At 39.6% G+C, this 72,089-nt stretch overlaps 3 protein-coding genes across 3 annotated transcripts in view; 2 read left to right on the forward strand and 1 right to left on the reverse strand.

Annotated features, from left to right (window-relative positions):
* The first annotated feature begins 3,959 nt into the window (after positions 1-3,959).
* LOC125337015 (sodium/hydrogen exchanger 2-like) lies at positions 3,960-40,335 on the forward strand. The gene is made up of 12 exons (XM_048326248.1): positions 3,960-4,257; positions 9,767-10,230; positions 15,507-15,757; positions 22,343-22,560; positions 23,914-24,116; positions 26,680-26,769; positions 28,089-28,159; positions 29,600-29,761; positions 30,355-30,451; positions 31,351-31,482; positions 33,388-33,478; positions 35,526-40,335. Exons 1-12 carry the CDS (start codon positions 3,975-3,977, stop codon positions 35,894-35,896), a joined length of 2,433 nt encoding a protein of 810 aa, XP_048182205.1. The 5' UTR covers positions 3,960-3,974; the 3' UTR covers positions 35,897-40,335.
* Positions 40,336-43,225: 2,890 nt separating this feature from the next.
* Positions 43,226-51,219, reverse strand: MFSD9 (major facilitator superfamily domain containing 9). The gene is made up of 6 exons (XM_048326261.1): positions 50,877-51,219; positions 48,878-48,965; positions 47,554-47,597; positions 46,219-46,348; positions 45,620-45,829; positions 43,226-45,097 (listed from the first exon to the last, which is right to left on the reverse strand). The coding sequence occupies exons 1-6, from the start codon at positions 50,976-50,978 to the stop codon at positions 44,310-44,312; spliced, it is 1,362 nt and encodes a 453-aa protein (XP_048182218.1). The 5' UTR covers positions 50,979-51,219; the 3' UTR covers positions 43,226-44,309.
* A 9,844-nt stretch (positions 51,220-61,063) lies between these two features.
* The window catches only part of TMEM182 (transmembrane protein 182), a 20,579-nt gene continuing 9,553 nt past the window's right edge, over positions 61,064-72,089 (forward strand). Inside the window, exons 1-3 of the mRNA XM_048294413.1 lie at positions 61,064-61,417; positions 61,808-61,907; positions 63,305-63,403. Of these exons, the coding sequence (XP_048150370.1) occupies positions 61,277-61,417; positions 61,808-61,907; positions 63,305-63,403 (340 nt within the window). The 5' untranslated portion in view covers positions 61,064-61,276. The remainder of the gene's footprint in view (positions 61,418-61,807; positions 61,908-63,304; positions 63,404-72,089) is intronic.

Here is a 72,089-nt window from a genome sequence, read left to right on the forward strand (position 1 = left end):
CCAGTGCCTACTCCAACAAAAGTAAAACTGAACTGTCCAAACACCTGTATGAGCCACTCAAGCTACTGCAAACTTGTGTGGTGTGTCTGCAAATGCCTCCCTTTCCCAAACAGCACTCTGTGGGTACCCTGGGCAGTCCCTTGCTCTGGTAGTAATTTCCAGTAGTAATCAATAAATGGATTAAAAGGTAAACCAACTGAGTCATGTGAATTAGCATCTTGATGTATGAAATAACATGCACTTTGTCACGTGAAGTGCTGTTAGCACTGTATCTGGTAAAACAGACAATGCCTGGGAGCAGAATTAAAGAGATGAAAGTACACCGGGCGCAGATGGCACGGCGCTGCGTGGGCAGTGAGGCAGCGGTGGGGGCACTGCGGGAAGGTCCTCTATGGATCAGCTGGAATCAGGCAAGTGCGGCGTACGTGCTTTCTGTTTGTGCTATCACTGAAATGGTGCAGAGCGACCCGACAGAAAATTGTTCTGAAGTGGAAGCAGATGCATTGAGCTGTCAGGCGCAGAGCCATGACGAGACACCACGGCGCCAGGAACACACCTTCACGTCTCCTCTATAGCTCTCCCTGACACCCTGCCTTCCCTTCTTGGGCAGCATTGAAGCTCAGGGATATTTTTCTCTGTATGGTGAGGTCCCCAGTCATGGTTTCAGGAGAAGCTGCTTCTTGCACAGATACCCACAGGGCTGGACACAGTGTGAGGGGTACTGGAGGGGGGTGAAGCTGCTGCTGCTGTCTCATGCAACCTATCTGGGTGAAGCTGAGATAACAGGAATATCATACCCCATTCTGCTGTCTCAGGCAAAGCTCTGCCTGGATGCAAAGTCCTTCCAGCCTGGTGAAACTCTCAGCATCTGTGGGACCATGGCTGGTGGCAATGAAAAGCGGCATGTGTCAAAATAGTGACAGAATCTTCACAATCACTTCAGTACCTTATACCATGCTGAGCTTCACTGCATCTATTTCAGCTAGGTCCAAAGACAAATAGGACCCACTCCCCTGCTGCATCATTCTATCCAGTAAAGGCAATTCCTATTCAAATGGTGGATATTCTTATCTATACAATCCATCCATAAAATACATTATTTTGGTGTAGTAATAGACTATCAACTCTAATAATTAATTTCAACTCCCATTTTCTCTTTTATTCCAGTGTTTTGGGATCTGTGTCAACGTGCTATTTCCCTTTTTATTACTGGCATGTAAGTCTCCAGCCTCAGGATTAATGACATCTTTCCCTCATTTTTTTTATTCCCATTTACCAGCTTCTCATTTGCTTAATACAAAAAGAAAGTTAGCCTATTAACCAGACCCACAGCAGTGTCAGAGCTAGAAGGATTTCTGTTGTGTGTGCCCTTTTATTTTTGGAGTGGAGGAAAATAAGAGGTCAAATATTGGCAAATATCTGGATGGTGCCCCAAGGAAGGGTTTGTTTTCCCGTGTGTGGGCGAAACTTTGTGACTAAAAGCACATGACCTGGGTACTGAAGCATCTCTCTGTCTCTGCCAGGACGCAGCAGCCGTGTTCTGTCATCCCTCACTGCCTGTAATGAACAGGGCAGCAATGAGGAACATTTTCCATGAGAATGGATCTTCTTCCACTTTTGTATGACTCAGTCTTTTCCCATTTAAAGTCCTCCTTCCCCTCTTATGGAAAAAGGGAAATTCCTCAGCCAGTTCACAAATTTCTAAATATTGGTCTGGCAGCTGGTGGACCTGCAGGGCTATTGCACAGTGGCTCATTTCCCTGCTCTACAGTGCATTTTGGCTGTGTTATTGAATGGGGGTATGAATTCCAGCATAGACCAGAATTATGAGGTGATATTAGAGAAGAGGGTCGATGGGACAGCTTGCTCTTGCCAATGCTTCTCACTGACACTACTGAAGATGAGTCTCAGTTCAGTGCAGCATCCTGCAGGTAGATAACTAGAAGGGATCCTAGAGAGCATGTATTGACGTTTTCATAACTGCATTTTTCAGAAAGGTTTTCTTCATCTGCAGAAAAGGTCATAAAATGAGACATGCAAGTACCATTACAGATCTTATAATTTTAGACTGAATTAAATTTATTATTTATAATAAATAAAGGTATCTCCTTCACCTGAGGGTTAGACTTTTCTTATGGATGGTCTGACTGGGACAAGGAGATTCAAAAATTAAAGACCATTTTCTTTTCGTATTCCTTTTCCATATAAAGGAAATGTCCTCAGAATCAGCAATATTTATGTGTTTCCCCTATTTCAGAGAATGTAATAAAACAAGTAAGATATGACGATACTGCATTGTGCTAGAGAGTTAGATGGTGAATATACTGGTTTGATATTAAAACATGTTTTCCTGACTGAATTGTAGATAAATAATGAACATTTCTTTATAAATATTATGTCTTAAAATTTGTCATTGAAACCACAGGCTTAGTGCCCTTTTTTCAGATTCTGAAGGTAAATGACAACTACAGGTATTCAGCTAATTGATTCTGAACTTTAACACCCTACAGAAACAGCAGCCACTGATAAATTTGTGAAAAAAATAACTCCTACTTCCTGCTTTAGTTTTATTGGAAGTCAAGAAAGACATGATTTGCTATAGAGGCATGCACAATGGTGTGCTCTAAAGATTTTATGAGTTTGAGCTTTGGAATACTGTCTTACTCATATGTGGTGAAGTCATGAGTAAATCATGGGTGAGATTCCATTCTTTTAGGAAATCCAGAAATGTGGTGCTCAGCAGTATCTGACGGAATCAGCTCCCAGTGCCTTCAGAAACAAGATTTTGCAAATCACATGGTCAGTATTTGCAACACACACTCGCATGTACATAAATATACTATCAGTCATATATGAGAATACATGAATGAGCAACCATATATGCTTATACAGTGTGCACTTTTAACTGCCTGAAATAATAGAATGTATATCTCTTAATTAACAGAAATGGGATTGTTCCTATCACCTGCTTGAGAGGTGGAAACATATAGACAATATACTATATATTATATTATGTATTAAATATATAATATACTGTATAACTACATATAGAATATAAAATGTCTATATTCTAGAACATGGATATACATATATATGAATCTACATACATATATGTATACAGTGCGTGGTCTTTTAACTCTCCAAATTAAGAGAGTTTTAATTAGTGTGAACAGAATGCTGTCTTTCATATCTGTGGTAGAAACACCTTTTCTATATTTGGTAATGGCAAAATACATATGTTCATACACACATATTCATATGTAAAAAATACTTTATTACTATATACATATATATATAAGCATTCATATGCATATATATATATTTTTTTTACATGTATGTGTATAGATGTACATACATACATATAAAGTCCATAAATTGCTTTTAGATATACGTATGTAGAGACTGTATATGTATCTACAGGCGTATCCATATAGAGTGTGTTGACACTTTAGTTTATATAAATATATATGTATGTATTTGTATGACTGCATACGTATCTCGCTTAGAGTAACCTGCAGTTAAAGGAACACTCCTCGGCGCTGCCTACACCTGTGCAGCCCCGTTCATCCTCGCAGGTGCTGAGGGGCAGGAGCTGGTCCCGGGGTGCCCGAGCTCCCCCTCACACCGCAGCACCTGGCGGCGGCCGGGACCTGGACATAGGACCAGGGTCCCTTCCGGGCGCTGCCGCGGAGGCTGCCGGCGGCCGGCCGGAGCCGGGGGCGGCGGGGGCGGCGGGGGCGGTGGCCGGGAGGCTGCGGCGGGGCTACCCCGCGGCTTGGCCCCGCGGGGGCGGCCCCGGGGGCGGCCCGGGGGGAGCGGAGCGCTGCGGGCGGCCGGCGGCGCCGGGCCGGGACTCGCCCAGTCACCGGGGAGGAGGCGGGGCCGGCGGGGCCGCGGCGGCGGCAGGTGCCCGCGGCGGCGGGGATGGTGGCGGCGGCCGGCGCGGGGCTGTAGGGCAGCGGAGCGGGGACGCCATGGGCAGCCGCCGCGGTCCCCCGCGCCCCGCCGCGCCTCTGCTGCCGCTGCCCGCGCTGCTGCCGGTGCTGGCGGCGCTGGCGGCCGGCGCGGCGGAGGCGCGGGCCACCTCGGAAGGGCAGCTGCCCGGCGCCGCGGCGATGGGCACCGGCACCCCTCCGAGCCCCAGCGGCACCGCTTTCGAGGAGACGCGGCTTCACGTCTTCACCCTGGACTACCCCCACGTGCAAATCCCGTTCGAGATCACCCTCTGGATCCTGCTGGCCTCCCTCGCCAAGATCGGTGAGCGGGGCCGTGGGGCGACCCTCCCTCCCTGCCCGTACCTGGCCGGCCGCCGCTCCCGGGGCCGCCGCGCACAGCCGGGCTGGGGCGGTCCGCGGCCGCCGCGGGGGGCGCGGGGCGGGCGGGCGGGGGCTGATGCTCCTCCGCGGAGCGGGATGTCCGGGCGGGATTTGGCTGGCAGGAGTCGGGGTTCTCTCAGTTAGGAAAGGTGCGGAGAAGAAAATAGACGGGTCAGCCCCGGACTACGAGGCCCGTAAAACCCGGAGTTCACCCGGTGCATGACTGACTTTTTCTTGATCTCTCTGCTGTCATTTGAGCACGGTCTTCTTTTTCTTAAAATAACGCCGGATATAATGACAGTCTCAAACCAGAACAACGGATCGATGAAAAGAAAATATTTATGAGGGTAGAGTATGCCTCCTTCTTACTCTGATTTTCCACCATTCACTTATGTCCCGAGAAAGATATAAAAGACAGCACTCTTACGAGTAAGGAAGGGCACCTCTTCCCTCATGTGGAAAACATTTGCATTGCATAGTTTCAATGAGTTTCGTGCAGCTTATACATCATGTTTTTAGTTAACTTCTACGTCCCAAACAGAGAAACGTGTACATCATAATAGTCTAAAAAATGTCAGGTAATGGTGTGCTAGACAGCTATTTAAATTCCAGTAAATCTCTATGAGTTATGAACTTTATGTCTTCTTACCTAGAGGACAATGGAAGGAATAAAGCTCTGGGACCAAATAAGTAAGTTTACTCACACTACAGTTGTTCCATTCAGAACTCTGACTTTGCAGCACAGATTACCTTAAAAAATACCATCATGCTCGTTCTGACAAAATATTTTTATCAAAGTTAAAAATTTTAACCTCTGCTTGTGAAATTTAAATAGACTGTGTCACAAATTCGTCAGTGATCAGGTAATTAGGATTCTGAAAACCCAAAAATTTGTACTCACCTCCTGCCATGGCTAACATTGTGGTTGGAGGCCTGATCCTTGACCCAAGTAACTTGTTCTGCCATCATTATTTCCTGCAGAAATACTGTGTGTTGCAGCCATTAAGCAGGCATGTATCCTGATGCATATATCTTAATGCATTAAAGGTGCATGCTTAGTCTTAAGTATGCACTTAGGTGTTTGCAGAATCAGAACAGAGTTCAAATATGATACACTCAAATATAATATGAACTGTAATAACCAGAAAACAGGGAGTCTGGTAGAGAACTTAGCCCGGTGAGTACTGAAAATTGCTCTGGCTTCTGAGTTTAGATAAAGCAAAAACTCTTGAATAAGCTAAAACTATTGAAAAAGTTTCTGTTTTATTAAAGGTTTTCATTAAAAGGTAAGCCATTTGAAACATGTAAATACACATACAGACACAATAATACATAATTTCTGGAAGACTATACATTCTATCATGATATTTTGCCAGTGCATAGGCATGTAAAGAGTTAAAACAAAAAAAAATGTTGCCTGACTACTTTAATTTTCCAGTGTGACTCTAGTAAGTAAGCAAGCAAACAGCACAGCTGAAGAAAAATGCATATAATTTTAAAAAACTTTCAGTTACACCAAATGAAAGCAAGTGTGGCTAATCTAGGACATGCTGTTGTCAGTGCGTGTGCTCGGAGCAATGAGGGCCAGATCCAGGAGCGGCCCTAGGTGTGGCAGTTCTCAGCTTCACCACACCTATCTGCAGGCGCCCTGACTCCGGGACTGGAATTAGGAACATCCAGTTCTTGCTCCTGGAGCTCTGTCTGTGCTTCCTTATCCAGTGAGTGCATCAGGTAAACCTTCCCAGGTCAGGCTCCCATTGCTCCGAAGTCACGTTCCATGTCAAATTTTCACTGGTTTGTGCCGTCTTTTCTATTGAGGGTAGCCCAGATAGGCAGTTTTGAACTGCCTAGATACCTAAATGGTCCTCTTCCATGTCCTACTGGTTACTACATGTGTCTCGATTCAAAAGGATGAATATGGGTTTCCCAGCCCATGTCACTGCCTGTAGCCCCAAGAGCGGCCCTCTGAGAGAGGAGCCTCTCTGATGCATTCCTCTCCTCATCATTTCCTGCTGGGCAGCACAGGCATCTTGCCCCTGACATGCCAGGCAGCGTGAAATCCACCTCGAGACTCCTGCACTGCCCAGGAAACTTCGGTGCTTAATCTGGCATCACAAATTCCTTTCTGGGGCTAGGCACTGAATGCTTATGCTTGGCACTGCCGAGTATCAAACCTTCATGAACAGATCCCTAAGGTCTTTTCAGCTGTTAAGAGCTCAGAAGATAGGGTCCTGTGTAATAACAGCTCTCTCAGTGTGTGAAAGATCCCAGAGAAAACTCAACTGCAGCACCCAGTTATGAATCTTTTAGCAAATATCTTTTCACAGAAGTGCAGTTTCACCAGAGCTGAAATGTTCCAGTATTTGCTAATTTTTATAGGGAATTTACCTGAAAGGTTTGTCTGATCCTGCCTGTGATCATGTCACTGTAGGCTTGGTTTAGAGGGAGCAAGAAAGCATAAAAAAGGAAAACCTGAGGCTGCCAAGCAGAACTTGAACATTTTGACAAGATACATTTTCACGAAGACATTAAGAACGTGGTGCTTTTTATTCCAGTATAGGACATGAGCACAATTTAAAATCTAATAAACTGCCTTGAATGGAATTATTTTAAAACTACCTCTACTTATTTCTTCTTTTGTGTGTTGATACCAGAGGTGCGTTACTCATGTGCTGATGGACTCCATGAGTATATTAGATGGGACCATTGCACCTGAATATGCTGGAATCTCTAAGTAGTAAGACTAGTATACTTAATGCCCAGTTTTACTTAATTTTTATGCTACTAAACCTACAGAATGTTGTGTAACTGATCCAGATTCCCATTACTTTTATGTTTAATCACAAATGCATGAGAGGTGTTTCTTCTGACAATTGAGCTGATACCCTTCCAACCCTGCTCTCCTGAAAGAAGGTTTAAGCTGTTCAGAGGTACTCATTTAGTGGCATTTCCAGCATCAGAAAGCACTGGAATTCACCCCCCAAAAAAAGGAAACTGGGATTCTAAGGACTTTTAACTTGAAACATACCAAACTTGCACTTTAGGCAAGTGTCCTACTGCCATTTTTGCCATGATATATGGAGGATGTTTACTCAATAAGCATCTTCCATGCTGTTGAAGCTGAGTCACTGCATAATCTGAAGCCCAAGAATAGGGTCAGAGGAGAAGAAAGCAGCTGTAGTCCTGCATTCAGCGTGAAAGTCTGAGTATTTCTGTACTGCAGGGGATCTGCTCCCGCGGCGCTCCTGACCCTGTGGCTGTGAATCCAGCAGAGAAGGGAAGATGTCCCTCATCCTGCAGGGCATCTGCTACGACTTGATGTGCACTGGATTCTAAATCCTAGCTCTCTGTCTTCAAATCAGGAACCATAGCCTGTCCCTAATCACCCTTGGATACTTTTCACGTAGGCAGGAAGTCTTCCAAGAATTTTGATGCTGTTTACATGAATCAAAAGCATGTTTAGCTTAGTGGGAGACTTTCCATTACCTTTAAGAATGAGGTGGAATCCCAAATCTCTGACAGGCTATGAACTTTCCAGAGTGATTTGTAAAGAGAAAAGAAAAGATTTTAATTTTTTTACTCACAGTAGACATTTCATTCCCATTGCATTACAAGCGGTTGGGACTATTTTTGTTTTCATCAAAAGCTGCATTTACAAAATTTTCCTCCTCTTGAATTTTTATTGAGGAAATGATTTAAAATTTACTTTTGAAGGGTTTAAAAAAACTTTTGGCAAAACCTACTTACTCAGAGGAAACTTCCTGACCATTGAATAGGAATTCTATTTCTGTCACTGCAGAAACTAAGATAAATCATAAAATGTCTATATGGAAGAGGCTGAAAGGTGAAGAGTCAAGTCTCCAACTGCAAATTCTTGATTTTTCCAGGATCGTTACCTGTTCTGCCAAAATAGGACATTGGTGATTCTGGTTTTGAAGAATGGCAATGAATTTGGCAGTCCTTCTAATGAGTCACATAGGCTGTGTTTCTAATTATTGAAAGCAGTCTGTGTTCATTCAAAAAGGAAAAAAAAATGCAACTTGAGGTGCTTGATTTTAAAAATAGTTTTAATAGTTACAGAATATATAAGTAAAAAGTCTGTGGATTAAAACAGCTTTCCTCTTGCTCCTTAACAATTTGTTTTTCCTAATTATAAGTTCAGGCTTTCTTTTAACTGGAAAAAAAATCTATGGTGAAAGGAGAATTAACAAAATAGGTGTTACAAGATACATAACCCCAAAACTGGGAAACTGGATGTAAACTATATGAAGACTGCAGTAGTTTAACTCTTTCGACTACAGGTGGGATTTTTACTGAAATAGTTTTACTGAAATAGACGCCCGTTATTACCACACCCAGTGTTTCCGTGCAGCTCTCATTTAAAATAATTTAAATGCTTTTTAGTCAGGCAGGGATTGTGGGATCTCGTGGGTGTGGATCAATTTCTATATAATTATGTGGGCCAAATATAGATAAGGAGGAGTCTGGAAAAGATTGGCATCGCTGGGACCTGGAATGTGACCTTGGTGCATAAGGTTGATCATTCCATTAGATTGGCCAGAGTAAGCTCCTTCAAAACTTTTCCCATTCATTACCAGAATTATCCTTACAACAGCCAACTTCTATAAGTAACTAGAATCTTTAAATCAAAACTGCATGGCTTTGAGAGTTTTAGAAGGCTAAGTAACATTCAACCTCTAAGTCCGCATTTGTAACCTTTTAAAATTCATTTCTTCAGTACTTTGCATAGATTTTTGTGAGAGAATCCTGACTCTACCACAATTCATATGATACAGAAGAATGAATATAATAATACAGGCTACAACTTACTGTCACTTTATGGAAAACATGTTGATTCTTGTGAAATTAATTTGGCAGCTTCACTAAAAATAATAATTGTATCTGTAAATGCTTCCTCCTTGTTGTAGGGGAAGTGATCATGGGTGACTAGGTGCAGGTCACATGTGCTAGTTCCCCTCACTAGCTTTGAGACTCTGAAAGTAAAAATGAAATTAATGTACTCTTTAAACTCCTTTGTGAAGCTGTCCAGAGAGGAAGAAGTGGTTAGTATGATTTTTTTTCTCTATCTAAATGTAATTTGCCCTAGAGAAGCATTTGGATTGTGTTTCTGGAGGATTCCACATTTAAAAAATTACCCCACAGTTTCACAGAGAACCCTTGCACACAGTTGCTCCATCCAGCCTAGCTCTTAAGTGGAATGTCAACCTATTAATTTGTCTCTCCACCAAATCAACTGAATTAACTGTGCTAGCCAACATATTTGCCTTGACCCATTATGGATGTCCAGTTCAGTCTTTGCAACGAAAATGAAATTGCTCTGCAATCGCTGTTTGTTTAGTATAGAAATAAAGACAACAGAATCCAGAATAATCTTACGGATTCGGTACAAGTAATCATTTCCCTTTCTTGTGTTTGAATTTCCTTTGAAGGCTTTCATCTCTATCACAAGTTGCCCTCAATAGTACCTGAAAGCTGTCTCCTTATTCTGGTTGGATTGCTTCTTGGTGGGATTATTTTTGGAGCAGAGGAGAAGTCCCCACCTGTAATGAACAGTGACGTATTTTTCTTGTATCTGTTACCACCCATTGTACTCGACGCTGGATATTTTATGCCAACTCGTCTGTTCTTTGAGAACTTTGGTACCATATTCTGGTATGCTGTGGTGGGTACACTCTGGAATGCCATCGGCATTGGAATTTCCCTTTATGGAATTTGCCAGATCAGTGCATTTGGTTTGACTGATATCACTTTGCTGCAGAATTTGCTCTTTGGCAGCCTCATTTCAGCTGTGGATCCCGTGGCGGTGTTAGCCGTCTTTGAAAATATCCATGTCAATGAGCAGCTTTATATCCTGGTGTTTGGAGAGTCTTTGCTGAATGATGCTATAACTGTGGTAAGTTACTTGATAAATGATTAATTGATAAAAATGATGAATGATTGTTTACATGCCACTCCATTGTATCTCTTTGTATCTGCTTATTACAGTTTGCTAATAGATGGAAGTCAAGGAGTGCTAATGTGACTATCTAATTCTTTAAACTTTAGATTTAGAAACCACAGTGGTCTTACTGCGTGAGAGTAATGGTAGCATATTTACTGTAGGGATTTTACTACCTGATCACTCTAGTTTCTGTATCTTTGTAATTCTGTTACTTCTGTAATTTGAAACTCTCTGTTTTCCTCACCTGCAGAAATGTTGGGCAGGAAAGGAAGCAGGCCAGTGTGGGTGTCACAGTGTGTTAATGGGGAGGATGGCAAATCATGGAGATAGCACAGGACCTGGCTGAGGTTAATGTTTTGCGTATGCCCATCCACTTGGAGCTGCCCTGAAACCACCAATACATATATCCCAGGCTACAGATAAGACAGCCACCTGGAGGCAGTAATTTCTAATCATTAACTAGCTGAACTAGGATTGTGGTGCTGACCTGAGGACAGCAATCTGCAGATTCCATTATCCCCTGCAGTGTCCCTCATTTGTACCTGATGACACTGTGTCTAGGGCATTACTCCCATTTATCCATGCCTTGAAATCCTGACCATGCCAACCATGTCCTAGCATGCTTTCTGTTTTGTGAGGCATAGAGGCCCTGTTTTTCATATGCTGGAAGGATCAGAAAGATTCGTGAATTGGGTCTGCACTTTCCTGTCTCTGTCCCTGGCTTCTTCTTCCTGTCCCATTCTATGCACAATTGTCCTTCTGTTTTCCCCTTTTCTTGGACTTTGCCTCACCAGTTTTTCCATTTTCTTGGACTTTTCCTCACCTCCTTAACACATGTATATGTCATCATTTATTCTGAGCCTGGTATTGATAAAATCTTGTGTGTCTGTGGGAATACTATATTATTTTTTCACTTACACTGCATGCTTTACCTGAATCTGTTGCTATCCAGTCAGCTGAATTGCATCTCCTCTTATGGGCTTGCCTTAAAGCCTAGCTTTTCTCATTAGCTTATAGTTGGAACTGCCTGCCAATGCTAAAATGATACTTAAGCCAGTCCTGTAAATAAATAGGTGTACATACTGAGTTTCAAAAGGCTTAGCAGTTCAGCCGTAGCAGGGTCTGTCTCTAGTCACTCTTAATGGCCACTTGTGCGATGTCTCTTCATACAAGATTTTTTTCTAGGGGGAAAAGCTCTAGTTATTTAAAACTTGTTGTTTGGTGGATTTTTCCAAACAAAATCACTTTTTTCAATCACAAAGTCAGCCACTGGAGCAGCAATTAGTACTGCATGATTTGCTAGGAAATCCCTTCATCCTGATCACTGGCATATTCATATGTGCTATTTCCCAAAGGCAACTTTCTCTAAACCACCATTTTTATAGGGGCTGGCATGGCAATTTAATGTGTAGCTTTCCTGTAGGCATCATTATTGCCTTCTCTGGAGGTTTCCTTATGGCCTACCTCCCCAGATGCCCTAACAGAGGGAAGATAACCTGAGGAGTCTTTAGGGACAGTCCAGTAATGCACTGGCCTTACATATATTTATGAAGGAGAGAAAGGAATGTAAAGTACCTTTGGTCTTACTTCCTATCGCTTGAAGGTAGCACTTGGACAGAGATCAAGTTGTTTCCACATGCACAGAATTGGTCTGCTAATAGTTCCTTGTTATGTTTTTGCACACCTGCAATCATGTGATTATACCTAAAATGTGACCCAGGCCGTCACACAGATTCCTGGGGCTGCCCTTAGAGGACCTTGCCTTCCCTTCCCATAGCAGGTGCTGCTGGAGCAGCCGTTGCTGGGCTCTCAGCCATGTGCTCTGAGGAGGTGATGTTATGTACTCTCCCTTCCTCTGCCCCTGTTTCACAGGGGGAGCTGATAAAACCCATGACCAGCAGAGCTCAGAACCTTTCAGCTTTCATCTGCTGGAGCCCTTGAGTCCTACCTCCCCTGGCAGGACCTGAAGTGGGATGTGGGGATGAAGTAGGATGGGAGTTGAATGTAGGTTGGCCTTCCATGGAAGCCGCCTAACTCCTATGGCCACTGCAGTATCAAAAACCTGGGGTTACGCAGATAGGCTGTGCAAAACAGGGTGGCTTTACTAAAGGTGCTTTTATTAGAATAGCAGTGTCACCTATGCTTTCCTTTTCAGGGAAGGTGCTACTATACCTTCATCTTGTATAGAAAGAAAGGTGTGTTTTCTCAAGAATATCAGTTCTGCTGCATTTTTCAGATGGTCTTTCATACCTAATAGTTTTTGCAATATGTCTGTGCATTTGAATGTTCCATTTCCCCCACTGGTGGAATTTTGGAGCTTGAATTTGGCAGAGGACAATGTTTGACAATTGGATTCTTGATCAGAGTTGGTACTTTATCAAAAAGCTGTCAGACATAACTAGCAAGGTGATATTAAATGGTAAGATCACAGCTGAGTGTTAGCAGTTCAAACTCCAATTCTGGGCTTAAAATCAGAAAGAAGGAGCCAGCATCATTATAATAATATTATTCCCATGTTAGAAAACATTACAGAAATACTCTGTATTCTGCCTCTGCTGACAACATTATTTTAGAGTGCTTTAAAGTAATTTTAGAATTAAAAACTTAATAACTGAGAACTGAGGAAAATAAGCAATTAGTATTTCAGAGATACTCTGAGACAAGATTAAAAAGTGATCAGTGACTAATATTGCTTGGTGTGACCTTCAGTGAGTTCAGCTGAAGGCTATTGAGTTAATGGAAATCTTGAACGTCAAAAAATTCCCCTGTTCTCATACCAAATGCATTAAAAATGTCACCGGAGTTGGTGTTTAATGCACTTGGAAGTTTAGAGAAAGCTCAGTAAAACTTAACTGCTGTAGAGTGAATGGGAAACGAACCTGATTTTGATCTCATGTGCAACAGTGTAAATAAACAACAATGGGAATGAGGTTAAAATCATGTTCATTACATTCCATAGTCATAGCTGCTGCTTTTACCATGGCTGAGGTACAAAGGAGAAAATTGCTTTTCTTCTTTCAAATAACTTATGGCATTAGACTTGTTATTTATGAAGATGTCTCCATGTGGAGCAACAGGCTCCATTCTATTTGCCGGGGGTATACTTTGCTGTGAAGATGAGGTGACGCTATGGAAAGCCTTGGATAGATAAAATTCTCTGCTTCTTTACAAGAACCTTGCAGTTCTCTTACTTTAGAGGCTAGCCTTGTATATATTTATATAGTTATTTTTTAAAATGTAAAAAATGCTATTTAAAACTCAAATTAAAGAAAATAGTCAGCTTCTGTAATACGTACCAAGAGAGTATTCTGCCAGGTCAAATTCTGCAGGTGTCTTAGAGAAAAACACAACTCTGGGATCGTCCCAAGTTTCAACAGGTGACTCAGGGAAACTCCTTGCACACAACTCAAGTCAACAGTATTCTTCAGTCTGTGATTCAAGGAGTCCTGGGAGTCTGTGGAACAAGAGGACCTTGTAAAGTGACCAGCAAAGGCACTCCTACTGTCAGTAGGTTTAATTCTGGTATACTTCTCTCCATGCAAATCCATAAGGTCCGCAAATCAAAACAGGTGGAAAAACTGTGGAGCCTATGACATTGTTTTCTTGTCCTGCACAGTACACAGTAACATGGAATGGGTCAAAAAGGCTGGGAGTCTGCCTCAGAGAAGCAGGGGGTTTGTCCAGATGAAAAAGGAGACTTCTCCCAAGTGGACTCATCCTGAGAGATCACTGTTATCAAATAAATAGAATCATAATCCTGCTATTATTGTATTTGCTGCTTTGTAATGAAAATTACTGGTAACTATTCTAGGTTTCATTTAACCTTCTATTTTCATGCTTGCTCTGGAATATATTTTTTCTTTTCTGTTTCAGTTCTTTCACTTAGCCCAAACGACCCATAATAAGCCTTGTCTTTGCATTAAACTCTTAGTTCTGTAAGACTTACCCAGTTTTGACTAAGAAGTGCTGAACAGCTTATGTTCTGTCCTGTGAGAGAGAACTAGACTGCAAACATCAGAAATCCTTCCACAGCCACTACTCAACCACCTACTTTGTTAGCACAATGCAAGTACTGATAAAACATTATTCTCTCAAATAGCATTCCTGATAGAGAAACCTGTTTGGTTTACTAAGAAGTCCAGAAAGAAAGCAGAGGTTTAACTCCTGCAAGCTAAGATGACTGGTCTTCACTGGCTTAGCCTGTGAACTCACTGTGGTGGGAATAGGTGCCTGTGACCAAAGTTAGCTCTGTACAAGGGGACAGTGTAGCCATCCTGGTACTGCAGGGCTGGGAGCATACATGCAGCACCAGGGAAGGGTTGAATCTCCCAGGTGAGTCTGCAGATGGGGCAATGCTTTAAGGTTTCTTTATGAGTAACTGATTCCACTGTTTTCTGTTTTGGAGAAACTAAAATACCGGATATTAGAGAAATGTGGACTTTAGGTTGTACTGTTTCCTGTATAAAACAAAAAGGGTCTCTGGCTAAGAAAACGTGATAATCCCATTGACCTAGTTTGTTTTGGAGGATGGTTATAAACACTTTGAAAATTAAACTTGGCAAACACCTGGAAACAGTTTTTTTAATGGCAATGAAATCCAAATCTCTAGAAATATTGGATTCTTAGTGGTCGATAATTTTGAGCAAGAGAGATGGCTTCATGAATACCATGTTTCTTTTACTCCTTGAGGTGCTCACTGTCTGTTCCCAGCTCCCCCTACACCCTCTCCCATCCCACCAGTTTAGATGAATCTGTGGTCTAGTTCAGTACTCTACCTCTCAGTGTCATGTAGATCAAACAGATTTGAAAATAACCTGATTTTTCACTGGTTGTGAAACTGGTGGGTTTTTTTTCTCCTTCTGTTTTATTTCTTTTAATCTGGGGAAAATCTGAAATGGACATTTGTGGAGAAATTAGAAGCTCTGTAAATAAATGAAGAATTAAAGAAGAATTAGATAGATTTATCCTCCTGGCCCCCAGAGTGGCACAGGTTAAGAAATCTGTCCCATTTGCAAAAATGGGAGTAGTTATATTTATCTGTCTTTGTCTATCTCCCCAGTATATATGGATGACAAATACTATGCCAGAGATAAATAACAGCATATCTAAAAAGTGAATTCAAGGTAGATAGAGAAATTCAAGTTCAACTTTTAAGCAGAGGAACATAATGGCATGAAGGGAAATTGAGAATAGTTCAAAAAGATAATGTGCTTTCTTTTTCCTCATAGGTCCTGTACAATTTGTTCAAGTCTTTCTGCCAGATGCGCACAATTAAGGTTATTGACATATTCGCTGGGATTGCTAACTTCTTTATAGTGGGGATCGGTGGAGTATTGATTGGAATCCTTTTGGGATTTGTAGCAGCCTTTACCACCCGTTTCACCCATAAAATCCGAGTGATTGAGCCACTCTTTGTCTTCCTGTACAGTTACTTGTCATACATAACAGCTGAAATGTTTCATCTCTCGGGCATCATGGCGTAAGTACCCCAAACTTCAGTAATCATAGCATCCAAGTAAGAATGCCAAAGGAAATTGGAGAGAGGATCAGATTTTGCAAACCTTGCCATGTGGCATTGTTCCACAGTGCATGGCAGAGTTACTGGCTTGAGGATTTCCGGCCTCTTCCCTCCCGCTTCCACCCCATTCTCTCAGCTTGCCACCACACCAGCTGTGTCACTAAAACTGCTCATGGCATCACATCATAAGCCATATCCTTGAAATGTTCCAAGTTAAAAATATTCACTTGTATTTTCAGTGGGCTTATTTTTAACCCAGGTCACTTTGGTGACCTGTGTCCTCATGTGACCTTTCAACTAGTCATAATGGCATGGGTGAGGAGTGGCCCATGGTGCTGTAGGGGCAGTGGTGGCAGGGAAGGTGTGGGAGTGGTAGCAGGGAACTTCATGAGCTGGCTTCACTTTTGATGCCAATATATTGTGAACCTATCTTTAAAAGTTAGTCATGTGAGCAGCCAGTAAGTACCATTCAATGAAGACAATGTATATATCATTAAGGCAAACTCCTGCTGGATTACAGGCACAATAAAGATTGGGTGAATGTAAAATTTTCAGTCCTATGGTGATATAATCCTATAGTTTAGTATCTTGATACGTGTGCCTGTGTGTTACAATGTTCTCTGTATGCATCATTATGTATAAAATAATATTTTTCTTCCCACTTCCAACAGATAGAAATATTTTCACTTCTGGTTTTCCACTCTTGGTCTTCAGTAAAAAAAGAGCACAGCCTCTCTCTTCATTCTGTTTATACTGTAACAACTTCAACATTAGAAAGAGCCTTTATGACATTTGATATGCTTAAATGTTTTGCTCTGGTTCCAAGTAATATTTTTAAAGCCGACTTTCTTTAATGAATTTGTATTGTTCTAGTGGCAAATATGAGTCATTCAAGCAATAGGAGCAGAGCTTTTTCTGCAAGCTCAGATGTTACTGCTGAGTATCACTAATACTTGATAATACCTCACCTGATTATTATCTTCTAGGCAAGTGAAGATAGGTTTAATATCATAGTCATGCCAGTATAAGGTTTTCAGGGGCTGGGAGGCGATTTACAAGGAAACTTACAGGTGATGATTATACTTATACTGATTTCAGTAGTATAAAAATAGGAATATGCCATGAAACAACAGGGGTTGGAACTTTAATGTAAGTAAAGAGCTAAAGATTGCCTGGGTTTCTTCCTCTGATATGAGCCTAAATAAAGCACCATATGCATCCACTTTGACCGAGTTCATAAATGTGCCATCTCTTTTCATAGCTTCTATTCATAGCATTTGTGTGGTTTCCAGTTTCCTCCACCTCTTAAGCCAAATGTCCTTGACATCCTATGATCAAATACTTAAAGGGTTTCTGAACGAAAAACGTGTGGCTAAACTGTACATGGAAAAAGTTGTGGCAGTGTTTATGAAAATACTGATTTGGACCTGCTGCATCCAGGACACAAAGGAAAGGGCATGGTGGGTCTGCTGGAGGGTCAGTGGACCCACCACATGCCAGTGCCTGCCACCAGCAGACCAGTGCTTCCCACAGCACTAACAGCCTATTCATTTTCATTTGTGCAGTGGCCCCTGAGTGGGTGCAGAACAGAAGAGGAAACACAAAGTATTTTTGCCCTCAAACAGCACGATAGAAAATGAGTTATCTTTAAAATGTTCTGTCCATTTTTGACTCTAAGCATACTTTGTAATTGCTGACAGAATTGTGTACAGCAGTAACATCCCGGCTGAGCCAGAAGGGCTCTCTGCTGCCATGTAGGGTCTCAGCTGCTGTAAGCCATAAAGCCTGTCCCATCCCAGCAGTGCTGCTGAGAACCTTGGAGCTCCTGCAATCTCTGCATCCCCTTGGAGTAAATCTACCCTGTTCTTTTCACATTTCATTGGCCTTTGAACTACAGAGAGTAATTTGCTCTGTGTCACAGTGCAAAAACACACACCAGTGTTGAGTTCCCTGTCGTTTTCTGCAGCGACTGACTCATGTAAGGATTGCTTGGGTCTGACTTAAAAGTCAGCCCTCCTTTGAGAAGGTAGTTGGAGCAAATGACCTTGGAATGTCCTTTACAAACGAGATTGTTTATTTATTACTTGCTTCTCTGGCCCTTTACAGTTCAGCCTATGAGGAATAATTGCCTGGTCTCCCCTTTTTCACCCATATCCACGAGTCTGTTAAATTACTGATTCCCAGGTTTATAAAGATACTCAGTGAGACCTTGTGGTTACATGCTATACCATACTTTAGGGGAAGGACATGAACAGGAACGTACAGTGTTACCAAATAAATAAGATACTTACATGGATTGCCTCATTCCTGGGCAAGTAGGAATTCACTAGCAGAGGAATAGAAGGGAATGAAAAGCACTTGTTCCTCTTCTGATAAGTCTGTGTACTCATTCTAAGGACAAACGATTCTTGAAATGTCCGTATATAACCCCTGCTCTAGGTTACTTGGCTGAAATACTGAAGGGACTGAACCATGTCCCTGCAAGCAGCAGTGAGAAAATCTTCAGAAGGAGAGGAAAGAGTTTCTACTGTAACTAGAGCTGGGTGTGAATGAGGATCTCAGGTGTAAAACATACAGATGTGAATCTGAGCTTTATTCGCTTGCTTCCATTTCTAATTATAGTGCTGCATTTTCTGCTTACTAATTTCTCATAAAGGCTGTGAAGCAGCAGAACTTTTAATATAGGTTTGGTTTTTTTTTTTTTTGCAACAATAAATTAGCAGGCAGAAAGGAGCAAACATTGAAACTACTGTAAGTTTAGTAGGTCAAGGAAACTTGAGGATTGAATCCAGTGGCCTAGTTTATTGCAGTCCTGACAGAAACTGTACTGTTTATACAGTGAGACTTTTATTCTTCAGAAGTACAGAATGTTGCAGGTTAATTGCAATGAAGTGCTTTTCCCTTCCCCTTCTTGACCAAGGCAACTACTCAGGTCACAGAACTGGAAGCCAGAATTAATGTATGTGGATGAGAAATGTAAAATAAAACACATCTAAGCTTTGGCTTTGATTATTGTGACAGTAAAAATTTGGTTTTTGAAGAACTTATTATAATAATGTACATAAAATCTTGCATAAAGACATTGGTTTTATATTAAATTCTAACACTATGTCCCCACACAATTTTCAAATGAAAGAGACTTCAACTTCTTTTTCTAATGTAAAAAAATACTCTAAAGAAATATCTGATTCAAAGTGAGCAGTGATTAGCTGTGGAATATTACTTACCTGAAGAGTAACAATTAATGTACTGCTATATTTGTTATAGCATTGAACAACTCCTCAGTTGCTTGACACTAATTGAATGAATGCAAAATGTGCCTGAAAATAAGAGTGTTGTCCCTTTAAGTTCTAGTGGTTAAGCAAGATAGGTGTTTTAAGTTACAGCTTGCAGGGATTCTGATTAATATGGTGACAGATTCTTATCAGACATCTATTTACAGTGTCTCCATTACCTCAGGTTCCAAAAACAAACCATGTCCAGAGAATGCTTCCCCGCTCCCCATGCTGCAGGGCTTTCCTACATTACTATAATCATGAAAACGTTTTATTTTAGGAAGGTAATAAATAGTACTGCATGTTTTGTTGTGCCTTTGATGCAGACCTGACAGTCCTAATGCTTCAGGGCACTAAGCTGCTGCTTTGGGACTCTGAAATGACTGTGGCCCTAGAAATGGCTGTTTTGCAGCCCACCCACTGCCTTCTTGCTCTTTTGCATTTTCTGCCCCTGCAGTTGCCAGCTCCACTGAGTGTGCCATCGGCTGGAGCAGCCTGACTGCATCAGACTTGTTACACTTGTGCAGATAAGCAGTGTACCCACAGGGGAGCTGTCATGACCCATGGCATAGCCTGAGATGTTTGTAGGTGTGTCAGTGCAGCCTATGGCTTGTGAAGAACTGGTTTGCCACTGAGTATGAGACTTTTGGAGGGTCAAAGTGTTAAGTAGATTTGAGAAGATTTGCGTATGTGCTTTTGTGGTTGATCGTCAGAACTATGTGCAAACTGAGGAACCTGGGAGTGTTGACAGCTTCTGGCCTTGAGTGCATGTCCTGCTTCTTGTCAGGACAAAATACGTGCATGGCCCAGGTCCTCTCCCGCTTTCTTCCTCAGGCACATAAGTTTGTGGGATTTGTTGTAAGTCCCCAGTCTGGGCAACTGAAGATTCCAACAAAGAGGACAGCTGGGAAAAGCATCAGTTTGTCAGTATTGGCAAAATTTCAGGACTTCTGTTGTCCCAACCACATGCTCAAACTGGAAAAGTTACCTTAACTACTTAGAGTATCAGGGAGAAAGCTTGCGTGCTTATGAAATCGACATTGTATCTTCCGCAGTGGAGCCTGTGTAACCAGGATGAGCTCTGCTTCCCCGGCAGTGTGCTACCTGTGGACCACAGTGGATCTTTCTGTTTAGGACCTTGGTGAAATCAGCTGGCAATGAGGAGAGGGCTGACAATTTTATCAGTCCTAAATATAGATGGGGGTCTGGGACAGTCTCAGTGAGGCTTTCTTCCTTCTTAGACTTGAGTTTTCTAGTGTTGGAGCTAGTCTTTACATGGCAATGGACATTTTATTTTGTGCTGACTAGATCTGCTTCTCTATCACCAAGTATAGGTGGACAAAAATGCAGAGTGAAGGCCAGGTCAGGTGCATTATTCTGCCTGTATTTGTAAGCCACTATCTGCCCCATCAGACTGCATCTGTCCCCATATCACATCCTCTTCCTTGGGTTTTATTCACTCTGATGTACATTCAGGGCCTCTTCTGCTTGGGAGAGGTCAGCAGAGTACACTGTGTTTGCTCCCAGTGTCCACATGTCCTCCCAGGCTTGTCCCTCAGAAGTATTGTTGCTCAGGCACTTTGGGGATGTAGATGTGGCTCCATGTAAGAGAAGGAAACTTCTGGACAAAACTAACTTTAATTAATCAGGAGAAATGTGTTCAGAGTCTGGCAGTGACTATAACCCGAGCTGATGCTATGGGCTCCCTCTTGCAAAATGCTAAGGAAGTTCACTATATGAAGGTCCTTTTGAAGTTACTGCTGCTTCTGGGATTTCTGCTGTTCTGCCATTTAAAAAAAAAAAAAAAAAAATCCTTATTTTGAAGAAAGAGCCCAGGCAAGTGTGTTCATAATGTCAGTGAGGTTTTTTCTGAGCTCTGCCCCAGTCTGCCTGTCCATTTCCATTCACATTCAGGGGTGTTTGATTCAGAGTGCTTCAGAGATGGGGCTCTTGGCTTAGAAGCAGGACATGCTCAGTGGAAGAATTTCTGCAGTGAGGTCTTCACAGAACTTGGGAGATTTCAAGAGAAATTTTCAGGGATGCTAGAAAACCTGCCCTCCTCCCCCATGAGAGAGAGAAGTGTAGAGATTTCAGCATGAAGAAATATCCCCTATGTTAGCAAATAATTATAAACTGAAAACCTGGTGTAACTGGAATACATAAGCGTGGACAAGTTGGCTGTATTCAGAGAGACAATGTAAATACATCTCTGTTTCTCTGTTTAGATTTAGTGTGCATAGTTTGACTGAGAACCCATACATAGATATGTATAATGTTCTTAAGTGGGAATCAAAGCAGATGTTGTTGCCCTAGAAAGTAGAACGACAGCTGTTTCACAATGTACCTTGCCTTAGTTGTCCACCCTGATAATTACTAGTCAACTTAGACTGTGCTTCCCTATACTGAGACACCACCTTGAGGTTATCCTCCAGCCAGCTCTGCTAATTACCCTTGAACTGGTAAATGTGTAGCTGAGTGGTCCTCAGCCATCCCTGTACCGTGGGCAGCCGTATTCAGCAAATGATGTACAACCAGTAATGTCATTCTTTGCTTTTCCTGAGGATTAACAAACTCTGTTTGCTAACACAGAAAATGGACTTGTAGATGTATTTACAGTAAGCCCTTTCTTTCCTCTCATGTATCAGCTGAGATGCCCATTTCATTCATTTGTAGATGCTTTAAATGTGCAGCAGCACCTGTGTGATTTCTGGTGGTGTTTTTCTCTTATTCAGCCCTATGTGCAGGCAGAGCAGGCCTGAACTGGTGAAGGATGACAAATTGTCTGTAGCCTTGCTGCTTACTTTGCTTGGACGAGGAGCTGACTACTGTCACTGCCATTGAGGTGGGACAACTGCTGGTATGGAAGGAGGGAAGTCCTGGCCTGCCCCAGGATGTGCAGTTTCCACCCTGTCTAATGTGCCTCAGCAGCAAAAGATGCAGCAAATCCTGTTTGCCAAGGCTGTCCCTATCTCTCCTCATTTCTGCCTCTTTCAAAACAGAGTTGAAATGACCCCTGCACAGATCATGTGCATTTAGTATGTGAAAAAACCCTCCATACACTGATGTCTTCTCAGAAAACTTCCCATTGCAGAAAAAAAATCGTGCCCAAAATTGTAGGTTCACCAAGCCTGTAAATTTGAGATTGGTTATTGAATAAGTTACGCTTTGCATTTTAAAGAGAGCTATGGAAAATGAATAATATTATGTAGATATGAGAGAGGTTAAAAAAAACATAAAGCCAATGAAATATGGGATAATGTTTGCCTTTTAGGATTACAGCTTGTGCCATGACCATGAATAAATACGTGGAGGAAAATGTTTCTCAGAAATCCTACACAACAATAAAATATTTCATGAAGATGCTGAGCAGTGTCAGTGAGACTTTGATCTTCATCTTCATGGGTGTGTCTACAGTTGGGAAGAACCATGAGTGGAACTGGGCCTTTGTTAGCTTCACCCTCCTCTTCTGTTTAATCTGGAGGGCACTGGGTAAGCAAGTCTCAGACTATGGGTCGGTATTCTTTGCAAGTGAAATGTTTTACCTCTTGTCAAGTAGAAAATGCCAAAACTTAGACAGAGACCGATCAGTTTGTAGAGTGGTTTTTGTATTAGTAACATGCAAGGTGAACTTCCACCTTTCCCCAAAATGGAACCTAAAAATCAGTTTTGTCCTGATCCTGCCCATCTAAAAGGAGAGGCAGTCTGCTTGTTAATCACAATACATGTATTTAAGTAAACATTTATTTACAAATAAGCAAATTTTGGTGGAAAGAACTAGCAGTCATACAACAATTAAAAAGTTTGTGGGGTTTTTTGTGGTGCTTTTTTTGTGGGGTTTTGTTTTTATTTGATTTTTTTCTTTGTTTTTGGTTTTGTTTTGTTTTGAATTTATGTTTACTAGCTTTGGGATTTTCCCAGTCATTGACATAAATAGTATCAAACCAGGAAATGCTGTAATTGAAGTGTTCAGGTATATATTGCAAAGACAAACCTCCTGTAAGAAACTGTTCAATCCCTCCTGAATTTGCAGAACTAGCTCTTTTTCTTTTACCTAGAGAACTAAGTGTAGGGCAGGCTGGTAGGTCTTAAACCTGCTCCTTTGCCCAGCTTCATCTGAAATTATTCAGTCCCTCAATGTACAAAGGTGGGTCATGCTCAAATCTGCAATCCTACATTCAGCTCCCAGTTCTCTTTACAGAGCAGAAATTTGGACTATATTTCTACTGCGCCTGCAACCCCAGAATTAATATTTTATGCTGAAAAGCAGCCAAACAGCCTGGTTACCACCCAGCTCTTGCCCCCCCCTGTGCTTGCTCCCTTCACCTGCCTGCACTGGTGTCTTCTCCCCCATCCCCAGTCCTGCATCCTTCCTGTCTGTGTTAGTAAAATTGAGTGAATAGGAGTTTGCAGGATTCTAAGCACAGATTGATGGAAGGGACAAGCCAGTTTTTAAAATCACCTCAAATCCTATTAAAAAGCAATTAGGAGTCCTGGTCTATACTGACAGAGAATTATTGCTGTTCTAGAGGTGCAGTCTAGTAGATAGCTGTCTTGTGGAGATCTATTAGCTGCTTCAGGTCCTAAATCCAGCTGACCTGAGGTGTTTAGCTCGCTAAATATGTTTAAGATTATGTCCCTAAGGCTGTTTAATTTAGTATTATGGTATTTTCAGGCTGCTAAGTAATGTTTCATTTCTTCAATAATATATATTGAAGAAGCAAATAAAAGTTAAGGAGCAAATAGAAGTGTTTCTAAACAAGTATTAGCATCATGGGCTACTTCTGTGTAATTTAAGTTCCCTTTTTTTCCCCTCCTCTTTATATTTCTGTTTTTTTCCCTCAGGTGTTTTTGTTCTGACTCAGATCATTAATGTATTCCGGACAATACCTCTCACTTTTAAGGACCAATTTATTATCGCCTATGGAGGTCTTCGAGGAGCAATTTGTTTTTCGCTTGTATTTCTGCTTCCTCCTGCTGTGTTTCCCAGGAAGAAATTGTTCATCACTGCTGTTATCGTGGTGATATTCTTTACTGTTTTCATTCAGGTAGTACCTTTCTTCTCCTGGACTTCTTCTTTCTCAGACAGGTTGTAAATAAGCCATGGGTAGAAAAAAAAATGTGCTAACTTACTGTAAGGAACATACTTGAAGGTATTCACCATAGTCATAGTAGAAAAAATGCTATGCATACCACAGGCAGGTAGCAAAAGTATGCCAGATATTAAGTACTTATGCTAACATATAAGTAGTATTAAGTATTTAAGACTAGTGGGGTTGGAGTAGAGATAAAAGATAATCTGGGTACAGCTCCAGCACTAATTCTTTTTTTAGAATGTTTAAATGTGTGTGGATACTCAGGAGTTCAGTGTTGGATACAATGCACAGTGAGTAGGGAAAGACACTAAGGGCCCAGACAGGTGAATTGGAGTCTGGGTGTTAGGAAGTGATGCTGCAAACCAGCTGGACATCCCTAAAAAAGCACCAAGTGTGTGAAAGGACATGAAGAACTTGTCTTTGGTGACCACCTGGCCATGGAGGTCTGGTCAAGGGCGACCAAGAGACTGAAACCTGCAAAATGTAGAGGAGGCCAAGCCTGTCAAATAAACATATCAGACTAATCATTATCCAGAGCAGTGAGAGACATGTGAGTGGCTACTAATGAAATTTCAGATCTGTGGGAAAAAATGTAGAATTTTGTTACTCTGCATTTTACATGGAAAAAGGTGCTGTGGGAAGAAAGTATCTGTGCTCCTGCTTGGGAAAAGGGGCAAGGTGGAGGTCAGTGAGTTGATTTATGAAAACTGATTTTGAAGGACAGAATAATTTAAAATATGGAGATAAATGGAATGTGCTATGAGATGCAGCATGATTTATCAAAGAAAAACCTGGTATCATTCTTTCATAAGGCAATTTATTTTCTAGAGTAAACTCATTTAACTGGACTATTGTAAAATCTTTGGGGAGGGGGGCTACAGAGGAGATTGTTGATGTAACTACTCATTAAACTGAGGTTTAGATTTACATTAGGATGACTGTAAAATGAATGAGGAAGGAGCTGACAGTTTCTCCTTTAAATGGAAATAGAAGCAGATTGTCCTTTGGGTCAGAAAGGATCTCTGGGGGTCTCTAGTCCAACCCTGGGCTCAAAGCAAGGCCACCTTTAAGTTAGATGATGTTAATCAGGGCCATTTCAAGCTGAGTTCAGAGTATCTGATGGATGGAGATACCCCAGCCTCTCTGGGCACCTTCTTGAGTGTTCAGCCACCCTGGCCTGATAATAGCCTAACGAGATATTATTAAAGGAATTCCTCAAGGATAAGTTAATACTCTTGTTAATTGACGATGGCACATAAAGGTAGGAGGTTTTGTTGCTGATGTTTCTTGATGACAGATTTTGAAAAGTGTTCTCAGTGTAACCATGAGATAGAGTATCCTGTAGAAAGAACTGAGGGCCAATATGAAAGGAGCCGAATGATATTGAACAGTAATATGTGCAAATGTGTTCTTGCTAGGACTTTCTTACTAGGAATTTCTCTTGTGAAATGGGAACCTTGCATTTGGAAAAAAATAGAAAGGGAAAAAGATACAGGTGTACTAGTTGGTAATGGGGTAGATTTTAAGTCAACAATGCAGTGGGGACAGAAGAAAGGCAAATCTGATCTTAGGGCATACTGAGACAGGTATTTCCATTAGGGCATAGTGGCACGTTCTGGAGTGATCACGGGACTGTTGAGCCTGTCATGTGAAAGGAGACCAGGATGCCTTGGCCTTAGCAAGATGAAGGAGAAGAGGGACTATAATTACTGTTTATATGAGGGAGTGAACACTGTTTAAACTAAAAGGACAAATGTTGGCACAAGAACAAAGTGGTACACAGTGACCATGATGCAATTAAGAAGCAGCTTTCTAATTGCCAGAACAATAAGGTTCAAGATGAGTGTTCCATTATGAGCAATGGGGCAAAGAAACCTAACTACTTTTAAGATAAAGCTTGATTCATTTACGAAAAGAAATGTGACCACGTTGTCTGGGATAGTAGGGACTGATCTCAACACCACAGGAGGTTCATTCCTCTCCCCTATGCCAGTGTGTCTATACAAGTAAACAAATTATCTTAATTCTTCCACAAATAATTGTTCAAAACCATTATATCATTCAGGGATAGCCAAAATGTTTTGTTCTTTCTCCGAGAATGGTCAGGCAAGGACACATATTTACAAAAAACCTTAGTGTCATGATCTTAAATATCAATAATAGTACTGTTTACATATCTTTGAATACCTATTTTGGAAGTAATCACTTAAAAAGAGGACTTTACATGTTCACTTTGAAATTATGGGGAGTCAGTTTATTAGTTCATGTTTTTCTAGCACATAACAAAACTGAAAAAAAAAAGTTTATAATTACTATGAATGGGATAGGTGATGTATTCCTGATAGGTTCAGTTAGGTTGACCATCTTGGATTCCTCAGTTCTAGGGTGCCCCTTTCTTCCTTCCGTTGCATTAGTGGAGTCTGAGCTGACAAGGGCTTCATAGCTAAGTGCAAAACCTGCTAATCAAAAGAGTGAATTAATTTTTATAATTAGTGTGTTCTTTTTGTCTTCACAGGGAATAACAATTCGCCCACTAGTGGAGTTTCTTGATGTCAAAAGGTCAAATAAAAAGCAGCCTGCTGTCAGTGAAGAAATTTATAACAGGGTATGTTGCAGCCTCAGTATCGTAGGTGAAACTCTTGCAGAGATGAAATTCCTAGTCATGTTCGGAAAGACAACTATTCGTCATACAGTATTATGGAGGGGTTGTACTAGATTTCTTTTTGATAGCTGTTATAAGCACAATAATTGTAAAGCTTATATTTAACTTTCGGCAATTACCAAAATTATTGTTACATATCATTATTTTGGAATCTCTCACTTTCTTAATTGTTCAGATCTTGAAGTAAATTAACTTTCTGTAGTCTACTTCACACATGAGATACATGTTATTTTATAATTTGGCTACATCAGGAAAACTTTGGCTTTATTTAATTACATTACACTGCATTTGAGTTAATCTAATTAAACAAATGCAAACTTCCCTTTAACACACTGTTAAACTTACCTAAGTCTTACATCATCAACCTTTTTATGGATGTATGTTTGGTACATGTGTGTCTCCAATTGCTGCGGATTATTAGCCATGCATCTTCTTGAATGTATTTCTCCTTCCAGCATACCTGAGGCAAGTGGCTTGAAATTTCAAAAGTGAGGAATAGTAAGGCCCACATTCAAGACAGAAGCCAATCTAGGCATCTAAATGTCTGTCCTTTCAGAGCTTATCCTTTGGACATACCTACTAGGGATTTTCCGTGAGACTGAGAGACCCCTACTGTGGTTCCTGAATTAAAAGCAAAAGTGTTGCCTCTGTGATCAAGTGAGACCTTAGCTGAACCTATTCAGTTTTTCATAATTAATAATAGAATCATAATAATTCATAATAGGAATAGTGTGTTTCTAATATTAGGTGAACAGGGTGCTTTAAAATGAGGCTAGACCACAAATTCCTAAAATAGGAGCTCAGGACCTAATGCTGGCTCTCAGTTCTGTCTCTGCATCCTGAGGGCTAGTGCTGATGGGGGGAGCTTCTGTCCACTGAGATTCTCTTCTCCACAAAGTCATACTTGCCTCACTGTCAGGCCTGGGGAAGTTCCAGGCATATCACTGAGTGGTTAGGGAATTTCAAATAAGTGAAATTATGGGAAAAAACCTTACTTTCAGGCAGGAGCTGAGCAAGATTGACATTGAGGAAATTAGCAACTAACTTCTGTCCTTTTGGGGCTGTGAGCTAAGGAAGATCCAGGGGGAAAGAAACAGATTCTGTTTTTGAGCTTGGTTTGGACTGCATTTTGTAAGACTGGAGCATTGTTCTGAGCTGTGACTAAATGTTTCTGTTTTAAAGTAAGTTGGAAACTAAAAACGTCTAAAGACAAGCCAAGTGATGTCTATAAGTTTATGTAATGAACCAATGTTTTCCTTTAGTTCTTTGACCACGTGAAGACTGGAATTGAAGATGTGTGTGGACACTGGGGTCACAACTTTTGGAGAGATAAGTAAGAGTGGCATTTGAAACTCTTTGTTATACAGGAGAAGTTGAAATGGCTCAGCAGCAACAAACAAAGGCTGTTGGGCATCATATTTCATTTTCAGCATTTATTCTTGAAAGTGGATGGTTGTTTTTAGAACATGTGGGTTTCAAAGGGAAAGTAGCAAAACAATGTCTTTTACTAAACCACAAGCAAGTAGAACAGAATAGCCAGCTGGGAAGAAAGGCAGCCTTCTGATCCCAGGGTGAAGTATGGTACCTTCTGAGGGTGCACGTTTCTGACTGTTGCAGAGCGTTTCCTGTATGTCTGCTGAGCCTTTCATCCTTCCCAGCTGTCTTCCTGCAAACTGTATTTCTTAGGGGAGTTAAGTGACGGGTTAGTTTCCTATTTGATGGCAAACATACAAAAGCTTTTGGATTTCCTCTAGAAAGATCAATGCAGCAGCTTGCATGAGATACATGCGACATCCTAATGGCAGGCAGCTCCACAGTTCTCGATGCTTTTACTTAAGACTTAGTATCAGTTAAGAAGATTACCTGAATAATTCATATTTTTACTTTATCTGCTGAATCGTCATCTTCATTAGGTTGGATCTAATTCCTTTTACACCTAAGTTCTTTAGACCCAAAGCATGGGCACTGCTCATCACCCTCTAGTTGCTGCTCCAAGAAGAATTTAAGTGTTTTATATAAAGAGAGAATAGCACCAGCAGGAATGGCTGAGGAGAGCTCTCTCCAAATGACTTTGGGGCAATACAGTGAAGACACTTTCCCGACGTGGGTACAACTTTTGTGACATGGGTACAACTTTTCTTTAGTCAGCCTGGTTCTCCTCCAGTCTGTGTGAGATCTTTAAAGAAAAGGTTACAGAGCAAAGGAGAGTCCCAACTCTTCATGAACTTTACACCCAAATTCAAGAATAATTTCAGAATGTCTGTAGGGCAAAATATTTTCTGACAAACAAAATCAACACCAGCTGTAATCAATATTTTTTCAATAAACATCCAAGAGGGTGCAGTTGCTTTAGAGAAAGGAAGAACTTCTAAAGTTTTAAAAAAGCAGGCTAGAATTTCAAAGAAAAAGCAGTTGATACAAATTTTGGCCTTTTATTTGTTATTACAGTAAATATTTAATGTTCTCTTTGTCTTGATGAAAACACAGAATTAAAAATAATATTTTCTAATAATACAGAATACCTGAAAGTTTAAAGTTGCTTCTAGGGAGACTGTCCATTAACATATGAACAAAAACACAAGTTAAGACTATCTATCTGAAGTGAAGTTGACATTGACCCTTTCTTAGGTTACTCAGCATTAGGTTGTTAACATGAACAGACACATTCCCAGAGAGTAAAGTCCTTTAAAATTTCATTAACTACAATATATTGGCTTTCCTTAACTATGCACAGTAAAAATTAACTGGTTGGGCTGGTTTGCCTCATGTACAGGTTTAAAAAGTTCGACAATAAATACCTGCGAAGACTTCTAATCCGTGAGAACCAGCCCAAATCCAGCATTGTTTCTTTATACAAGAAGCTAGAAATCAAGCATGCCATTGAGATGGCAGAGAGTGGAATGATAAGCAAGGTCCCATCATCAGTGTCTCTCAGGTAAGCAAGCGATGCCAGCATGGCCAAGCATCTCAGCTGGGTCTCATAATTTATTTCACAGCCCGGGCTGTAGGCAGGATAATCACTTTGACTTAGGATACTTTGTGTCCTAATGTCACCAGAACAGTAAGAGGATGTGAAACAAGAGCCTTTCGCCTGTAGCTTCACATGAAGTGCTGTGTTCTTCCCGGGTATGTAGTTTTACTGGGACAGCTGCTCACTGGAACACTGATCTGCTGTGTAGAGTGGAGGTGGACTTGAACATGTGCCTGCCTGTGCTGAGAATAGCTACAAGGGAAGCCTGAGGGGCATTTTGAAAAGTACCTAAATAAAACTTACAAATTATTGTAATTTATGTCACATTTTGGAGATTTAGTTTTGTGTCTTATCACTGAATCAAATGAAATCAAGATTTCATTTATACATGTTGCATTTTCATATATTAGTTGATTGTTTTGAAATGTTGTTTCCAGCTCTAACAAAGGAAATAATTCCAATGTCATTCCTGACCATAAAAATAAAAACATTCTTGTCTCTCTCCATCCCTCTCTCTTTCTTCCCTATTTTCCTTTTTTTTTTTCATTCTGTCACAGTGACTATCATGAAGGAAAGATAAAGCCACTTTCTCCCACTGAAATGGAAAACATGCGAGAAATACTGACAAAGAATCTCTACCAAATACGACATCGAGTAAGGATGAACTTTTGCCTACTTAAATATCCTACTGCTCTTTGAATATACTGATTATCTTCCTAACACATCTTTGAGCTAGTACATCTGCTCTATCATATAATAAAAATAATGATCTTATTTACTTCTGTTGCCTTGAATCCATATTCTGTCATATATACAGTAGCATATTCACAATCCTTTGTATAAATACTTACTTGATCTTATACTATTGATAAGGCTAAATGTTTTTGTCTTATTACCTCCAATACACCTACAGTATTAGAGCAGGATCATAGGTGCCAATTCAAGCCAACATTGTCTCCTTGTATCAGTATATTGGTCACTTCATGATATGGGTTTAGATTTCCTATTTGCCTCCAGTTGTAAAATTGTTTGTATTAAGAGTAGAGATGGTGAGCTGGAAAAATAGTGAAATAAAAGCAAAAGGACATTTCACATTTATCTTCCTGTGGCTAAGTAGTTTGAATGCCCAAGCCCTTGGAAAACATTCAAAAACTGAGCAAGCTTCAGCTTGCTGGAGGTAAAAATGACTTCCCTCTAGGGGACTCATCACTTTCAAATATGCGTCCTCTACTGACATACTGACCAAGCTACTACAGTGGGGGGGTAAACACGGTATTAAGCCAGCTTCTTCATTTTTCTCTTTCATTATAAATGTCAGCAGGTTAAAAAAAAATGAAACAAAACCAACAAAAGAAACAAGTGCTTGTGAAGGACATGAATAAAAACATTCTCAGTATAATTATTCTGCTTGTTCTTAATCATCTGCAATACAGTCTTGTTCACAAGGATTTATGATGCTTATTAAAGCAAAAAGCCTGTTTTTCCCTGTTCATATAGTCTGACACATTTGACATCATGCTTTCCAGGCTGTGATCACTGCTTTTATATTTCAGACAATGTCCTACAACCGACATAGCCTGGCTGCAGATGCAAACGAAAAGCAGGCCAAAGAAATTCTGATCCGTCGCCGGCACAGCCTTAGGGAAAGCCTGAGAAAAACAAACAGCCTGTCAAGGGAAAGACCGGTACTTGCATTTTGTGGTGTTTTTTGGTTTCTTTTTTTTGTCTGTTTGTTTTTTTAATTTTAATTTTTATTGAAAGCAGCTCTTTGTAGCTAATTTTCATGCAGAAAAAACAATCTTCTGACATGTGGGAAAAAATCCTGAATTTGGAAGACTACTGCACATAGAATACCACACACCTTGAGTTGCACACATGAGCCCCTTAATTTGTGTTGACACCTTCAGCAAAGCTTCAGTCTTGTAGAATGTGATATGGGAGTGGGATCTGCTGCCATAATTTTACCTCAGAGAAGCTGGACAGGCTCTGTACACAATGTGGGGATGATCGGTATTCTCTATCAGTATTTTGATGAAGGTTGATGTTTTGATGATGGTTGAGATTAAAAATGACTTTGAGATAGAAAAGCTACTTACAATATGGGAGAGGAGTTTCGACCACATCAGTTAGAGCAGCTCTTCACCTGAAAAATGTTGTATGCTCTTTAGTACTCATAAAATGTAGTCAGGCCTTCAGATTTTGACACTGGTTGGGAAAACTTCCGTTTACAAGGATTGCTGTGGCATGATAATATTTGGGTCTCTGAGGCAATCCTACAATTGTAAACTTCCAACCATATTGGAATGGAACACACTAATTAAGCAGGGAAACTGATCCTCTGAATCATATCAGGTATCAAGGAAATTAGCCATCCTATAAATATCTACTTTCATGTTGTGAATACTTAGTGACTGTTGTCTTCATTGATAAAGTTGTCCTTCAGCAGCTGAGGCTGGAATAATATCTCTAAAAGGGCGGTATCTTACAGGTGATCATTACCAGAGCTACTGTGGTGTTAATTATCACAATAAGACTGTTCCTGAATGATTTTTTCTCCTCTCAAACACAGTTACATATGTTGTCTTTTTCATACAATTGAATTATTTACTGTGTGGGATAGTGAGGAGACTCAGCAGGACTTTTGGGACAGGGAGAAAAAGGATGTCTAATAACTTTTTAAAACACACAGACTATAGTTTTAAGAATAATTATCCTTGGATAAATCCTCCACAGAGGGAAGAGGAGAAAGAGGAAAAGAATAAAACTCCAAAGAGAGAAAATCTCTAAGGGAAAAAAAATTTCCTTTCAGGTTCCTTTTTGGTCTGCCACAAGGAATGGTATGAGCAGAGGAGAGCTGGTAGACTGTAAAAATTTTAAAAATCTTTGTAGCAAATGTAAGAAAGGATGTCCTTGAGAAACTTTTGAGTTTAAAAAAAGCAACTTGTCCTGGAAAGTACCTCTCATGTTCCAGGAAGTATGAAGTGTGGTCTGCACCCAGAGCCTTTAAAGCTAAGTCTGGGGAAAACAAGGATCTTATGCCCTGAACTGGTAAATGATCATGCTGGTGCCTAACTTCCTCATCAATTTCAGTGTGACTAGTCAACTGCATAAAGTCATTTATATGTATAAAGCACTTGCAGGATCAGAATACAGATTAGTTCTTGAGCCTAAGATTCAGTATTAACCAAACTTTTGCAGCTGGCTGATAAAAAGTTTCAAACCAATTTTAAACATGGAGCTACATGAAGTGCCATGCTTGCAGCATTTGCCTTCCTTGGGGAAACCTGTGCAGGCAAGGTTGAGGTTCGAGACCATACATTTATTAACTCTGATCTCAGAGGGCATATCACTAAGCTTTCATTTGATTAAACTGCTTGAGATTATTCAGTCTTTATCTTAGTTAGCACAGACTTCAGCCAGCAATCAGCACTGAGTATCTAGTAAAACATCACATATTAGCTAATCCCAAACTACTCTCCAGCCCTTTGGCTGCATAAACCTGTTCAAGCCTCAGTTGTATATCTGAACATACATTATGCAGGTACTCTACTCTGCAGTGACTTAAAATGTTCTGTTTCCTTTGCATGCAGGCTGCAGCAAATACAAAAAGATTCCTTTCACTTCCTAAGAACACTAAACTCCCAGAGAAACTACGAGTGCGAAATAAAACATCTTCCAGAGGTAATGAAATTTTTCTGCTTTTCTGTTACTGTGCTGCAATCATTTTGCTTACATAGAAGGAAAGTTTTTCCAGGGATGATGTAGAGAATTCAGCATGTTAGAGCATTTAAAGCATTGGGTCCTAAAGCAGAAATTTGAGTGTAGAGATACGCCCTGGACAGCAGGGTTTTGTGGGGCTTTCTCACTTCCTATTCCACACTGGCAATAGTCCTACCAGCACATCTTCTCATCTCCTCCTGCAAGCAGCAGCCTGCAACTCTTTTGCACCAGGAACACTGCCATGGTTCATTCTCCTCATCTTTATTCCATAATGTCCAGATATTCCTCTTGGATTATGAGCCTATTTGGGTTTTTTTTCTCTGGAATCAGGGTAGAGGACACTGCTCTGAGAACCTAAGCAGAGAGGGCAATGAGGACATTTGGTCTAGTTTATTGTTGTCATGAAGAACTCAAAAATGCTGTGGTTTACAACCAAATTGTTATTTTTTTCCCCTGCCTAAACTCACAAATGTTTTGTATTGGAGTTCTGGAATTCTAACCAAAAGAAAATTTTAAAAATCTGTAGGAGCACAACTATTTGATGTGAAAACTTCGCCCAATTCTATATATTACTTTTGATTGTTACTGGTTTCATTACCATGCTTATACCATACTCGGGAGCATTTTCTTTCATGACAAGCTGTCATCAAGATCTCTTACTGGGAAGAAGATATATCTGCAAAGTTGTTAAAATTTCCTGATCTCCATCCCAATTAGTTTTCCACTATTCCAAATTAATTTAACAATAGACTGTGTTTTTGTCTGTTACTAATTATATCTTTGCTCTCCTGAGTGCAGGATGCCTTTTATTCTGTAGTTAGTCTGCAGAGGTCACCTACTGTCACCTAGAATTAAAGAGAAAATGTGCCTCCAGATTATTCAATTGTCAAAAAATATATTATTTGACATATTTAGAAGGGAAAAAGCCTGAAAACACAGTCTGATGAAGACCTTCCTTGAAATATAATTATCTGGGTGAATGGACAATTACATGGTGATATATTTTGTTGACCCCTTCCTCACCTTTTTAAAAGAAATAATACGAAGGCTACTAATCTAAGTTGTTCTTATGACAGTTGCACAATACACAGTTGTTTACTTCGATATATTTAAAACATCATATCTGATTAAAGTCTAAGAACAAATCTGAGGCATTCATAAACTCCTGTTGAAATTATTACCAAATGACTCAAGCGTGCAAGTTTTGATGAAGTTTTAGTTCATTTTAAAGAAGTCAGCTGGGGAAAAATATATGGGACATGTGCATGTCCAGGCAATCACCATCTTGGTTTACCTGGCAGTGATCATTTAGGAGCATTCCCTAAACAATGATGCCAACTTTCCCTAGAGCATATTCTATCTACTGTGCTGTGAGTGGGAGGAAGAGTCTGCAGCACTTGCCACCTATAAGATTTGCTCTGTTGATTCTGTTTCAGTGTCTTACATTCAGGCTTATTAAAGATGGGATATTTCCACCCATCTGTACACTGACCTTGAGAGATCCTTTGCCTGGTAGAGTATTGATGCTCCTTTTCCAAAGTCAGGTTTCTAGAGCCCCTGTACACGTTGGGCTCTGGAAATGCCTCTCAGTTTAGATTTCATGAGATGTGAGGGCAAGAAATCTAATTTTGGTATCCTGCTTGGATATAAGCAGGGACTAGACCCCAAGCTCAAAGAGAGACAGATTTTTCTGTCCAGAGAATGGGAAATTTCAGAGAACTGGGGAAATGTCACCTCAATCAAGGGGGCACTTGGCAATCAAGGAGCAGCTGAGTGAGGCCTTCATAAAAATCATACTTTTGAGGGGAGGGATATTTTAAAGTCAAATCTATCCTCTGTTTTGGCAGAGTTAGGGGGCTGTTACTGGGTCTAATCAGAAAGTACTGAATATAGAAAACATGGGGAAACTTTATGGTGTGGCTGCAAGGGCTCGGTGTGCTGTTACTCAAATATTCCTGAAACAGTTATATTCTGCACCTAAAATTATAATTTTGTTTTCAATTAACAGTGGGTGACAGCAGTGACTCAGAGTTGGATGCTGCTACCACAGTGCTCAATCTAAGACCTAGAGCAGGGAAAATCTTGAGAGACCAGAGACTGAGACAACAGAGGCCACTCCCTGAGTTTAGGGTGGAGTGGAAGAATGAAGTTGACGGGAGCCAGGACGGACGAGGAGAGCAGCAGGACCCAAGCACCTTGCCTCAGCCATCCATTGGGTTCAGGCAGCCACTGCTGACAAGACCAAGATTTGGCACTCTGAGCAGGGAAGATTTGACTGCAGACCATGGGTCAGCAAGACCTATGCCACCACCACGGTTAGTTAGGCAGGCATCACAAGGGGAAAGGCAGAGAAATAAGCCTGATAACCAGCCATACTGAACATAGCCAAAGAAGAACTATTGATAATAAACCATGGACATACTGAATTAGGATTCTAAACTATCTGATCAGACTATGGGATCCATTAAAATAACAAAATAAGCCTCACTCTGGGTCTAACCACTTCCATTTGAGTTAAGTCAACTCCATTAACTAAGTGAAAAGAATACTGGATCAATTGCAAAGTTAAAGACAAAATATATATATATATATATCTCTTTTATAAATAACTTATTTCAATACTTTAATTTAATTACATTATTTTCACTGTTAAGATAGTATGGAAATGTGCCTTACCAAACATCGTCTCTTGAGGAACCAAGTCATGAAGGTTCAATACACAGTTTTCCATTGAAATCATTGTTGAAAGTCCAGTGATGAATGGATTCTTAAAAAATGCCCCCAAACTTGGGTGTCATTTCAGATTTTATTTATAATCAATAATACCTATTTTAACCAGAGCTTTAATATGAATTACACTGAAAATTGCACAATGCACCTATCATATAGACTTCTAAAGAAGAATAAATATATTCCTGAAGCCTAGCTTGCTCAAAGACCTCTGACACAGAAAAAGAGGAAGAAGAGAAGAAACAAGCTGTAGGGGCAGAATTGCAAATACAGCTTATAAAAAGGACTTGCAACAGACACAAGACCTGAATAGCTTGAATTTTTACTTTCTGAATTTTTGGCAATATGTTACCTTTGAAAGGTACTAAGGATCACCAAAGAAAAACTGAATTGCTTTGGCTTTCACTTATGTCAGCAAGAACGGAGAGCACTTAGCAGGACACCAGAAGGCCTAAGAAGAGAAAACTTCAAGTGGATAAATAATGTTCTGAATCAAAATTGCTTTTTTGCACCTTAGTTACTTGCAAACACGGCAGTAGAATAGTTGCAGAGCACTGCGCGTAGACAAAGCGAGCAGTCTCCCGTTTGAGTCAGGGACCACTGAGACTCAAGAAAGCTCATTCACTCAAGCTTGTGACCCTGGTTAATTTGTTTTACTTTTTGTTTCCTCATCTGTAAAAGGGGAAAGATAATCTTTTCTTTGTCTGAGCTATGCACTCCAAGGAACAAAAATGTTCCATCTAATTTGTTTTTACAGAAAAGTAGCACAGTGGGGCCCTGGAATCAGTTGAAGTCACTGTGCACCTTAGTAACATGGACTTCTTGATGCTAGCGTCAATGGCTGCCATTTGAGGGCATATGGGAAGGGAGGGTGCATTAAAATAAATGATACTTAACTGTAGCTCTCAGGAATTTGCACTTTCTGTCCCACTTAATCTAAGTACTGAGCTTGCTTTAGCACAAATACACATTTCAGTACAATGCAGAAATAATTTTCATTCTACTTGTTACAAGATTGATAACTTTCATTGAAGAATGTACACTGTGAAATCATAACTTCTCTTTCATTAGCACATTTCTAAATCTGTGGGCAATAAGATTAATTTTTTTTTTAATTTAAGCTTGTTTTGAAAGAACTATTAAAAATCAGAGTTTCCTTTTCAGATCACAAGGTAGATTTCTTTCAAATGTTCATGGGTGGGGGTTGATAAATGGGAATGTAAGAGTTTCCTTCTTCCAACAGCATCTCCAAAACATTTATTTCATGTATGTATTTGAGATATCAAACCTTCCTAAACTCTTTCCTTAGCACAGGTCCTTTGATCTTTTTCCTCTGTTCCAGCTATGGAAGTTTCTGCTGTGTGGCAAATGCAAAGTCTAAGCTGCAGAGGAATGGCTTTGTGAACCCTATAAACCTCAGTCAAATGTTCATGGTTATTCTCAAAAAATGATTTTTGTGGAAATCAACACTTAGCTGTCCTTTAATGATCATCTCCTGTTTGGAAATAAAATTGGGTTCAAACAAATCCAGGAAGTTTTAAAAACAAATTTAAATTTGTCTTTCAACAGGAAAGTACTTTCATCTGTAAGATTGTCAGGGAATGCTCTGTCACTGCATTATTTTTGACTAAGAAAAAAGCCTCGAGTTTTGATTTCAGTTTTGAGGCAACATCCTTCTTACAGATCAGACTGCTTAGATGAGCTGTTTTATATTAGGCCCATCTGAAATCTGACCAAATAAATAAATGTGAAATGTTGCACATCAACATTTAGTTTACTCTCTGTGGAATTTTCTTGTTCATGTGCTGGTAATGACCAAGCACTTGGCTTCTATCTGGGGAGAGCTGCCTTTCATTTTTTTTCAAACAGTTGTTATTTTTTATGGTACAATTTTAAATAATGAATGCAGGTTTCAGGAACCTTACTGCTATGCTGGTTGCCCATTAATGCAGGGCATGCTCACATTATTTGTGCTTAAAGTGGTGCCCCATAGTACAAGCACATCAAATTGAAGGTCGTTTTTATGAAATATGGTCTTAAGCTCTTGGTGCTCCAAAACATGATAGCATGTTGTTACCTTTCCAAAGAACTTTGAAATCCACAGAATACAAGCATCAAGGCACATCTCCAGCATGGTCACACTGTGAAGCAGAATCACAAATCTCCTGGGACTCTGTGTCCTTGAGAGTCCTCTCTGCCTTCCTCACTTCTGCTCTTCCCACCCTTTTCAGGCTCTTTTCCACTACTGCTGAATCAGCCGCTTGTCATGTCTGGGAACTGATTTCCTGGATACTCTCCTTTTCAGTAGCAATGACAGCAGCAGGTGAAATGGGCACCGTCCTAGGTAGCCCTTCCCATTCAGCTCTTACTCTGGTTTGGGTCAGAGTTTTGCCTTTTTCTTCTTTTTTTTTTTTTTTTCTTTCCTGCAAAGTAAAACAAGTTAGCAGTTTTTTGAGCCTTCAGAGGAGATACATCCTTCATGTTTTATCAGTTTGTCTGCTGGAGAATGAAATGCCCAATAAATCTGTCCTCGAGCACCACCTGATGGGGAAAGTCATGTATTGACTGAAGACAATGTTTCTCGCTTTTTCGAGGAAACCAGATCTTCAGCAGTGACTGGGAAACTTGCCAAAGCCACATACAAATATTTTGTTTCCAGATAGACTCCCCAGCACACTCTGTAGTATAGATATTTTAATGAATTTTTGATGAAGAAAGTCCAGTTTTAGGGATAGCGGGAAAATTCAGTTCCACTCTGAATTAGGGTTTTCTGAGGATTTCCCCTTCACCTCCTGAGAGGCCTATAAATTGAAAGTAAATAGGATAAGAAAGTAAGTATTGCAAGGCCTAGAGGAGATAGACACCCAGTTACCTTTTTTAGGCAGATACTTGAAAAAAACCCCAAGAATAATTTGCCAAAAGAGGCAAAATTTTAAGGGCTGTCCTACTTGGTACTAAAGTAGAATGCAAATTCCACTAAAACCAGTTCAACAAAAGAAAACCATGCTGCATAACAATTAAAAACTTTAGAATATCCTTCTGCACTAAAGCCACATAGAAATCACACGGAAAAACAAATTTAATTTTTTTGCCAAAATAACATGCCTGCTGTTATGAAGAGTATCTTGGGCTCTGGGAGAAAACACATGGCACCCTGCACCAACTTTTTCAAGAGCTGCCAAGTCCACCAATTCCAGACATCAGCTGACACACCAAGAAATGCTTTAGCTGGTCACCATTTCCAAAATTGTCCTAGTTCTGGCAACATCCCCCATCCCCTGAAGGAAAGATGAAGGATTTTGAAATTGGATGTTGGGATGCTTTTTGTACCACAAGAGCTCTGATCCTATAAAAATATCCTTGTAAGTGTGCATAAACATAGCACCCTAGTTGTCACAGTTTTTGTTTCAAAAAGTAATTTTTGCCACAAAAAGGAAAAGAAATTTTAAATACTTCAGCTCACTTCATTTTTCCTCTCTGAGACCTCCTATTTATTAGATATTTGGCAGAATGGAAGACTGGTTCCTATTGTGTAGCACATCTCAAAAAAAAGTTCCTTGGTGCTGAGATTTAAAATAATTAAAAATTTGAATTAATTTCTCTTTGTAAATTAACACAGAAGTTTGTCAGGACTTCCCTTTAAAATAAACTGTATACTCTTTCATTTCTAAAAGCAGTCTGACCTCCACTCACTATCATTTGATTCTCAAAGTTCAGACTCCAATACACACTTACAAGATTCATGATCAGCTCTTTGTGAATGAGTCTTCAATATTATAGCAATAACAGCACAGGCAAGTTTTGGGTTTTCAGATGCCAAAGTGCCAAGCTATAAAGGATCATTTACCCAGTGTCCTGTAACACCCATAACCAAATGGGGACTGGCAGCACCCACAGAGGTTCCCAGCAGCAGGAATGAAATGGCACTACAGAGAGGCTGAAGCAACAAGCAAGCCAGATCATAAACAGCACTTGTCCTGTTTTGTTGCTGCATTATCTGCTCAATAGTCAACTTGTTCTCAGAAGATGAGAATGGTACTGACCTCTGTGATGATTTACGCAGTGAGTAAATTCAGAACAAAGAAAAATGGACAAGAAATGGAAGTCTGCAGAACTGGTGTATTGGGTTTGGATGGCAAGGTTTTGGTAACGGGGGACATAGAGGTGGCTTCTCTGAGAAGCTGCCAGAAGCTTTCTCTTTGCCTGACAGAGCCAATGCCAGCTGGCTCCAAGATGGACCCACTGCTGTCCAAGGGCAAGATAATCAGTGGCTAATAATATATAAAAGAAGGATAAAAGAAGTTATGGCATAGAAGCAGTTCTGGCCAGAGAAGAGAGGAGTGAGAGAAACAACCCTGCAGACACCAAGGTCAGTGCAGAAGGAGGGGAGGAGGTGTTCCAGGCCTTGGAACAGATTCCCCTGTAGCCTGTGCTGAAGACAATGGTGAAGCAGCTTTCCCCTGTAGAACATGGAGGACCACAGGGGTACAGAGATCCACCTGCAGCCTCTGAAGGACCTCATGTCACAGCAGGTGGATGCCTGAAGGAGGCTGTGACCCCATGGGAAGCCCACATGAGAGCAGGCTCCTGGTAGGACCTGTAGACCTATGGAGAGAGGAGCCCACGGTGGAGCAGGTTTGCTGGCAGGACCTGTGACCCCGCAGGGGACCCACACTGGAGCAGTCTGTTCCTGAAGGACTGCACCCTGTGGAAAAGGGACCCACGCTGGGGTGGTTAGTGAAGAACCATAGCCTGCGCGAAGGACTCACATTGCAGAAATCCATGGAGGACTGTTTCCTGTGGGAGGGACTCCACGCTGCAGCAAGGGAAGGACTTCTCTCTGAGCAGCAGCAGAAACAACGTGTGATGAACTGACAATGTCACTCCCCGTCTCCCAGTGCTGCAGCAGGGGAGGAGGTCGAGGCCGGGAAGGAGGGAGGGGTAGCAGGAAGGTGTTTTTAAGATTTATTTTACTTCTCATTATCCTGCTCTGATTTTAATTGGTAATAAATTCAATTATCTCCCCAAGTTGAGTCTGTTTTTCTCGTGACAGTAGTCAGCAAGTGATCTCTCCCTGTCCTTATCTCAACTCATGAGCCTTTTGTTATATTTTCTCACCGCTGTCCAGTTCCAGAGGGGAATGGCTTTGGTGGGTACCTGGTGTCTAGCCATGGTCAACTCCCCACAGTTGGTATGTTTATAAAGGATCTCTTCAAAACTACACAGCCTACCCCAACAGGAAAAAGGATCTTACATTTGTTCATCATTTTAAAAGCAACAAAATCAGTACATATCATATGATACCAGCTCTTCTGCAGAAATAAACTACTATTTTGTGTACACAGCCTCTTCAACAAGAGCTGATCAAAATGGTCAAAAAAGTCACTATTTTGGGAAAGGGAAAATTTTGAAGGGCAAAGAGCAAAAAAGCCCAACAAACCAAACCAAAACCCAACCCTTCCTATAGGCCCAAGAAACCAACCCAAATTAAAGTAACAGCAAGCAAGAGAAAAATCTTAATTTGTGGTGGTTTGCTGGCAGAGACTGTTTTCCTTTAGTCCATAATCAGATCTGGTTTGTTACAGTCTTCTACAGATACTACAACTGGATTCAAGAAAGTGCTGAGTAATTCAGTAGTTTGCCCACTAGACTATAGCCAAAATTAGCTGCAACTGCTCCTCCCTCAAATTAAAAAGGGGAATGACATCTCTGTATCTGCAGGAATATCATTGAATCTTCCCTCTCTGAACTTGAATGGTTATGGCAACTGAGGCAACACAAGAGGTGCAAATGCGGCCTCCAGGAACTAGGGATAGTAGCTTTAAGGAATTCATCTCAAAATTTCTGAGTCCTCCATTTTATTTTTTCCTTTTTCATTCACTGCCAAGACACTTCTTGGTTGAATCCTTGGTTCCTGTGCCCTTTGTAGAGAGATTCAAATGATTTTAACCATAGCTTGAGGGAAAAAAAAAAAAGTATCTGCACTTCATATTGACTTGAACACTTCTACTTTGTGCTGTAGCTTCAGCAGAGGAAGATGGGAAAAAAAACCACAGTGACAAAATGATACATGTGGAATGTCGCTTCATTTTATTTCTAGTCCTTAAAAAAAAAAAAAGTGCAATTTTTCTGTACCTGTACAGAAAAGAAATGTTTCTGTGGCACTTCAGAAATCATTTTGGTCTACAAGTAAAAAACTTCTGTAAAATGTGTTGCAACATGTCCCCAAGACCACATGCTTCCACAGATTTCTCAACTGGGAGGTTTCTACAACCAATAGGATATGTACTAGGATAGATGCTTACAGAAGTCAGATTAAATCAGTGCAGCAATTTAGAAGGGTAAATGCTATGTAACGTCATATAATCAATGAGTATTGGAAAAAATACTAAATCATTTATATATATTAATTTGCTTTCAACCTTTTTCCTTAACCCCTTGCTAGAGATGCAAAACAAAAGCCCCTTACTAACAGAAGGGTGGTTTTAGGTAAAAAAAAAAAGATGGAAAGAAAGAAAATAGGAAATTTAGAGCAATAATGTTTTGGGCATCTACCAAGAAAGGCAAGATGAGATAAGAGACTTGAAAATGCCTCAAGCTCCTAGGGAGAAGTGAAACACAGATTATTGTAATAAAGAATTCTGAGGATATGTACTGAAATCACAGTAGTAATAATACACTGATTATGCCAATAAATAAATTCAGAATTCTATATATGAATTCCTATGGTGCTGCCACTGGAATCACTAAGGTTTCAACAAATATTTGAATGCTAGTAGGCAGTGGAAAAGGTAAAGAAGAAAATGAAAATGAAAAATGCAGAACACCATCCACGACTCACCTGAAGCAGGAAGAGTGTTTGCACTGATGTGTTCAAGGAGATAACTAAGTTGCACAAACCACCCCCAACCAAACACTTATACATAGTTGACTTTGTACTTTCATCAAGTAATATAACGAAGCTGATATGGAACATTATCAGCGCAAAATACATTTTTTCCATGTTTCATATGAAATACAAACAGTGGTGACTGGCAAGTAATGAGCTTGAACAGTAAATAGCACAGGAGTGCCACAACTCTCTGTACAGCTCTGAGAGTAACCTCTCTACAGTTAAGCCGTGCACACAAATGAAGACTAAAATATCAACAGCACCATTTTTCTCTTGTCACTGAAATGTCACTTATGCCTGAGATGAGACAGGATGCATTAATCCAGATCCATGAACTACGGCTAGTTGCTCCAGCACACCTTTACAGTCATTTGAGAGAATTAAAAAGGAAATCTATTCTTAAAATGAAGGTAGAAAAATGGCACAGGAAATATAAACAAATAATTTATGACAAAGTTGCTCAGTAGAAGTTATTACTAAACAGAAGCCACCAGTTCAAATTTCAATAAAACTTAAATTCAGCCTCAGTTTCAGTATGAATGGCCTTGTATTACTCTAAAATTAGGTCTTCTAGTACATGAAGTTAGCATATACCCAATTCTGTTACTTGGGAAAGACCAGGAATCAGCAGAGGTTGCCTGATTACCCCAAAGTGCCTAATCTTGGTCTGCAGAAAGCTTTGTGGACAAAATAGGCTACACAAAAATCACATAAGCAAACACCCTGTTATATAGGCTACTGTCACAACAGACAAAGGGAAACAGACCACAGCATAAGAAATTAAGGCCAAACATATTGCAAAATCGCCTGATTAAATAACAAAAATTCACCTTTGATTCAGCTTTTTTAAACAATCTTTCAATCTAAACACTGTTTCAAAAATTAGTCACAAGCAGGATTTGTGCGTTTACTGCCATTTTTTCCCTTCCAAAACGGTTAAAAATCCATTTAAAAAAATCACAACCACTACAATATAGCAACATCTGCCCCTCTTAGAAATGTCCCAGTGGTACCAGTTAGAATAATGTCTGTCTAGAGTTAACATCCCTGCAGCAGAAATATGTGTATGTACTTGCTTCCATGTGAACACAATGTGTTCCCTTTAAAAATCATGCAATTACTGTACAAGCCTGGCAGGTGAAGATACATCTGTGCAATCCAGTATTGGGACTACTGATTTTTTAACTTCACACTTCCATGACTACAGTATTTTTGTTTGTTTGCATTCATTATCACAATAGCAACTAATGCTAGTCCCACGGCTAGACTCGGAGGGCCACAAGGACTGAACTCCTGAGCAATTCCAGAAAGAAGTGGAGCAATAATTCGTCCCACCGATGTCACAGACTGTCCAACACCTAGGAGTGTACCACTGGCCTCATTCCCACCAACAGTCAGTTCCAGATCAATGATACAGGTACGGCCTATAGTAGTGGAGAAGGCCAAGAACGTGGAGGACAAAATGACCATCCATATGCTCAGCGCTGACGCATACAGGAGAATCAGCACACAGGTGAAAGTGCTGGAGTGCAACAGAAGTCTGTAAGTGTTGTGCCCATAGAGTTTTGTTATTGGTCCGAGCAGACAACCAGCCAGGACTCCAAGCACACTGCTATAGCTCATCAGGTATCCAGCAAACAAGGGTTTCACCCCAAATCTCTCCTCCAAGGCCAGAGTAAAATTACTATAGTACAGCAGAATAGCAACAGACATCAGGAACCGCACTAAAAATATATCCCACAAATTAGAGCACGCAATTCCTTTGATCTTCTTCAGCACTGTTGCAACTTGGATCCATGGAGACTGGAAAAAACTACTGTTTGTCACAGCTCTACTAGTTGCTGATTTCAAGTGCACGTCATGATTTAATTTTGCTGAGAAACTGTTTGTTCCTTTGTCTTGGTAATGCTCCCTATTGCCAGTGTTTTCTTCACTCCAGGGTAACATCCAGACAAGACCTACACAGATCAAGAAATTAGTTGATTTCATTCAATTGCATCAACTTTACATGGAAGATCTCAGTTTGACTGTAACAATATAAAAAAAAATTCAACAATACTTGTCCTTAAAAAATTTGCAAATATTAAGTCTAGTGTTATTCACAGTATCAGTTCAATTTTAAATGCAGTGAAAGCAAGAAAGGAAAGCACCGAGATGCCATTCACACCATATAAACAAATCTAATCATTAAAGCCAAAATTCTGATTTCTAGTCTTCATCTTTGGGCACATCAGAAATTCCCATTTGTGTCTGAATGTAAACGGGATATAGGCAAAACAAAGGAGAAGCACCTGGAGGATAACTGTTTTGAAATTCCCACCCTTCCATACAAGTTCAAATTCAAAGAATAGTATTGGCACACAAAATATTTATGCCATAGATGATAAACACACTATGAAAGCAAGGTATTACAGATGGCATAAAGACACAAAAGTGAGGAATGAAGGGACCCAAGATGCAAAATGTGGCATACAACTTACCACCATTCAGAAGGAAGATAGAGGCACAGATGAAGGATGTTTGGTAAAAGCCACCTTCGAACTCTGCAAGGTAGCCACCAACAACAGGTCCCAGAATGAAGCCCACGCTGGAGGCTGCATTGAAGCGCCCCATTACTAAAGGGCGATCTCTCTCCAACACCAGGTCGGACAGCAGGGCTTTAGAGATGGAAAGTGTGTGTTTGAAAATACCTGCAACAAAATATAAATCAATTCATAAACATGTATTTCTCAGTACAAAAAAAAAAAAAAAAGACAGAAGGTATCTCAAAAAACAATGGTCCAAGTCTGTATGATTCATATTTTTAAAATTCCATTAATCACAAATTCTTCAGTGCTAGAGTAAGCAGCTTTGTGAGGTTTAGCTGTCTGGTGGGTAAAGCTTCAACATTTCAAATTATATGCAGGAAAAAATAATGAGAATTCCTGATTTGTAGAGACTTTTCCAATACTAAGGTTCAGTTGGTGCTGTTGGGTGATTATGCTTATACAGCCATCCACCTACCATGATTTCTCCCGCAGTAATTCTCAAGCTGAGACTACAGGGAATTTAAACTGCAAAATGCCAAGTGTTTACTCACCTACAGGGACTCTAGAAATGGCGAACAGGAACACTGTGGTGGATGCTCCAAGAAGGAAGTAACCTAGTGCACTGAGAAGAATACAAGCAAGCAGGGAATACCGTTTTCCTACTATATCACTCCAGCAGCCCTTTCACAAAGTAGGAAAGAAAGATTAGCTTTTTGTAACACTAAGCTATGTGCAGTGATCAATCAGTACTTCTAAATTAAATTGAGAAAAGAGATCAAAGGACTGTCAATGAAAGCCTAATAAGCTTATTACACAGCATTCCTAAGTGCTCAAAATCTGGAAGTCACAAGCAGAGTTCTGGCCTGCTGGCAGGGTACCTGCCAAAACTATGATTCCACTTAGCGTTACCATATAGAGCTTTTTTTTTTAAAAAAATCTCCCTTTTAAAAAGACAGTCCTGCAGTAAGTATCACAAAATATTACCAGTAAGAGCCTTCTGAAAATCTTACCATAACCAACCACAAATATTTGTTTGCATCACTGGCTGCTACGTATTAGACACTTGTTGGAACATCCTAACAGCAATGATCTTGGCTATGAGGAGTTTGTCATCTGAGCGTAGACACGTAAGAAGTAGCTATGCAGAGGGCAAACAGAAAACTTGCATTTATCATGCTTATAAATCAGCTTGATTCCTAAGAGGAAATAGTTTTTAAGAAAGTAGACAATGGTCTTGCAATTCAAAGAAAATGCCACAAAATTATAGCAGGAAATTATCCCAGGTGGCCTGCATAACAAAGCCTGAAACAGTTTTTTTATGAGACGTTCTCATAATCTGTTCTCTTCAAAACTAGAAAACTAGTACCAGGGTAATATTAGGATATAAAAAAATGAATAACTAATAGAAAAAACCCCAAAGAAATAGCAAAGATGCATGATTAATTTTAGACCATACAGTGAATTACAAGTCACTGCTCATTAAGCAGGGAAAGCAAACTAGATCACAGGCTATGAAGAGCTGACTCATGAGACTGCTTTTTGGACAGGCTACTGCATAGAAGGAAACTGCTTTACTAGCACCAACACGAGAGACGATAACCCTGTGTAACTGCAACCTGCTCAGTATTGTGTCTGAGCCAAGATCTGTATTCTAGTTTTTGTCTAGAAACTCTGTTCTGTTTGGGTCTGGAAAACCTGGCAATTCCTTATAAACGAAACTGACATTTTTCATGCAAACTGATAACTGGTCCCTCCAACCAAAATGTTTATATGAACAGTTTATGCATTTTCAAAATGTCAAGAAATGCTATTATTAACCCCACCCTTTTTCCCCCTACAATCCATAGAAATACCAATATGCTCTGGAATGCAGTGTTAGAACTCACCACAAATGTGCTGGAAAATAGCTGCATTACACCATAGAGAGATCCTAAAACAAACAAAATACCAATGTTAAAAATTAAGCTTTTCTTCAAAAATGAAAATTGCACAAAATTTTAAATGATGAAAAAATGTGGAATTCTGGGAATAGTTTACTAGAAGAATGGGAAGAGGGAGCAGGGCAAACCAAGGGTGGACTTTAGCATTTAATCAAGGAAATAATTTCAGGGAATGACAAAATAAAAAAGAAAAAAGTGCTGAAAAGTCAAAAAACAATGTAAGTTAAAATGATGTTGCTTTGTATGGTGTATTAAACAAAACAGATCTTGGCATTTGTAATTGCTTTCTCAGAATCAGGAGAGAATTTCACTACTGAAAGGGACTTCCCACTTGGTGCTTCAGTCTACTGCAAGGCACCACAGAAGCCCTGAAGAAAACACGGACCCTACTTTCTCATTTTGGAGGCTAGGACTTTAGCAGCACTTAGTGACAGAAGAGAAGGAACAAAGAGAAGCAGAGAGAAACATCTGCCAGACTCTTTCATTTATAAGAATACACCTCAAACCCTAGTTTTTTCTGAAGTTAAAAATCAAAGCAGACTGTTGAAATGAAAACATATTTCTGATTAATTGCTGCTTAAAATAATACTGTCAACTCAGTGTAGAGGCAGAATTATTTCATACAACGTGTTAAATAAAAAAGCAAAATAATAAAACTGAATAACAGCTCCCATAAAGTCAACCACATAAAGAATATACTGTATCACTCGACACCATAAACAATGCCATAAAAGGCACTTTAAAGCCACAGAATTTACCTTATCACTAAATACTTTAAGAAAAAATTTCAAATGTTCAGAATTTATTTGTAAACACTCCTGAAAGTGAATAAATATTTTGCCAAGATGGCTGTAAGGATTTTAATCAAACTGGGAGCAATCACGGGCATTGGAAAGCTTTGGAGAACCAGCTGCAGAAGTACCATTTGCAAAGTGTAAATAGCAGTAAAACTACAAGCAACACCTCTGGCTCCCTAAATTGCTAAGTTGTGAATTCTTGGATGCTGGAAAAGGAGCCGTACAAATGCTACTGCAAGACTTCCTTGTTCTTTCCAAGCGTGCTCTTTCCAAAGCACATGCTTTTGGCTACTGTCAGTGCATGAGTTTGGACAGGTCTCTGGGTCTAACAGAGTACAGCTGCCCTTACAGTTTTACTTGGAAATTGTCTTCACTTTTTATTATGCTATTAGCAAGGAAGCATTATGTTACAGTGTCCAATTTGCAGTAAGGCATAATCCAGGCCATTTTGTAAATCAAGTACTGCAACTTACCTATGATTCCAGCAACTGTATGACTTGCTCCTAGAGATTTGATATGAAGATTCATTAAAGGAACAACCATGCTCACCCCAAATAAGTCCTGAAAAGAAGTCAAGAAAAGTTTTAGTAACCTTCACAAAGATAATAGCAACCTGGCTTAATAACAGCCAACATTAAAAAAAAAAAAAAAAGTAAATTATCTCCGTATCAACACTAGGTCAAAAGAAAATTTTTCATATTACAAAACATATAAACTGAAATATAAAGGACTGCCTCACAGAGGAGTTACACCTATGAAAACATCAAATATTCCTTTAATACACATTAAACTTTACCTGTTTAACAAGAAAAGTACTTCATAACCAGAGTTTTAAATTCAAAGTGGTCTAATTTCGATCACCTAAAAATACTTGCTATTTGTGCAAAGAATGTGTATTTTGAAAAGCAGTATTTTAACCCTACTACAATGGGGAATAAGCTACAGTAGATTTAAACCTACTTACATACTGCCTTTGTGTATAGCTTAAGAAATGTAGTGAAAAGACATTTCATAAAAAAAAGAAAAAAAGAAAAAAAGAAAAAAAGGCAAAGCCTAATTGAAAAACATTTTGTAAGAGGAGGGTAAAGGACACTGCCCATCCTGAGCAGTACAAGGATCTCCTACTCATTCCTTTTGCTTTATTATCTTTTGTTAAGCTCACCACATTGACCCAGTAGTTCTTTCAGTACTACTACAACCTGGCACAGCATTCAGAGTCCCTTGGAGAAGATCTATTGGAGCAAGATCACCTTTCATCACTGACTGCTTGAACTGAACTAGACTACCTCAAAGCCTGATTAACTGTTAACAGTGTGTTATCACTAAGTGAATTCTCACAGTCTGTCATCAATTATTTTTTGAGGGTTGAAATTGAGGCTTACAAGGTTAGAATCATTAAATACATTAGCATGAACAAACAGAGCACATCACTTACAAACATCTTCCATAACAATCTCAGGTGTCATCTGCGAACCTGAAGAGAGGTTCAGTGACCTTGTCCAGGTTGTCAACAGAGACATTAAAAAGTACAAGACTCAGACTATACCCTGGCAGTACTGGACTGTCACAGGCATGCAGGTAGAGCAAGACCCGTTAACCACTATCCTCTGAGGGGTAGTTACTTCTCATTTCACATCTAACTCCTCATGTGGAATGATAGATACGCTGTATTTATTTGTCTGGCTACAGGAAGTTTGCATCACCACACCCTCTAAAAGGACACTCGGTTGGTTTTCTTGTGTGCCCCAGCTCAGTATCAACAAGCTGTTACAGGGCTGGAGAACCACAGCATTTAAAAGCCAGTTAAAAGAAGCAAAGCTTGTTCTAATGCACCTTTCACAGGACACAAACCAACTGGGTTGTTTCTATTGCTCAATCTAAAAGTAGGTAAGACAGTATCTTGACATTTCACAGTGCAAACTTCTACTCATTTTGTATTCATTTTCCAAGCCATCGCTTTTAATTTCAAATTAATTAAATGACATTTTCCTGAGGCTCGGGAATTGCTACAGAATATGAACCTTCTTTAAAGTCTGTGTTCTTTCAATAACGGACTTTTTTTTTTTTTTTTCTTCTAGAAAGAACATATTTTTAGGTTTTTTTGTCCTTTTTTTTTTTTTTTTTTTTTTTGGTAGGTTTACAGGAACAACGGGTATTTCAAGGAAACAGGGAACAGCTCTCTTATAAGCACAAGGCAAGACTCAGCTTTTAGGGTGCTGCGCTATTCCATGACATTCACAGGATAAAAATCCGGCCTGTGTGTCAAACTGCGGGGCTGTTTGCACGGGTAAAACAGCACAGCCGCTACCCACCGCCAGCACTACGAACACTGGCATCCCCAGGAGCAGCTGCAGCGATGCACCCCGGAACCCAGCAGCCTTGGACTGGAAAGGAGAAGACTGCCGCTCCCGGGCGCGGCCGCCCGCCGCAGGCCCCGCGGGGCGGGCCCCATGGCCGCCGCCGCCCGCTTACCAGGAATCCCACCGCGTAGAGGCACCGCACGAAGCGGGCGGACGCGGCCGGGCTCCCCGCGGCCCTCCGGCCTCCGCTATCCTCATCCTCCTCCTCCTCCATGCGAGCGGCGGCGCCGGGCCTGCGCAGTGCCCGTGGCGCGGCGGAAACGTGGAGGCGGCGGGGCCGGCGGTGGGGCAGAGCCGCGGGGGTTGTTTCGTTCGGCACGGTATCCCTCGTGTGTCCTCTTTTTCGGGCGAAGACGAGGAAGAGTAAGGGTCCCTGGCAGCCTCGGGACCCCTGCCTCCACCCTCCCACGGCCACCTCTGTAGGACTTTGCCCTTCGGCCCCTTGCGTGTTTGTACGGGGAGAATTTTGCAACCCCTCCCCTCGGGGCCTGAGGTTGGGTGGAAGGCAGGAAGAGCCAGGTGGAGCCGAGAGGCTTTGGAAACAAATATGCCATAGGAGCATGGGAATGGATCCCCTGCACCGCTCTCTCGGTTGCTGTAGAAAGATGGGTTTTGGGCCCGTGCACCTCCGATCCTGCCTATCCATGTGGAAAGCGGCCGTGTCCCAGCGCTGCCGTTCCTCGGCCATCTCTCGGGCTCAGCCCGGTGCCTGCACCAAGTGTTTCTGGCAGCAGTGTTTTCTTATTCACTGCTGTGCTGTGTTTTTCTTAAAAGTCAGGGATAGCTGGAATTGTTGATGACTACAATGTTGAAATGCTTTTGCATCCAAAGCAAAGAGAGATTGATAAATCTCTCAGATGCACTGGTGGAAACGACTGTGATATGCAAAATGTGACCATCTAACTTTATGTTGGAGTCAGAGGTGCTCTTTTATATAGTTGCTTGTCCAGGTATCAGTGAAAGTGCTGCAGTTTTAAATACTTCTAAAAATGCACAAATAAACAGGAGATGCTTTAACTTGTTTTTAATTATCAGTAAGAAGAAACTTTTGAAAATGTTGATGACACATGCTTTAAAAGCTAGCACGAGTTACAAAGTTTGAGAATGATCATTCAATAACTGACAATAGCATAACTTCAGTTCTATTTGCATGTTTTCAGAAGAAATAAATATCACACAGTTGAGGATCTTTTACAGATTTAGGTCACAAAAAAAAAAAAGGAGAGGGGAATGTGGTTTTCCTTACGGTTATTAAAATCTAAATTTAAAAAAACCCAAACCACCAAAACAAGACATATTTCTAGATATGCAGCTTATTTATAAGATACCAAGGCAAAACTTAACTTAGTATATGCATAGGGACAAAGATGTTATCAGAGTCCAGACAAGAATAACTCAATTGTTTAATATCCCACTGGCTGTTATGTTTTAGTGTTGGGTTAACCAATATATCCTATTAATTTATCTCTTTGAGGCCACTTTGAATAACAAATTCTCTCAGTGAGGTTTTTAAAATTCTGGATACAACACTAATGGAGATCAGTTGCTCACAATTCCTCTGAAATCGACAAAATGGTGACAAGATACTGAAATATTAGAGCATCCTGGGAATTGCTGCTACACTGTCTTCTCAATATTACACTAATTTTACCCTTGGTCATTTTAACTGATAGAAGAAATGGAAAATGCCTGAAAATTTATCAGAAGAAACTCTTAAAGAAGTGGATGATTAAAAGATGTTGCGAGGGTTTAGGTATTTTTCCTGGGTCTAAGGGACATTGACTTCTGTGGAAACACTGAGCCCAACTGAAATTTTTAAGGTTTTATGTGTTAGTCTCTGCCATAAGTCTCTGAAACCAGTTAGCTATTTTGCATTCTTCTTAGGTTCTGAGGATGAGAATGATCAAATGTGATGGGGACAAAATATTGCAGGCAGGAATATTGAATTCCCTGCCAATGAAAACCCTTAGTTTTGTATGTTATTTCAAGCTGTCTCTATGCAGAATGACTTGTAAAGCAGAGAATAACCAAACTTTATGACATTAGTGCAAACTGTTCATGGAAAAAAACAAGCGTTTAGAGAACATATAGGTGTCTCTTCCTTTAACTGATCTCTTACTGCTTTTGTCCTGGTGAACTTGATCATATTGCTAAAGAATTGTGCACATTACATGCTTACATAATTTACATAATATATAAGAAAAAGGTATTAATATATAGTAAATGTGACAAATATCTCTGTTGCCTTTGAACTGAGGGCAGATGATTTCAGCTGCCTCAAGGTTCCCATTCATGTTGTGTCATTGTAATTACAAAATTTAAGATAAAGGCTCCCCAATAAAGAAATCTTAAGATAAATGTTCTCAAATAAAGTGATTTTATGGCTGATAAGGGAATTGACTAGCAATTAAAGGAATGAAATACAATGAAGGCCATTTATCAGAGTCTTATGGGAAATAGAGCTAGTCTAATATCTTTGGGGGCAGAATTACATAGTTGGTTGATTAAAATGATATTATCCATATAGTACACGTACATTACTTTAAGGTGTTTGACTTGTTACAGGATGATTCTTAAAAATGGGAATGCAATAGATACTCAGAAAGGCAAGCTGCAGCATGTGTATCCAGAATTATCTGGATGATCCTGTTATTTCTATCTTTTTTATCCATGACCTGGTAGTAGCAATTGAATGAACATTATTGATTTTATGGATAAGACTAGAACCAGGAAGAATATGCAGACTACTGTCACTACACAATCAGAGTACTCTGTTTCCATTATATGTAAGTAATGCAAGTGTGAAGTGTATCATGCTAGAAACAAAGCAAGAGGAGGAGCGCCTCTCTGTTGTGACAGTGATTATGAGATGAACTTGGTAGGCATAGTACTCAGCCAGCAACCATAAGTTTTTATTGCTATTTTGTGGCCCCCTGGAAAAGCACCCGTCTTTTGATAAGAAATAGAGGACCCAGAAGTAAAAAAGCAGGAAGACTTTATTACATCTGTATCAGTTTTTCAGTTTGTATACTAATGCAACATTGTGTCTAGGTCTGCTGTCCTAACTGAAGATCAATTTTGAATAAATGGGGTTTAAAAAAAAAAAAAAAAGAGAGACATTTTAATGGCAGAAGGAACATTTCATACAGTGTTGGGCTGCTGGAGATCAGATTATCCACAGCCTTGATGGGGTATTCTTGCCTTAGATTATGAATGGGAGGAGAACTAGTCTGTGCGAGAATGTCTGAGATTCAGTTTGGTAGTGAGGGGAAGGGATGAGGAATCTTCAGCCTTTTAGTGAAAACATCTACTGTAAATGTTTGGTGTCACCTGCTAAGTGAGGGCTTGATGCAGTCTGCAGCTGCCCTTCCTCAGCCAGCTCTGAGGCTGTGTGTGCTCCATGCCCTGACATAGTGAAAGTACTGATGGAAGTCATCTGAAATCCAATAAAATTCTTTTAAAAAAAGATCCTTACATTTCTTCAGTAGGGGAGAAAATTTTAAACCTCATAAATTCTTAAATAAAATTTTTAAATTACTTCTGTGAAAAAGATCTAAGACAACTACACTGATTTATTCCAGTAAATGTAATATATTATTGAATTCCTGCATTACAAATAGGTAAGGTCAAGACCCCCAAATGTGCAATTTGTTTTCCAATTTAGTGAATCTAACAATGACTTATTTCATTCTGGTTTACTGCTTCAGATCATTAGGGTAACTTCAACAGTCGTTTCAACTTTTCATATACAAATTGAGCCAAGTAGAAAAAGTTACAATCCAGTGGTCCAGAACTTTTTAAGAGGTACTTGTAAATGAATTTGAGTTTGGAATCTGCTGTTAAAGACATTTAAAGTGTAATCTGTCTGAAAAGATCTGCAAATTTAAGGAATGTGGAAAGAAACCTTTTAATTGATTCCACCCTCAAGGCTGTAAATGAATCAGGTGGGTATGTCAGAGAGACTTAGAAAGCATTTATAAAACAGCTTGTTAAAGGAAGGAATTATTTCAGGCACTGGGCCTACTTCTTCCCTTCTGGAGTTTTTCATGGCAGCGTAACTAAGGCCACATATCTTTCTGTGTTTCTCTCAATTAATGTTTAACAGATAAATACATGGGGAATGGTTTAGATATTATTGGAGCAGAAGGTAGCTGGGGTGACTCCTGTTAACTTCAGTCTCTTTTCTATCATGTTACAGTACCCTTACATCACACACATCTCCCCCTTACACATCCCTCACCCAGTCTATGATTTTATTTATTTAATTATTCATTTCAAGATCAGTGGCTCTGTAGAAGCTGGAGAGGTACAGAAAGAATTAAAGGCTAGTTCCTCAAGCTTCCTGAATAAATCCAAAAATATTTATCTTAAAAAGTGTCTATGCAGTAAATGGAAGGTGTTACAGCCTCAGAGCGAGATTCATAATAGCATCCTGCTGTGGAAGAACCCATGTAGGGCAGCAATGAAAATGGTGAAGAAGAAGCCAGCTTTTAATTTCTGACTATGTATGCATAACTGCTTTCATAGGAAACTGTCTGCAATACCTCCTAGAATTAGGCAACTCATTCATTTCTGATTACACGTGTGATGTGTCATGACTTTGAAGTATTGTAGGAAAAATTAATGGCATTGGCCTGGCTTTCCTATAATAGTATAAAAAATTTAGAGCACTCACAATGGTGATGTGATAAGGGAACTCACATACTTTCTTGTATGTACTTTCTTGTACCTCTGATGATTCTAGTTATCTTGCCCAACATGCAAGGACATGGATTCATCACACCTTGAATCAGTGTTATGACACAATTAAAAAAGAAATTGTGCTTTGCCATATTTTTTACCTATTTTATCTAAAGTAGATTTAATGCAAGATATAATATAGAATGGGATATATGAAACAGAGTGATCCACTCAGTCATACTGAAGTTTTGTCTTCCTTTCTGTGGCTGAATAAATTTGTGATGCTTTTTAGAGTGTCAAAGTCCTGAGCACAGAGAGGGTGTAAGGCAGTGTCCAAACGGGTTGTACACCCTACAGCTTTGTTTGTCAGGGTGACTGCAAGTCTATTGTGTGTTCCTGTGGGTGTCTAACAGTGGGTCCTGGGTACATGGAGATGTGTAGAAGTAATGCCTCATAAAGAAGATTTTTCTTGTTGGTTTATTAGAATTCCTGTTGAAGCTTTTGATGACATAAAGGCTGCTTATGTCCCTTTTGTTCTTACCATCATTATCTGTGTGATCTCAGTATAGCTTATGCAGAATGAATGACTCAGTGATAGCTGTGTTCAGAATGGCTTTATTTCCTCCATTTGTAGAGGACTTCAGCACATTTCTACAACCTCCAGTCAGGTTTTACCTGACCCAGCCATGTACCCTCACTGCAAGGAAGGTGGATGGTATCCTGGTCTGCATTAGGCAAAGCATTGCCAGCAAGTTGAGGGAGGTGTTCCTTCCTCTCTACTGAGCATTGGTAAGGCCATACTTGGAGTGCTGTGTCAGTTCTGGGCTTCGCACTACAAGAGACGTGTGAACACTCTGGAGGGAGTCAAATGATGGACAAATAAGGTGATGGAGGGACTGGAGCATGTCTCCTATGAGGAAAAGCTGAGAAAACTGGGACTGCTCTGCCTGGAGAAGAGAAGGCTCAGGGAGGGTTTTATATAAATATCTGAAAGGAAAGTAGAAAGAGGATGGAACCAGGCTCTTTTCAGTTATGCCCATTGACAGGACCAGAGACGGTGGGCACAAACTGAAACACAGGAGGGTCTCTTTGAACATCAGGAAACACTTTTTACTGTGAAGCGTGTCAAACACTGGCACGTGTCGCACAAGGAGGTTCTGGAGTACCCAGCCTTGGAGATATTCAAAAGCAACCTGGACATGGTCCTGGGCAATTAGTCCCGGGTGGTCGTGCCTGAGCAGGGAAGCTGGACAAGATGACCTCTAGACGTTCCTTCCAAGCTCAATCATTCTGTGATTGTGTGACTTGTGGTCTGATTTACTGTAGTATTAAGAAAAAAGTGGTCATATCTCAAACTAGTTATTCCAGACTCTCTCTTAGTCAGTGAAAAAACCAAACCATACAAACAACCAACCAACCAACCAACCAACCAAAGTAATTGTACTTTTAGGGCATAGTTCTTTGCACATTGAGGTGGTCATCCAAAAATGGGTCAGATGGACTATGCCATAAAAGTGATGTATGACTGTAGAGGAAACCTGAAGTGACCAGCTTAGTTGCAGAGCTCCACACAGACATTTAATGGACAAGATGTGTGCAGGTATGCTGTGTAAAGTGTGTGGCTGTATGTCTGCCTAGTACTCTTCTGACAAGTGATCATGTAGGCGCAATAGGTACCATCCTGCCCAGCTGAGGAAGATGGACAGGGTGAGGATTGGAATCAGTGGGTGAGATACTCTCATTACTGTTCAGAACAGTAAATGAGCACTGAGGTCTCAGAAGGACTCAGCTCTGTGGCAGTTGCTGAAATTGTTTCTTGGTATACAGTGAGACTTGCAGCCAGTTCTAAAAGTCTGTTTTTAGATCATGAACATATCTGCCAGCACAGATAAGGAGCTGCCTGCCAATTCCAAACATACGCACCCGACACTTACTCGGGTAATCACACACAAACATAAACAAGCAAATAAACAACCTCCCCTTCCCATAAATATCATTTTTCCCCTTCAGATGGAAAAGGAAAGAAGAAACAGCCTGCTATTGTTTTTTAATTTTTTTTTCTATTTTTATATACAAGGAGGGACTCAGATACTATATTGAAACTGGAGCTATTATATACATAAATAAAATATGCAGATTCAGGACTTAGTTTAGCCCTATCTATCTGGTGAAAGAGCAGAAATAAAACCACAAAACTTTTGCCAGCTTTGTTAAATGAGATTGGAATCCATCCATTATGTGGGGCCTTCAACCTTCACACTACAAGTCAACAAAATCAATGAATATTGGGCTTAATTGGCCAAATTGATTGAATATTAAAACTGATTTAATTACTTCATTGTCATTATAGTAGGGATAAATTTGGCAAAGTCATTTTGGTTTAAATTGACAGTATTTCTGCAGAAATTAGGAGTTTTGAAAGGAGTTGGGGAATGACTTTGTTTAAGATTCAGAATAATGATTGTTTTGGCTTAAAAAGCCTGGCCCTGTTTTCTCTGCCTTGAAACTTTCTTCTATTGAGGAACCTTCAGAATTTAATTTAATTAAAGAAAAAGTGCCCTGAGACTTTCTTTGAGTATTCAAGTGGTGGATAACATGAATTTTTAAGCTGACATAACAAGTCCTTACATGGCTTCTGATTCATTCTTGACATAGACGGGCATAATGCTGGCAATGTTAGAGTATTTGGAAGATAACACTGCCAAAGAATGTGCCATAAATATAAAAGAGAATAATTAAATTAGATCCTCTCAGGATGAACACGCTAAACTGAGACCCAAGTGCATGTACAGTATATTAAAAATAAATACTTGCACTGCACAGGCATTAATTCAGCTGTCATTTGAATTCAGTGAAACTTTTCATGCAAAGTGATTTCAGTGAAGCTACTCACAACAGTAAGTTGCTCTCATGCAGAAATGGGCTCACAGAGTCACTGACATATTTCTGTCTTGAAGCCAGGTAGGTGCAATGTGACTGGAGCTAGCCATTTGGTATTTTCTGGTTGGTTGTTTTATTAATTGTAGTTCAGTGGCTAAGACAGGGGTCTGGAGTTCTCTTTTTTCTTCTGATTTAATGTTGGAAAAGTTCACTGTTGTGAAGTTATGACCTCTCATTATTTAGGATGAGCTAAGTGATAAACAGTGCATCAGAATTAATTTTTTAATGGATATTGTGAAAAACTTCATATCATGGGTTTTGTTTATGTTGTGACTATCTATATCTTTGATTTTCTCTGAATAAAATTCTTGAACTTTGAGCTGATGCTTTCTAAGGCCACCCATACACCAGCAAAATGGTTGGGAAGTCCAATTCACTGTGTGGGATTCAGTTGCAAATTAAGACTTTTGCTTTCAGACATCTCCATGTGAAACATGGGTCTTTCCTGCCCAGAGTTGATTGAGGTCTGGCTAAAACACTCAGCGGTGCATCCAGGATGGCCTGACGAGGTAATGGAGCCTGGATTCAGCCATCTTAACAGAGGTAGCGTGGATCACTTTCAGGTGGTGTGGACCTGGCCTGTAGCTGTCACTCAAGAAAGGTGTTGGCCTCCTCTAAATCCCTTGTTATACCTGCCTGCCAAGTGTAGATGTCTTAGACATCCTGGAGCACCTGATTGCAGGAGATGACAGTAAGGCAACCGTACACCTCTTTTCAGATGTTTCAGTCACCATCATGCAGGGTCCTAGTGTCATCCAAGGTGAGAGGGGGTATGTAAGACCCCGCGTGGGGCTAGCAGATATTTTAAAACAGAGAGGGAAATAATGCCCTTCTGGAGGGGCAGCTGAAAGCCAGCAGGATACTCTGGCTACAGCTAGGTGTCTGCCCGAGTGACTGAGCTGAGCCCTCTGAGACTAATCTAGGTTGTGATGAACTGCTCTCTGGCTCCACTGAGCCAGATCACTATTGATTGTGATGGAAAGACATATAGCTTATATGAAATTGTCTAAATTTGGGCATGTTAGTGCTGAACTGAATCCTACTTTTTTTTTTTTTTTTTTTTTTTTAAGACACATTAGAATAGAATTGAACAGAACAGAATAGAATATTTCAGTTGGAGGGGACCTACAACAATTATCTAATCCACCTACCTGACTACTTCAGGGCTGATCAAAAGTTAAAGAATTATTCCAAACCTGAAGTAATAATTTTTACAGCACATTCTATGTGTTCTTCTTTTTCCTGTTTTTGTTTGTTTTGTTTTGTTTTTGTTTTTGTGTTTTTTTTTTTGTTTTCTTTAATAATGAACAATAAAACATCACTTTCCAAAATTAGGTTTTCTAAAACCTCTTTCTGCTGTATCAAAATGAACTGCATCAGTGGTGTCAGAAAAAGCAAATATGACAAAAAGTCTGTTTGAATATTCATTTGCTGCTCTGCATACACTGAAACTCTGAAGTGCAAAAAGGCCACAAAATATTAGATGTGCTTGTGTATGAAATTAGTATAGTATCAGGTTTGAAAAAAATACGATTCGTAACAAATGTGAATATGATTTTGGGCAGATAGTGTAGTGTTATAAAACCACTGAGGACACATCACCAGTTCATCTGTGTAGAAATGGAGGTGGTAGAAACAGTGTTTTCTTTGCTCTCCTCAAGCATGCTGATGCACTGTCCGAACCAATACTGGAAGTAGGAGTCCCTCTGGAGTCTTAAGTCTATTGCAATAAAATGTTGTGACAAGTGTTTTCTGGAGTAAACTGGCTTCATTCGTTTGAGCCCAGCACTTCCCAGTACACGTTATCAATGAATATTTTCTACTCTGGTGATAAATAATTCCAATGAAATTTTATTGGGTAAGGACTGTAGGATCTGTTGCACATTATAAACTCTATAAATTTCTATAGAAGCATGCCCTGTAAGCCATGAGAGATGACTGGGAAGGCCTGCTTGGCATGAAATGAAGTTATTGAAAAAGCCTTTTTCTTGTACAGCGAGGACTTGTAAGTTAAATGTTTTACCTCATAACTTTCCAAAATGGCCAAAGCATGTGTTTGGGAAAGCGTCTTCTTGTTTTAAAAAGATGGAAGTTTTTTTATCAGTTGCTTGAAAGAATTTTTAACTGCATAAATTTTTGATATATGCAAAAAAGATGCATCTGAATAAATAAAGCATTTAAATGTTTTTGTGTTTAGTGTTTGTACAGTTATTACCTTAAATGTAGGATGTAAATTTTTAATGATAACTATTTTTTTTAATATGGGATTTTTCAGAGGCATCTCTTCAGTTTGGCTACCATATTATAAAATTCTATAAAAAATCCTCAGCCTTCATTTTATAACGTAACTTATAGTAACTTCCAAAGTGTTGCAGATGTTTCCTTTCCTGCTAGCATCTAAGGAAACGTTGACCACCAGGCCTGAACTTTGGAAGTCATTGCTACTACTGTGTGCTCTGTAACACCACTCATGTCGATGGACAGAGCCATTGCAACTCCATCTCCGTCTCCAGTGATGTTGATGCACCAGCTGCAGTAATATTTCAAGTCAATCTCTGATTAGTTAGGGGAAGGTCAGCTATTTCTGACTGGCCTCGCCCAGACAGCGAAACAGAGCAAAGCTCTGCCATCAGTGTCCTAAAATAGAAGGCCCTTTTCATCTGTCAGACTTGAGTCAGCCACATGGAACACACACAAATTTGGAGACACAAATCAACTCACAGGGCATTGGGAAGAAGGGCACAGGCAGAAAGTCAAGTGAAGAGAAACTTCTTCAGATATGAGCTGTAGTCTCCAAACAGTTTTTTAGTTATTTGTACAATATTTTTTTTTTATTTTACTGCTAACCTTTCAATTAATTAAGGTTTTGATTTTTTTAAAATAACTTCAATAATGAAACTTAGTGTGGGGATATTTTTTGGAGGCTTCTTTGCAGCTCTGGGGGTTTTGCTTTTTTTGGTGGCATTTGGAACTGATTATTGGCTTCTTGCTACAGAAATAGGAACTTGTTCAGAAGCACCTGAAGATGCTGGGGTTAGTATGGACTTTTTATTTATAATGAGAATTATATATGTAGAATTCTTGGATGTGTTTATTTTCTAAGAATTTACTTCTGTATAAACTTTTGAATATACTCATTTTGACCTTCTGGAGGCTTACAAGCCTGCCTCAAAACCTCTTATAATAATTTGTAATCAGCTCTAAAATGAATTTTTATTTTGTGATACTGCTTTTGCAATATTATATTCTTTCAAAAGAAGAATGACTGTTTATATAGGCTATAGCTGACCTAAATTCAGACAGGTTGTGTGTCATGATGGTGGTGTTTTTTACGTCAACATCTAATTGAACTTAATCCTTTCAGCTGTCCAAAAATTGAATAATAGTGACTTTCTTTTTTTTTTTTTTTTTCTCCCTCTGTAGGGAGAGAAGGCCACTTTCCATCATGAAGGTTTCTTCTGGAGGTGCTGGTTTAGTGGAAGTGTAGGAGATAATAATGCAAGCATGTGGAAGTTTTGGTATAGTAAGTAAATTTTTCCTTTTAAATTATCTGCAGTCATTTTTTCACAAAACTGTTGCGGTTTGGTGTGTTTTTTATTTTTACTCATATCTTACAAATAATTAGATTTCATATAGCTTCTTTGGGGATCAGGTTCTTCAGCTACCCTAAAATAAATTCTTGACGTACACTTTTGTAATCTGTACTATAGGAAACACCAGGACAAAATGATACAAGTTTAGCTATCAGATTACACTACAATTGTTATGGATGCCCTGTTAACCTGAGTACATTCTTAGTTACACGGTCTTTTGCCACTTGCTGTTAAACAGATGGCTTATTTCTGTTAAGTAGGGAAAAAAGAGCTTGGTGGTTAGCCTGGTCCATGAATTTTTCTTGGATAGTTTCTCCATCTACTTCTTAACCCACTACAAGTGGGTTAAGATGGGAATGGGCAGCTCCACTGTGAAAATGGTGTAGGATACATCATCTCCGGAAGAGTTCCTCTATTACATTCACAGATGACCTGTTGCTTTTTTTCACTACGTCCAGGGTTTTAAGACAGATAGAATTCCAAGATCAGATAGTGTTTTACAACCAAAATCTCCCATTAAGAAGTCAAGCAAAACTTCTTCTCCAGTCTTTGACACTCCCTCTGAGGTCAGGAGCTCCCTCACCTTTTTGCAAGATTTCCATAATCCTTGCGAAAAGCAGGTGCCGTCATACAAATTTGACTTCAATAGCCCATATTTTGCTAAATATATTGCTTAGTCTTAGGTGAAAAATGTAATATTCACTGTAGTTAATTTCCACTTGTTATTTATCTGGAAAATTCTGTGGTCAGGAATCTGAAATTTAAATGGGGTTTAAGTTATAGTCAGCTTTTATCTTTCACCAGGAAGAAGTTGATATTTTTAGAAGTATTTAATATAAAGGGTGAAATTACCCTTTTCTTGAGGATATTAATTCGATAGACTAAGCTCATATTTATGGACATTGCAAACTTTCTGAAGATGCTTGATATTTTTGTTCTTTCACAAAAGAAAAAGTAATTGCCTGGATTTTGTTTGTTTGATTGCTTTTTTTAGACATGAAATAATGAGAAGAACATAATTAACCCTCAAATGAGAAAGGTACATATGCATCCTAAAGCATACATATGCATCACATATAAATTGCAGTGTGCCTTCAGCATGGCTCATTTGCTGTCCCAGAGTACAAATCTGTATTGCTTTTTAAGAAACATTCTTGTTTGGATAACAAGACTCGTATCTCTTACTAAACCAAATTCACTGTAAGCTGTTGCCTAGGAAAGAACCTGAAATCTTGACCTATGAAGCTCAGTTTGCCCATTTGAAGAACAGACACGCAGTATTGTAAAGGTGGTAAAATATTAATCTTTTGCTTTCTTTCATTCTTAGCCAACCAATCACCTTCTAAGAATTGTACACATGCTTACCTGTCCCCATTTCCTCTTCTCCGAGATGAACACAACTCAACTTCCTATGACTCTGCAATCAGTAAGTATTGTTTGGTGCAAATGAGTACAATGCCTATAGTTTCAAGAAAACAATTTGGATGCTTCAAAATAAAACAGCCTTATCGCTCCACACAGTTTAATTAACAGAGTTTTGGTATTTCTCATAATTTTACAACATGCATATTTAAGCCACTGTTTAACAAAGCACTTAAATGAATGCTTAGCTTTAAGCATGATGGCAGAATGGAAGTAATTTCTGAAAAAAAAAAAAAAAAAAAAAAAAAAAAAAAGACGTTTCCTTTTTAGTGCTTTTTTTCCCCAATATAGTAAGTATCTTCCTTGGGCTGAATGCATTAAACAAGTACTTCTTGTCATGTATTTAAATAAATCTGGTTTTGATTTTGGTTGGGGTTTTTTTTGTTTGTTTGTTTTGTTTTTTGGGTGGTTTTTTTGGTTAAATAAATAACCACATATGGAAATGTATTGAATTTTTACTTTATGAGGAAGGAGGAGCAGAGCCTTGATGCTGTCTAAGTTTATTTAACTGACTCAGATATATTTCACTGAGAAATCTTGTACTGTAACAGAGAGACATAAAAGTATATATTTATATATATGTGAAAGATATACATTAATAAAAACCTTTGTGTTTGAATAGTGCCTAGAAAGCTCTGTTTTTGCAACATTTAGAAACTACTTAAAAATATCAGGTACACTTAATCAGATTGAGATCTTTACGCAAACATATTTGAAGTAAATTACTTCTGATACCTATTTCATATGACTTTTTAAACAACCTGTGATGTGTGGATGCTACATGTCTCTGAGCTTGCTAAGGTACTTAAGTGATCCTTTCCTGTCCTGAAGCTGTAATTTTGCTTTTGCTAACCTTGAAGTGTCTTTAGAATCCAATTTTTATGCAGCAGACATGAAAAAGAAAATAAACTAGAATTATAATGGTTCTGTTAATCTTTAGAAATTATGAACTGTTTGTCCAGGAGGAATTCAGACCTCACCATTCAGAGATCTAATCTGTAACTTCATAGCACATCTAGAACAGTTTATCTTTCCATTTGAAAGTGACAGAGTCATCAGCTCCTAATAGCCTAGACAGAAATTGTATTCCACCGTTCACTCATACATTCACAAAGGTTCTTCAAATTATATTGCATGATTACACAGAAGTGGACAAACAAAGAAAAAGTAAAGGAGAAGGAATATCATCAAAAGTTTAATTAATTTTAGTTAATATTTGCCAAAAGAACCACTGCTCAAATATATTTTTCCTATCTATATTTCATATTAGGAGATTAAAAGTAGGCAGAACTGTACTATAGATGCTGGTCCAGGTAGAGTATATTCAGAGCCATTCCTGCTATATAAATAGATACAGTTGGATTGCTTTCAAGCTCATTAAAACTGAAGAGGGTTTGAGGGTTTTTTTGCCTACATTTCATTTGCAACATCCAAGCTGAGTTATTTACTAGAACAGGTATGATTGTTCAAGAGTCTTTCACAACTTTTTATGAAGAAGGTTATGTCATCAGCTCTTCTGTGAGTTCAAAACTTGTTTCTCCTTTAGTCTAGTTTGACAATCCTGCCCATGATATTTGGCAAACAAGTTTTTAAAACCTTGCTGCAACTGCAGTCACTAAGTTAAGAAATACTAGAAGGTTATCCTCTTCTTCTTGACTCCCAGTGCAGGAAATGGTTTTCTATAAAGCCAGTTGCAAAAGGCTTCAGTTTGGTTTCATGAATAACATGATTTCATCTATTATTTGTATATCTGGTTGTCTGCATCTAATACTTTGCATCAGCTAAACACAGAATAAAAGGGCACTACCAAAAAATGGAGGTTATTGTCCCATTTTTTGGTTCTGCTATTGTTTCTTGATAAAATATTAACATTTTCATGGCTCATAACTTTCTTGACATACTCTCTTCTGGGGATGATAAAAAGCCCAAATCTTCTCCCCAGGTTTATAATTTTTAGTGAGTCAATCTATTTTAAGTTCTATTTTAAGTAGGGGTGTATAACAAGAAATTTTCTCTTTCATAGAAAAATAAACAGCTGAATAAAGAGCTTTAAACTTCATTAGAAAAATCAAACATGTATGCAACACATTTTCTAAAAATCTCTACCTTTCCATTCAGAGGGCTATTAGTTTCTGAGCAAGTAAAGGCATGTGCCTTTTTTACAGACTATTTGGCTTAAGAGACTTTTGGACCTTATCAGAGGAATTTGAATTCAGCTGCAGCCCCTTGTGCAGTCCCTTGTGTGGAGACACAAGTGTGGTTTGGTTTTGGAGTGTGGTGTCACCATCCAGCTAGAAGAGCTCAGGCAAAGATAAGTTGCCTGAGGAACATGAAATCTCTGATGCTTTTTGAGTGCAGTGTCTGGACCAAGTTCTCTGTTGACATAACTGCTTTGGCTTTAGGAGGAATTTGGCTCAGCGCTTTTCTGGGCCAGATTTCAAAACAGGCTCACCTATCCTTTCTTAGTTTATTTACATCTTTTTGTATGTTGAGTTTGTGTTAAAGCACTGAGGACAGGGAAGTCTAGTGTTAGAATATGCCTTACAAAGATTTAGAGCAAAGGCTCAGTTCATTCTGAGGTACAAACCTAAACTATGAGCTCTTGGTGTCAAGGACTATAGCCTTAGATGGAAATGTAAAGACACAAAAGCCTGCAGGGGTGCTTATACTGGAGATTTCAATGTATACTTTAATGTGTCAGATATTTTTTAAACATTACTGTTAGATGCATGATCAGCTTCAAAGAGTTAGATAGCACTGCTTTGAAATTGCAGTTTGCTATACCTTTTAATCATGGTTATAATGTTTTTGTGCATTTATTGGTTTTGTTAAATATCTTGGCAGAGTGGGGAGGACTTCCCCTAGCTGTACTGTAAGGTATGGTTTCAAAAGCTGTATGAACCATCCTTCACAGTTAATGTGCTGAAGTTCATAGGCCATGTCATTTATCTTAGCCTGAAACAGGCTCTAAATGAACTCAGGGGAAGCCTGAGTCTAGTGACTTTCTGTGATGGTACAGAGGTTTAGAGTGACAACTATTATAATGTACAGCTCTTAAGTTGACTTAGCACCTCATTGTGTTGCTAGCAGATACATTTTTATGATGATTCACATACGTAAGTGCAACAAACTACAACCTAGGAATAAAAAATAAATTAGACCATGCAATAGAAGTACCACAGCAGCAACCTACATATTCTAAAACAAACATACATTTGCATAATCATAACCAGATTAGTGGCCCCATCAGGCTATTCTGAAAACTTAATATTATAGTTCTTTAATATTAATTAATTGCTAGCTAGATTAATGCACAGTATTATGTCATTAGACTACTTAACACTGATGTTCAAGGGCTATCACACTGTTCTACAGTTCTTTTACTATAGGACAATATTAGGCCTCTTTTTGGAAAATGTGCAAAGTTCTTACTCATGGAAATAGTCCCATTGGCCATAGTGAGATTATTCCTAAGAAAAAGAAGTGAAAAATATAACACTTAGTCACTAATTCATTATTTTTACTTTTGAGGGGATTTTTTTCAACTTAATTTGGAAATAAACAAAAATTCCCTAAGTGTTCCCAAGAGCTTTTGAAGCTGAAGTGGAAGCATTTTAATGGGGCAGCACAGGCACATTAGTTTAATACTCTGATTTGTAGCTGCTAGTGTTGTTTTTCCTGAATCTTAGTATCTTATTTTGTCCAGTGCTGGGCACATTGCCAGCATTTGAAATAACGCCTAATGGATTATACACAATGTTTATAGGACTGAAGCAAAAGTATGATTCAGCAACTGTTAAATCCAAAATGGTGAGATGAAATTTATTGGCAGGTTTGTTAATGGGTTGAAATTAACCTAAAGTAATCTGGAAAATATCAGCAATGAAATCTGAAAATAGAATTTGTACAAGTGAAATGTTAGCAGCAGTCTATTTCTAGGGGAAAAAAATGCTCTTATGTAATACAGTCATATAATTGCCCATGAGAGATTGTAATACAGTACATTTATAAGGGAGAACTCTGTAGCCCCCAAGCAGCAACAAAGTAAGAAACATCTTAAACAGCAGTGTATCCATCCTGTGAATAATGTATTTGTTTTACTGTTAAAGTTATTAAAAAAAAATATTACTAAGGGATAGTAAAGGGTGCTGAATGAAGCTGAGAAAAGTCTTGCAAGGTTTACTGTGTTGCCAGGTATATCTCCTGTGCTGCTGCTGAGATAGGTGATTTCATTTACAGTTGTTTATCTGCGGAGAAGATACTCCTGGTTGAGAGCGGATCAGGCACTTCACCTTTCACTGTATTGGCACTGTGTGTGGCAATACTCTACTTGAAAGGATTTCAATATCTCTTACATTAAATAGGGAGGTAAAAAAAGACATACTCTAAAATACAGTCTGCAGTCAGATGACAGGAAATGTTCCCTTTTGGATGTGAGCTTGTCCGTGATAGTTCAAGGCAACTTTTCCAAGTCATTTTGCCTTGGAAATGTTTATGTGGCATTGTACTCACACATTTCAAAAGGTTTTTCATCCTTATAGTGCTTAATAATTCATATTGATATTAAATTCAAGATTAAGTGGCTGGGGTTTTTATGGTAGACCACAGTACTTGTATGGACTGATGGCTGTGTTTTGAAAACACTTTAACTCAGCAAGGGCAATAAAATACTTGGTATGCTTTCATGAGGCTGATGTTAACATCTCCAACAGTGGAAGGGTGTTGCTTTGAGTCATTTACCTGGCTGTCCCTAACTATTATGGAGCTTCAGAGGCGTGCATGACTGCTGCACAAGCGTGTGTTGTAGGTGACACAGCTCTGTAACTTTTCAAACATGTTATTGCTTGTCTTTTATATCATGCATCAGTAAAATCTTAAAATATGAATCTTTAACTTCAGTTTGTAATCAATGATGTGATCTACTAGATAATAGGCTTTTCTGATACTAGAAAACAAGGCTTTTGGTAATTTTCACACATTTCTCCAAAATTTGGTCCTTTGCACAAACCCAGATACTTCTTCTAGTTTTCAAATAATGCAAAAGTCCCTGGAGGGACCTAAATTAGGATCTTTAGAGAGAAAAGCAAGTAACAAGGGAAAACTACAGGTCATGCAATTTTGGAGGAATATAATGTTCTCATACAGGCTCAATGGTGCAGTTGTGTACTCCTGTTTTCTGCTCAGTCCTTTTTTATTTTTAGGTCTGCCTGTCATTTCCAAGGCAAATGCTGTACTCAACAGAGGGGCAACTTACCAAGACAACTTACAAAACCTTCTGTTTAGCACACTTGCAACACAGAGCAGTGGTATCTAAGATTTTAAACACTGCAGATATGTTTACTTTGCACTCTGCAATTATGACAGAGGGGTGAGGGGTCAGTAGCTCTGACCGAGGAAGCTGTGACTGGTCCAGAGAGATGGTCCCGAAAGAGATCATCTTCCTGAGGTCCGGTGTCTTCCCTCGGCTGCTGGCTAGGAGGGCCCGTGCAGAAGCTGTCAGCTCTTTAGTGATTGTCAGCTCGTGATTTCAGCTCAGCTCTGCAGGGCAGCCTCCAGGCCAGACCAGGGAGAGAGACGAGAGGCCCGTGTAGCTGTTCCGCACGAGGTAGCTTTATTGGTCCGTACTCTGGTGAAGGGGAGCCAGGGACAAACATCTCTCTGCCCTCGCAGGGGCAGGGGGTTACCTTTATAGGGATACGGGGGGGGGTGCCAGAGGGTAAAGGCCAATGGGTTACAAAAGATCTGCATAGGGTCTCCCAGAGGATTCTGGGTCTGTCTTCTTCTCACCTTAACTGAAGAGTAGCTGCCTTCCCAGGGGTCCTGCTGGGAGATGGCTCAATCGCCTTATCTCAGCAGATGTCCCTCCAGGGCAGTGGCTGGGCATACCCTACATAGTGGTTGTACTTTATTTCTTCTGTTGTAGGAAATACTTGGAATGATGCCTGTATTTGAGGTGGGTAACTCTAACATATCTGTGAAGTACTTGGAAGAGACAAGGGTACTCCTTGTCATCTGGGCCCGAACTTGGGATATCCTGTGAACTACCTCAGTGAGACTTGAAATTGTGCAAACATCTATTAACACTCTTTGTAGATACACTTTGTATGGGTACACCAAACCATTATTTCTTGAAACAGACTTTGGATCACAGTGTCAGCCCTTTTCATCGGATATAAGAAGAGTAATTTAAAGCAGCATCTTCTGTTGCATTTTACCTATCATTGTTCATCTCAACATCAGAGCAGCAAGGTCTTTGACTTCAAGAGTCAGGAGACTTAATTTCAACCAGCTCTTTTGTGTCCGTCTGTAGGTGACAGCTAAGCTAAATGACAGCAGTAGGCCTGAGTTGTAATTTTGAATGATTAGCCCTGTAGGAATTGATCTTGCCCATCTAGGCAGAGAAGATGGGAAATGTGGTCTAAGCAAAAACGGTCAGAGTATAAAATAAGTGAAAACTTCTTTGCAGGAAAATGATGGCTTTTTAATTCCCTTACAAAAGTAAAAGTCTAAGTGCTCACTGGGTGTTTCCTCACACCTGGGCCACAAATGAGCTGAATGACTTTCTGCCTTGCAGATTAGAGGGGGTAGTATTTTGCTTGCAAAGTCAAAGATTCGTGAGCAGACTTTGTACCTGTCAATTACGCTCTATTTTTTAATTGATGTCTAATGACAGAATTAGCTTAATAAACAAGTATTAGGATAATCAGACTTTATCCATGATTCTCTAGAGTAAATAACTATTTCTAGAGAAATAGAATGGAACGTTCTTTCAGGTGATAGCTAGGTGAAATCAGTATTTCATATATAATACATAAAATAGTTACAGGGTTGGAGCAGAGGAACAGCTTTTCTCTTGTATAGTTGCAGAGAGGTTTAAACAAATTTTCATCAGTTGTATTTGTACTCCTTTTGTGCTCTGTTTCTAAGAATATTTGAGCATCAATTCAAAATTTTCTCATGAAATTTCACTAAAAGCAGACTCAAAGCTTCCTGTATGAAGAGCAGATAATGAAAATGGATGTTGGTTTTGTAATGCTGGAGAATCTTGTGTCCTCATCCATTCAGAAAATAGAAACACTGCTGCATTACTTAGGTGACTGACCATAATAATAAAAAGAGAGCTTTTTCAAGGTCCATTTTGGCCAATGTGTCCTATTACGTAGTATGACTTTGAAGTACCTTGGGCCACCCACGTAAAAGAGTTGGGTGGTTATAGACTGATTTAGTGGTATTAGGCTTTAAATGAGGAAGTAATGTCCCATGGACTTGGAGACTGCAATGAAGCTTATCAGAGTAGCCCCATGAGTAAAATAATATGAAATTGCTTCAGAAACCCAAGACTGAAGGACTTGAGAGATTTACCTTTCTAGGTCTCCATTCACTGTCCATTTGCATTAAGTGAATCATTTAACTATGTGTTTAACTTTAAACAGGTGCCTAAAATCCCATAAGAGGTATACTATTTAAAGCAAAACACACATTTAACTGCTTTGCTGAGTCATAGCCTTATTTCTTACCTACTATTCCAATAATTTTTTGTTTATGTGGAGTGGAGACTTGGATATGAACCAAACCCCAATTTTAACCCTTCTGCCGGGTACTTTCAGACACATTCATCCTTTTAATGCCCAAATCTGCTGATCAATGTGGTGGAAAATTATGTCTCTGAATGTTTGCCTGGATTAAAAAGGATGTTATTTAAAAAGAGTGGTGAATGTAATGTGATGAGTGTGATCTAGCTAATACATTTACAACGCTAGTGATGTATACTTTAACTTGAGTTAAGCTGGTCAAGTTAAAAACCATAGACTTTTGGAATACATCAGTGGGAAACACAAGCTGCTAATGCCCTAGTGCGCCTTCAGATTTCAGATGAGAGCAAACTTGAATCATTGTGAATAGCTGTCTCTAACAAGCTGTATGAATTTGAATCTTTCAGGATATGAACTAGTATAATAGTTGCTTGGTTGTGTTTTTCCGTAACAGTAAGTAGGTGCTGTCAGATGATAAGTGGCAGTTTCTTTTGTGATACACTTTTCCTGACTTGCCAGCTGGCTTATATGCTTTCCCTCAGTTGGGTGGAAATGTTTTTCACTGACTGAATTGTCAGTGCTTCAAGATTTTCAGATCTGACGATGGAGATCTTTACAACTCATAATTTTACTAATGGGTTGTGTTAATGTACCAATTTTTAAATTCATGGGAGAAATTTATGTCACTCTTGTAGCATTTGTAAAATGATGACTTTGTTAAATGGATGTGCAATTAACCAGCTAAAAACTAATTGTTAGAAAGACTCTTTTGGCCAGAGTATGTCACAAAACTCTCAGCTCATTTATCACCAGCTGCATCCATTAATTCAGCACTGCTTGGCACTGTCTAACAGGGGCTTCTGAAACATCACATTTTAAATTTAATAAAATACAAAGAGCTTTAGAGCAGAAATAGGCTGGTTTAAAACTTAGCTGTTTTTCAGAAATATGGTTTACATTTTTTTAGTTTCTCCCTGCTCCTAGCTTAAGTTTCTTTCTGCTGAATATGGGTGTATATAAGGAATATTATCCTGCTGTAAATTGTAAAGAACTTACAAATTGTTATTGGTGATATAGTCTGGGCACTAAGAATTCAAGATACTGCATCTCTCTGCTTCTCCTACACAATTTTGGTAAAATAATTGCATCCTGTCAGTC

This window comes from Corvus hawaiiensis, chromosome 2 (genome assembly GCF_020740725.1).
Source record: "Corvus hawaiiensis isolate bCorHaw1 chromosome 2, bCorHaw1.pri.cur, whole genome shotgun sequence".
NCBI lineage: Eukaryota > Metazoa > Chordata > Aves > Passeriformes > Corvidae > Corvus > Corvus hawaiiensis.

What these genes read in the sequence shown, in the direction of transcription:
- MFSD9 (XM_048326261.1), bottom strand. Translation starts at nt 50,978, where the DNA reads ATGGAGGAGGAGGAGGATGAGGATAGCGGAGGCCGGAGGGCCGCGGGG. An exon ending in TACAGTTGCTGGAATCATAG is followed by an intron (nt 47,598 to 48,877) that starts GTAAGTTGCAGT and finishes TGTTTGTTTTAG; the next exon opens with GATCTCTCTATGGTGTAATG. An exon ending in TATCTTCCTTCTGAATGGTG is followed by an intron (nt 45,098 to 45,619) that starts GTAAGTTGTATG and finishes TGATCTGTGTAG; the next exon opens with GTCTTGTCTGGATGTTACCC.
- LOC125337015 (XM_048326248.1), top strand. Translation starts at nt 3,975, where the DNA reads ATGGGCAGCCGCCGCGGTCCCCCGCGCCCCGCCGCGCCTCTGCTGCCG. An exon ending in GGCCTCCCTCGCCAAGATCG is followed by an intron (nt 4,258 to 9,766) that starts GTGAGCGGGGCC and finishes TTTCCTTTGAAG; the next exon opens with GCTTTCATCTCTATCACAAG. An exon ending in GCCTGTCAAGGGAAAGACCG is followed by an intron (nt 31,483 to 33,387) that starts GTACTTGCATTT and finishes CTTTGCATGCAG; the next exon opens with GCTGCAGCAAATACAAAAAG.